General features: G+C 45.3%; 2 protein-coding genes across 2 annotated transcripts; both read right to left on the bottom strand.

The window, feature by feature from the left end:
- Positions 1 to 8,584: 8,584 nt before the first annotated feature.
- LOC131269313 (titin homolog) lies at positions 8,585 to 17,151 on the bottom strand. Its single transcript, XM_058271668.1, has 4 exons — positions 17,131 to 17,151; positions 15,108 to 15,168; positions 14,826 to 15,036; positions 8,585 to 14,750 (listed from the first exon to the last, which is right to left on the bottom strand). The coding sequence occupies exons 1-4, from the start codon at positions 17,149 to 17,151 to the stop codon at positions 8,585 to 8,587; spliced, it is 6,459 nt and encodes a 2,152-aa protein (XP_058127651.1).
- A 4,052-nt stretch (positions 17,152 to 21,203) lies between these two features.
- Positions 21,204 to 49,664, bottom strand: LOC131269302 (fibroin heavy chain-like). The gene is made up of 13 exons (XM_058271656.1): positions 47,901 to 49,664; positions 26,291 to 26,393; positions 26,003 to 26,216; positions 25,762 to 25,925; positions 25,587 to 25,628; positions 24,338 to 25,524; positions 24,071 to 24,256; positions 23,800 to 23,997; positions 23,643 to 23,741; positions 23,113 to 23,560; positions 22,688 to 22,759; positions 22,041 to 22,517; positions 21,204 to 21,832 (listed from the first exon to the last, which is right to left on the bottom strand). The coding sequence occupies exons 1-13, from the start codon at positions 49,662 to 49,664 to the stop codon at positions 21,204 to 21,206; spliced, it is 5,583 nt and encodes a 1,860-aa protein (XP_058127639.1).
- Positions 49,665 to 50,957: the final 1,293 nt, after the last annotated feature.

Raw genomic sequence — 50,957 nt, 5'->3', positions numbered from 1 at the left:
TTTATTACTAAAGATTTAACTAATTTTTTTAAGAACGAGTTTTATTCAATGTATAGTGTTAGTTCCACTCTTCATGTTTCATTTTTATTATGCCTCCTTCATCTTTTACATTATTTCATTAGTCGCTTTTTGGACGTTTGTTTTCTCCATGTTTGTTGCTTGGCTATATTTTATGTCTGTTAATGTTCAATGGCCTTAAGACGAAAAAACAAGTTAACTGAACCATTAAAAACAACTATTTTTGTTTATTTTTGTACATTCTTGTTTTCCATCGAAAGCAACATATTTTGCTACATTTTATGTCTCTTCAAACTGCCTTCTTCAGAAGAATGGTAGAATGTTTATAGAACCTGCTGCAAGCCACCTTAGAAAGGATGATCGAAGGCGGTCGAAGATGCTTAGCCCAGAATGTTCCATATATTGCCAGCCATATTAGTATTCAAACTCGTAACCACGGCGTCGGACTCTCTCCGTCCTCGCGGAGGCAATTATTTTAAGCTTAAGTGTTATTTTCAGGCCACAATCACCAACGAATTTGTGGTTCGGTCTGCAACATGTTGTCGACTGATTGGGAACCGAACCGAACCTAATCTAGGCGCGTTCGATAATCGCGATAATCACCCGGTGACGCCAGGGTAGCATCGTTTTTATTTATTCTAATTTTTTTTTTCTTCTCTCCTTGGCTGAGAAACGAAACATGCCAGTAGCCCGCGGAACGGGTGACGACGCATTCCAATGCAAATGCGATAGCCATGATGCGGGACAACATTATCGAGCTGCTGGCGCAGCATTCGCGGCCTCTCGAAGCGTGTTCTTTTTCTCGAACGAGCTCCGAAAAAACACCCGCACATGGACATGATGAAGATGCTGCGGGCCATACGCTAAACTTTGCTTCGGCGAGACAGGGTTCGAGGACCGCACTTGGCAGCACTGACCGCGAATTGCATGGCCGTCCGGGACGTGCGGCATACGCAGCATCAAACTCCGATCCGGCCGAGGTCAATGGATGGCATAATTTACCGGCTCGAAGACCGAAGCCGGAGCGCACCGGAAGGAGTTCGAGCGTTCGAAAATCGAAACCAGAAAACAAGCGCCCAGCGTCGATAAATTGTCACCGGTTTTCGCCCGGCGCCACCCGCGCAACGTCTTGGCGTTCGCCGATTGATGCCGTAATTTGGCGATTTGTGACGCGGTCACCCCGATTAGCGCCAGCGTTTATGGTAAGCGAGCCGTCCGGCAAAACAATGGCAATGCCAAATACATTAGCTGGCTTAATTTATCAGAGAAAAAGTCCCCACGGTAGCGCGTCACCGTTTTGGTGGGCAAGGCTGCACATTAAAGGCGGCCAATCGGCGATATCTGTTCGACCATGATGGTTGAGTTTGAATGCTTTCGTTTTAAGATTACAACAATCTGTGCTCCGATTCTATTCCTAGCAGCAGATAGAACCAGTTGTAGAATATTACACATTTGGTAAACAAACAAAGCTTTTGTTATCAATTTCAATAAATAATTACAGCAAATCATTACAACAGTTGATGCTTGTACATAACAAATATTGTACCTTTCCGGTAATATGTTTACACTTCCTACAAAAAATTAACGAAAAATGCTGTTGTTGTTATCGAAACTAGTTATCGAAACTAGTCAGTAAGTTATCTAAACTAGTAGTAAAACGTCAAAGTCATACCAGATTTATTTTGTAAGTCGTTAATAATAGTAATTGATGCGAATTTTAATAAAACAACAAGAAATAAAAAAGCAAACAAATTTAAATATTCTATACTATTTAAAACAATTACAACAAACTAGCCTCCGAGTGAACGAATTAGTAAGTAAAAGTAAAACATTAGCAATTAATACCATTATACATAAAAACATACTCTTGTACAATGACCGAACGTTTCGAAAAGAAATAAATTTAAAACACCAAAAATTAAACGAAAAGAAAAGCAAAACAAAACAGGAAAAATGTTTGAAGACAATGAAAACATTTAAATCAGTTATGTCCAAAATGCACATATAAAAACAAAACCTTTCTTCAAGGAAGATCAAGAAAATAAACAACGAATCAACTAAAATTTTACAATGTTTCTCAGTCTTCTTTCTGTCAAATGCCAAACAACGTGTTTTTGTTTCCTTGACCTTCCTGTATGCAGAATCGTGCATAATTTACGAGTGAAAGGTGTTTGGCGACCGGCTTTTGCGTATTGGTCGGTGCACGAGCATGCATCAATTGAAAAAGAACCTGAGCAAAAGGAGAAAGGACGCCATCCCTGTACGTACGGTATTTTTAATGCTGGCTGCTGTTACGAAACGCGCCATCACAGTGAAAACCGAGAATGCACAAACAAACTTAAGAGGTTCAGCAGCCTCGTTCCTTACTTCTTACGAGATTCCTTTCTGCTCCGGCCACGGGTTTGGTGCTATATTTAGCTCTGGAGTGCGACCGTAAGAACCGGAACTGGCAGACGAATGCTTTCCCGAGAAGGAAAAACCGGCTGTTAGTGTTGCTGCGACGCTTTTGGTCGCGAAATCTGGCGTCAGAGAAGAAACGAAGATAAAACAGAACTTTAGTCGCATTGAAGCTATACTTTTGTGATTGAAACACGAAAACAAACATGGTTGGAACACATGTAAAGTTATTTTTGGTTCGATGTATTAAAGTCGTGGAGTTGAAGCAAATTTGTTGACAGTCAATTTTCTAGTCAATCTGGTTTGTTGTTGTGTTTCCTTAGCCTGGCTGACGCATCACATCGAGTTCTTCATTAAAAGTGAAATTACTGAGGCAATTAATATGTTCCTTCTTCACTGATGATATCTTTCGAGACATAAAATATCTTTTCAAACATAAAATCGTTTATCAAAGCAATCCGATTTATATCAAAGTCCTGCTCCACCAATTTCTTTTCGAGAAGCTAAGCGGTTAAATTCGATGGATTCCGATAAAGACCCACCAAACAGCGGTTTAATCGTCGCAAATCATAATCGGAAGTTTCTTCATTAACGACGAAGCTTCACGTTTGCCATTCGTGTAATCCTTTCGTAAGTCGATTGTAGGCAAGCCGCCACGATTATGCTTTAATGGCTGCTTGCGGAAACCATTTCCATTATTATCCTACTTTGCTGAATTAATCACCGAATTTTTAATGCCCCATCTCGGGCGCTCGGATCGAACTGAAAGCAAACCGGCTGACGGCTTTATTTCTGCCCCAGCATCACAAAGGCTCGCGAATCGGGTGACAAACTTCTAGCATTAATCATCCCGACTCCCGGCAGGACCCGGCGGGAAGAGCAGTGCAATCAAATAGCTGACTGGAAAGGGAGGATCGGCTCGAGAGACAAAAGGCGTACTCCAACAAAGTTTATGCAAATGAAAGATAAACACTGTCAGGCCGTGTTTCGATTCGATAAATCAAACCACGCAAAAGTTGGAAACATGCATCTAATCCCGTGCTGCTGGTGCTGCCACTCCATCGGAAACAACGTCCGTGGCCGTTGGGGTGATAAATCGATCGAACATCAAACAGTTTCCTATTGAATCGTGTGCCCAATTGGTTCGCCAAAGTAGCCGGATTCCGGCAAAATCCTCCGTGCGTTCCGTGCGGAGTCAGCAGCGCCCATTTTCCACCCCGGTCAGACGGCGAAGACTCTCGAAGGTTATTCTTTGGAGTGGATCTGGGCGCACTTCAATTCAATCCGGTCCTTGTCAAGCTGTAGCCGGGTGGTACCCCAGACAACATCAGAATAAAAAAGGATGTTTAACAGTAACACCTCCCCCCGCCTCGAGAAAGGCGAGTGGAAAAGTCAAAGCTCGTAATTGTCAGGCGGGTTAACGTACCGGAGATGGAAGCAAGGAATTCGATATTCTGCATGCGTAGGCGTACAGAACGGATGCACAGAATATCACGCGGATTTTTGCGGATACGAACACTGTCCCTGTCCGACCGGGGAAGGGGGTTGTTTGAAATTTCGGCGACGCTGATGTCACCCGCGCGAAAGGCAAATGCCGGCGTACTGCTCCGGTTGCTTCGAAGACGCTCCGGAACGCTATTGTCCCAGACCGGGGCTCACGAAAGGTCAATAAAATGATCCCATAAGAATATTTCAACTCAACCAATCTACCCAGTGCCGCACAGTGGGAATTAAGGTCTTATCTATGCGGCAAAATTCGCTGGAGTTAATAGAATGAATTATTGGAATTCAATTCCACTTTCCCAATATTCATCAATATTAAATTCTCTTACTTTAGAAAATATTGAAATAAGTATACCATGCTCGTCAGCTTAATGACATTCTAATTAATATATTTACAAAACTGTTGAATTCAAATGATTCACTGTTAAATTGATAAAGTTTCAAAACTCACCAGATTTGTTGAATTATTAGAAATCGTTTCTACTTGAGCTTTTAACCAATTTTAATTATAAACAACTCTTATACTATGCTCAACAACTTCACAACGTTTCAATTTCATACTTTTAAAACGTTGGAATGAAATCAGCAGAAGCATTTTGGAAGTTTTTAGATGGAAGAATTCAGAAAAAACTGATTAATGTTTGTGTGCGTAGCGGGTTGTTGCTTTGAATATGTACCAGCATGAAATAAATTTCTTCATACCCAATAGTCAACAAAAATATAGTATAGATGAAAAACCTCAGTTGAACTTTGAAATGTGGTTTAAAATAGTAACGAAAAAATCAACTTTAAAATACGTTGTTTATCCGTTTATACGTTGACAAAATCGGTCAAAAGATATACTAAAGATAGTAATATCACAAGCGAAAATGCTATCAAACGGGGATTAAGAAAAGGAGAAAATCTAAATAAATTTTGCTCGAGTTTGTCCACCATTCAGTGGTCGTTTTCGAGTAAATCCCACTGTGTCACCGAAGCCATTCTGAGAACCGGTAGCAAGATCGCAACCAAACCGTTCATCGGTGGGTTCTTAATTCTGGTTTGCTCACAAATTAGCCAGCGTTTCGGAAGGTAATCGGAGTTGCGTAACTCGAGTGTTCAGTAGTGTCCTCGCATATCTGAAGACGCCACCAGAAGCGGCAGAGTTTAACCGGCGCCTGATTAAAGCGAGGAGGGAAGAAAAAAAAACAACAAAATCGTCCCAAAATGTGGCAATGTGTTGTTGTCGTTTGGATTTTCTGCATATTAGCGATTTTTTTTTTCTTTTTCGCACGGAACCCATACCATAAACATATATTCACGGCTAACACACGCGTTACGAATGCCTTTTTTCTGACCTCCCGCGTGACTTTGGGTAATTAAAATTTAATTTGAAAATTTCCAATCACGTCGCCGGTCACCCCGAACCTAGGGGAAGGGGAAGTAACCCTGAAGCGCCGGGCAGCCCATTCCGAAGATAATTCGGTAGGTTTTCGCGATGGTCCGCGCTCGGAAAGGCAAAAAGGACCGATCATCCTTCCTCGGGAGCGCTGACGACGCAACGCAAATGTCGAGGTCACTTGCGGCGGTCAACCGTGGACGCGAAACCGACCCGAAACTGGTTCACTTTCCGCCAGGAACGTCTGCTCAATCGCGGTGTGTCATCATTCACCCGGGGTGCTCAAAAACGGAACGCTCTTCTCAGGTTGGCGAGGGTTTCATTTTTGATCTTTTTCTATCTCCCTCTGTCGCTCGTGCTCGAAAGCAAAAGGCCGGCCAGATGGAGGATGGCGAAGGCGGGGATTTATTCGCCAGCTGGGGCGTCGGAATGGAAAAACGGAACTGATACACGATCCGGCCCATTCGAGCCGGCAGATCGTGCTGCTGCGATACGCATGAGGTCAGCGGGTAGCGATGTAGAATCGGAGCGATCGAAACGATTTATTTGGCGCATTTATATTGCCGGATCCGATCGGAATCTGACACTCAGTGGCGATGATGCTAATCGTGCCGGCAATGATGATACTGATGATGCAACATCGCTGTATACCGAAACCGTCCCTTACCTAACGATGTTTGTTTATCATGCAGATCGCTTCGAACCACCCTTTCGAGGTTAATCTAAATTTTATTATGCGAACGATAACCAGATCGACCTAATTAGGTGCCACCACAACAATATAGGAAATACTCTTTCTTGTCTAGACGCAACTAACGAGGAATGACATTAAACTGCAAATAAATTTAAACATTAGAAACGCGATTCAAAGTTAGGTTTACAAAAGATTGCAAATAGTCGTGCAAATACCAGTTTTGCTGTCAATTTTCACGTTTTATTGTAGACGTTCATATCCGTGAGTTCATATCCAGTGTCAGTTTTCGTCCTTAACTGAAAACAAACAGCAGAGAGGTAATGTTTTAACAGCAATCTTCACGCGAATTTGTTGCTTTGTTGCTTTGCGCTTCATTCTCTTTATTGTGCAGATTAAAGCTTAATTTTGAAGAATCTGTACTACAAAATACCAAATTAAAGTAACAAAGTAAAGTTTGACGTTGTCTTTGTGTGTTTTGTTTGTTAAATTTCTTAACAGTATACTTCTTTTCTATATCTTAAGGCCTTCCTGTTATCCCTTCTATAGTTTTTTTTTTAAATTTTATAAACTTCTTTAAATCCAACTTTAAATGTCTTTAGTTTTTGATGGAAAATACTTCCATGGGCAGGTAGTAAAAATATCCAAGATGATTATTTAACAAGCTTAAATTTAGCAACATGGGAGTCCTGTTCGTCTCAACCCTAACGTTGACTATTTTGTTGAACGCCGTTCCGATGTCTTGAAGTGCGTTCATCCATTCGAACGTGGCAATTTCGAGTACCATCAGGTTATTGTAGGTTAAGTCGATCAACTGAAGATTGGCGAAGAAATCGGTGCAGGATGGTTGTGGTGCAGTTTCATTTCTAGTTCGCACAGCGAGAAAGTACCTTCGCCAGGAGCAAAAGTTGCGCTTCTCGGCGAGTGCGGTGTCGACGGTGCTTTTCAGCGTGGTGAGACGGTTTTGGCTCAGCACCAAACTAGAAAGCCGTGGCATGTGTAGTACCAGTCCGAAGTCGAACTCCACCAGCCGATTTCCTTGGAGTCCTAGAATGGATAGCTTGTGGCAGCACTTCCAGCCTTTGTCCATCGTTATGGAAGTTATCCTGTTGTGAGACACATTGAGCTCCTCTAGCTGTCCCAAACCTGCGATCGCGTCCAACGAAAGCCGGCGCATACAAGAGTACTTTAGGTCCAATCTGACGAGATTCACTAGACCGAGAATTGGCGGTGGAATTTCGGTAAACGACGTATGGCGCATTCGGATGTCCTTGAAGGTTATGCCCCCTTCCTGGAACTGTATATACCCAACACGCACGTTTTTGAAGCTTATCGCTGACGGCACGCGAAACGATGGAAAGATTAACATTCCAATTGAGCACTCTTGTAGAGCGATCTCCCTAAGCGAATCCGGAATCCACAGGTTGGTGAAATCGATGTTACCCTTCGCTCGTGTTACCCGCAGAATCGATGTGTCGTTCGGCATAAAGGAAAGTGCATACAGGCCATCGAACGCCAGGTCAATGTCCGACAGCGTGCATGCGTACATCTCACATTTAAACTGATACGAAGCACTGTGACACACCAACGCAAGAAGAATCACCGTACTGTAATAAAATAGGTTCAATTCCGTATTAAGAGAACCTCTAACGTCAAATGAAATGTATGTCGCCACACCTTGCATGCTTGTTGGCATGGGTGTTTAATTCGGTCTTGTTTCGTTGTGGCTCGCCAGAACTCTTTCATCAAACTGAACTCATCTCGTTGCAGGCTGTTCTATACTTCACTTAATCTAATTTTGATTACCACATTTTTTGCACAATCCGCGTGGTTGGCCAACCTGCTGGAACCAGCACCAACATTTCAAATTTTGATTTGCACACTCTGAAGCTCACTTGCCCCATCAAAAGTCAGGCTATGTTACCTTATTGAGTTTAAAAACTTAAAAACACGGCACGGCCTACCGTAAACGGCTGCATTGTTGATTGCATACATTTAGGATACATGGTTCTCAAGAAAGCTTTCAGTAGATGAGGAAGCGGTCTACAATTTCCATGATCAAAGCTAGTACTAGCTTTACCGTTTACCATACATGGAAAGTTCATTTCTACGATTCCTTTTTAAAACAGAAACAGCACTCCATGGAAGGAAGACAATATATGAAACAAACCAAACCTTTCCTACTTTGGGTGATGCCTCAATGATGGCCGAATATAGCTGCTTCCACAGAGTACAGAAGTATTCGTCCGTGCCATATTCTTTGAGTTTCCCATAGTTTGAGCGGAATGGGGCAGCTGTTGCTTTTAAGATTTCCATAATCCATGAACATATTCCCGTGTACCGAAGCAAACGTTGTAACTAATGGTGATATGTATATCCTTTCTCAAATCAACAATCAGTAATCATCAGCATAGTCATAATCTAAAATGCAATCTCCATGTTTGCTGTTTATTCAATCTATCTATAGCTTTTATTACACTTGCATGCGAATCTAGATCGACAGAAAATTTAAAATTTTCAAACTACGTCGTAAAGTGCACACCTATAAGAACCTTGCTAGTTTCAACGTATCCATCACATTCCCATCAACTACAACACTACGCGCCTCTTCCAATGGCCAAGAATCGATCCGGTATACGTCGACGATACCTCGAATTCTCCTCATCTTCCAACGCTTTGCCTTGCTTGGGAAGGTACGGTTTACCGCTGTTTGATGGACGTTTCTTGGAGTCCTTCGGCTTTGCGGAAAGGTCGTTGTAGTTGAACGACTTGCCCAAACTGAACGGACCCGATTCTTCCACGCCCTTCGGTTCGCCATACTGCTCCAACGTCACCTTGTTGAACTTGCTCAGCACAATGTCATACACCCCTGGGGCAATCTTACGCACCATGTCGCTAGTCGATGCAGAACCCTGTGATTTGAACTTGGGATCATCCGTACGTACGACGACGTGGCGTGCGTCGGCGGGCACCTTTAACACGATCTCAATACAGCTATCCTGTTCTGGTGTTTTCGATGAACCAGGTGCTACCGCATCCACTGCGTCAGTGTCTGCGTCGTCATCAACCTCATCGTAAACGTCACTATTTACGGAAGAAGGAGCCGCCTTCGGAGCAGCCGGTGCTTGCTTCTCCGGAGCTACGTCAGGAACGTTGATCAGCAATGGCTCTTGTGCCACCGGCAGCACTCTGCTAATGGAAGGAGCCACATCGTTAGAGTCGCTAACTTTAATATTACTCGGTGAATGTGATTCATCTTCAAATGGTGGTCCGTCTGGAGAAAATTGAGCGGGACTAGGTCCGTTTCTAGCAGTGGGCTTGTCGTCTTCCTTCTCATCAGCCTTGCTGGGGTCCTTCGCCGACTTTGCATCTTGCTTGGGATCGGTCGATTCCTTTATCGGAGATGCCTCAGGCTTCTCCTTGTCGTCTTCCTTCTCATCAGCCTTGCTTGGGTCCTTTGCCGACTTCGGATTTTGCTTGGGATCGATCGGTAACTTCTTCGGAGATGCCTCAGGCTTCTCCTTGTCGTCTTCCTTCTCATCAGCCTTGCTTGGGTCCTTTGCCGACTTCGGATCTTGCTTGGGATCGGTCGATCCCTTCTTCGGAGATGCCTCAGGCTTCTCCTTGTCGTCTTCCTTCTCATCAGCCTTGCTTGGGTCCTTTGCCGACTTCGGATCTTGCTTGGGATCGGTCGATTCCTTCTTCGGAGATACCTCAGGCTTATCCTTGTCGTCTTCCTTCTCATCAGCCTTGCTTGGATCCTTTGCCGACTTCGGATCTTGCTTGGGATCGATCGATTCCTTCTTCGGAGATGCCTCGGGCTTATCCTTGTCGTCTTCCTTCTCATCAGCCTTGCTTGGGTCCTTTGCCGACTTCGGATTTTGCTTGGGATCGATCGGTAACTTCTTCGGAGATGCCTCAGGCTTCTCCTTGTCATCTTCCTTCTCATCAGCCTTGCTCGGCTCCTTTGCCGACTTCGGATCTTGCTTGGGATCGGTCGATCCCTTCTTCGGAGACGCCTCAGGCTTCTCCTTGTCGTCTTCCTTCTCATCAGCCTTGCTTGGGTCCTTTGCCGACTTCGGATCTTGCTTGGGATCGGTCGATTCCTTCTTCGGAGACGCCTCAGGCTTATCCTTGTCGTCTTCCTTCTCATCCGCCTTGCTGGGGTCCTTTGCCGACTTTGGATCTTGCTTGGGATCGATCGGTAACTTCTTCGGAGATGCCTCGGGCTTCTCCTTGTCATCTTCCTTCTCATCAGCCATGCTCGGCTCCTTTGCCGACTTTGGATCTTGCTTGGGATCGGTCGATCCCTTCTTCGGAGATGCCTCAGGCTTATCCTTGTCGTCTTCCTTCTCATCAGCCTTGCTTGGATCCTTTGCCGACTTCGGATCTTGCTTGGGATCGATCGATTCCTTCTTCGGAGAAGCCTCAGGCTTATCCTTGTCGTCTTCCTTCTCATCAGCCTTGCTCGGCTCCTTTGTCGACTTCGGATCTTGCTTAGGATCGGTCGATCCCTTCTTCGGAGATGCCTCAGGCTTCTCCTTGTCGTCTTCCTTCTCATCAGCCTTGCTTGGGTCCTTTGCCGACTTCGGATTTTGCTTGGGATCGATCGGTAACTTCTTCGGAGATGCCTCAGGCTCCTCCTTGTCGTCTTCCTTCTCATCAGCCTTGCTTGGGTCCTTTGCCGACTTTGGATCTTGCTTGGGATCGATCGGTAACTTCTTCGGAGATGCCTCAGGCTTCTCCTTGTCGTCTTCCTTCTCATCAGCCTTGCTCGGCTCCTTTGCCGACTTCGGATCTTGCTTAGGATCGGTCGATCCCTTCTTCGGAGATGCCTCAGGCTTCTCCTTGTCGTCTTCCTTCTCATCAGCCTTGCTTGGGTCCTTTGCCGACTTCGGATCTTGCTTGGGATCGGTCGATTCCTTCTTCGAAGATGCCTCAGGCTTCTCCTTATCGTCTTCCTTCTCATCAGCCTTGCTTGGGTCCTTTGCTGACTTCGGATCTTGCTTGGGATCGGTCGATCCCTTCTTCGGAGATGCCTCAGGCTTCTCCTTGTCGTCTTCCTTCTCATCAGCCTTGCTTGGATCTTGCTTAGGATCGGACGATCCCTTCTTTGGAGATGCCTCAGGCTTATCCTTGTCGTCTTCCTTCTCATCAGCCTTGCTCGGCTCCTTTGCCGACTTCGGATCTTGCTTAGGATCGGTCGATCCCTTCTTCGGAGATGCCTCAGGCTTCTCCTTGTCGTCTTCCTTCTCATCAGCCTTGCTTGGGTCCTTTGCCGACTTCGGATCTTGCTTGGGATCGGTCGATTCCTTCTTCGAAGATGCCTCAGGCTTATCCTTATCGTCTTCCTTCTCATCAGCCTTGCTTGGGTCCTTTGCTGACTTCGGATCTTGCTTGGGATCGGTCGATCCCTTCTTCGGAGATGCCTCAGGCTTCTCCTTGTCGTCTTCCTTCTCATCAGCCTTGCTTGGATCTTGCTTAGGATCGGACGATCCCTTCTTCGGAGATGCCTCAGGCTTATCCTTGTCGTCTTCCTTCTCATCAGCCTTGCTGGGGTCCTTTGCCGACTTTGGATCTTGCTTGGGATCGATCGGTAACTTCTTCGGAGACGCCTCAGGCTTCTCCTTGTCGTCTTCCTTCTCATCAGCCTTGCTGGGGTCCTTGGCCGACTTCGGATCTTGCTTGGGATCGGTCGATTCCTTCTTCGGAGACGCCTCAGGCTCATCCTTATCGTCTTCCTTCTCATCAGCCTTGCTTGGGTCCTTTGCCGACTTCGGATCTTGCTTGGGATCGATCGATCCCTTCTTCGGAGACGCATCAGGCTTCTCCTTGTCGTCTTCCTTCTCATCAGCCTTGCTGGGGTCCTTTGCTGACTTCGGATCTTGCTTAGGATCGGTCGATCCCTTCTTCGGAGATGCCTCAGGCTTCTCCTTGTCGTCTTCCTTCTCATCAGCCTTGCTGGGGTCCTTTGCCGACTTTGGATCTTGCTTGGGATCGATCGGTAACTTCTTCGGAGATGCCTCAGGCTTCTCCTTATCGTCTTCCTTCTCATCAGCCTTGCTTGGGTCCTTTGCCGTCTTCGGATCTTGCTTGGGATCGGTCGATCCCTTCTTCGGAGACGCCTCAGGCTCATCCTTATCGTCTTCCTTCTCATCAGCCTTGCTGGGGTCCTTTGCTGACTTCGGATCTTGCTTAGGATCGGTCGATTCCTTCTTCGGAGATGCCTCAGGCTTCTCCTTATCGTCTTCCTTCTCATCAGCCTTGCTGGGGTCCTTTGCCGACTTTGGATCTTGCTTGGGATCGATCGGTAACTTCTTCGGAGATGCCTCAGGCTTCTCCTTGTCGTCTTCCTTCTCATCAGCCTTGCTTGGGTCCTTTGCCGACTTCGGATCTTGCTTGGGATCGGTCGATCCCTTCTTCGGAGATGCCTCAGACTTCTCCTTGTCGTCTTCCTTCTCATCAGCCTTGCTGGGGTCCTTTGCTGACTTCGGATCTTGCTTAGGATCGGTCGATTCCTTCTTCGGAGATGCCTCAGGCTTCTCCTTATCGTCTTCCTTCTCATCAGCCTTGCTGGGGTCCTTTGCCGACTTTGGATCTTGCTTGGGATCGATCGGTAACTTCTTCGGAGACGCCTCAGGGTTCTCCTTGTCGTCTTTCTTCTCATCAGCCTTGCTTGGGTCCTTTGCCGACTTCGGATCTTGCTTGGGATCGGTCGATCCCTTCTTCGGAGATGCCTCAGGCTCATCCTTATCGTCTTCCTTCTCATCAGCTTTGCTTGGGTCCTTTGCCGACTTCGGATCTTGCTTAGAATCCTTCTTCGGAGATGCCTCAGGCTTCTCCTTGTCGTCTTCCTTCTCGTCAGCCTTGCTTGGGTCCTTTGCCGACTTCGGATCTTGCTTGGGATCGGTCGATCCCTTCTTCGGAGATGCCTCAGGCTTCTCCTTGTCGTCTTCCTTCTCATCAGCCTTGCTTGGATCTTGCTTAGGATCGGACGATCCCTTCTTCGGAGATGCCTCAGGCTTATCCTTATCGTCTTCCTTCTCATCAGCCTTGCTGGGGTCCTTTGCCGACTTTGGATCTTGCTTGGGATCGATCGGTAACTTCTTCGGAGACGCCTCAGGGTTCTCCTTGTCGTCTTCCTTCTCATCAGCCTTGCTTGGGTCCTTTGCCGACTTCGGATCTTGCTTGGGATCGGTCGATCCCTTCTTCGGAGATGCCTCAGGCTCATCCTTATCGTCTTCCTTCTCATCAGCTTTGCTTGGGTCCTTTGCCGACTTCGGATCTTGCTTAGAATCCTTCTTCGGAGATGCCTCAGGCTTCTCCTTGTCGTCTTCCTTCTCGTCAGCTTTGCTTGGGTCCTTTGCCGACTTCGGATCTTGCTTGGGATCGGTCGATCCCTTCTTCGGAGATGCCTCAGGCTTCTCCTTGTCGTCTTCCTTCTCATCAGCCTTGCTTGGATCTTGCTTAGGATCGGATGATCCCTTCTTCGGAGATGCCTCAGGCTTCTCCTTATCGTCTTCCTTCTCATCAGCCTTGCTGGGGTCCTTTGCCGACTTTGGATCTTGCTTGGGATCGGTCGATCCCTTCTTCGGAGATGCCTCAGGCTCATCCTTATCGTCTTCCTTCTCATCAGCTTTGCTTGGGTCCTTTGCCGACTTCGGATCTTGCTTAGAATCCTTCTTCGGAGATGCCTCAGGCTTCTCCTTGTCGTCTTCCTTCTCGTCAGCTTTGCTTGGGTGCTTTGCCGACTTCGGATCTTGCTTGGGATCGGTCGATCCCTTCTTCGGAGATGCCTCAGGCTTCTCCTTGTCGTCTTCCTTCTCATCAGCCTTGCTTGGATCTTGCTTAGGATCGGATGATCCCTTCTTCGGAGATGCCTCAGGCTTCTCCTTGTCATCTTCCTTCTCATCAGCCTTGCTGGGGTCCTTTGCCGACTTCGGATCTTGCTTGGGATCGGTCGATCCCTTCTTCGGAGACGCCTCAGGCTCATCCTTATCGTCTTCCTTCTCATCAGCCTTGCTTGGGTCCTTTGCCGACTTCGGATCTTGCTTGGGATCGGTCGATCCCTTCTTCGGAGATGCCTCAGGCTTCTCCTTGTCGTCTTCCTTCTCATCAGCCTTGCTGAGGTCCTTTGCTGACTTCGGATCTTGCTTGGGATCGGTCGATCCCTTCTTCGGAGATGCCTCAGGCTTCTCCTTGTCGTCTTCCTTCTCATCAGCCTTGCTTGGGTCCTTTGCCGACTTCGGATCTTGCTTAGGATCGGTCGATTCCTTCTTTGGAGATGCCTCAGGCTTATCCTTGTCGTCTTCCTTCTCATCAGCCTTGCTTGGGTCCTTTGCCGACTTCGGATCTTGCTTAGGATCAGTTTTATCAGCCTTGCTTGGTTCGTTTACATCTTTTGGATCTTGCTTGGACGCATCAGGTTCCTTGGTAGGTTTTCTTTGCGATTTCACGGGTTTTTTACCTCCACTTGGCTTTCTTGCCGGTTTCCGGTAAGAGTCAGGGTCGCGAACATTAACCAGGCGTAGTTTTTCTTTTTTTTCTGACGGATTTTTATCGTCAGCATCTTTAGAAGAGCCCTTTTTCGGTTTTGACTTGCCTTTTGAATCTTCAGGTGCATTCCGATCGTCGTCTTCGTTATCATTACTACTTTCGAATTCTTTCTTAATCTCCTCACCCATGCGCTTCAGCCTTCCCATATCGCCCTTCTCAGTGCAGTCGATAGGGAAAAAATCCGAAATGGGATCATCTTTTCCTCCGCTGAAAGATATTTCATCGTTAATTGATAATGGTTTACTAATTTGTTTATAAATGAAAAAAAAATCTTAAACTCACTTGTGAATTTTCACACGTTCTGTCGTTACTTTGTCCGGATTGGACAGATTGAACGTTCGGTATCCAGCTTCATCTGCTATCCAGTGGGTGGCAAAGAAACTTCCCTCGCCATCGACATAGCCGAAGCATCCCCGTGCGACACCGTCGAGCGTTATTTGATGGTTGAATTGCGTTTGACCTTTGCGATCAGCCTTTCTGTACTCGGCTTTACCTGCGCAAAAGGAATTAAAGCACTGAAACTGCTACTTTTGTACAAAATTTGGTATTGTGGCAATGTCATACCTCCTCTGTATGCTCGTTCATCTCTTGCGGCTACGAGAGCTAGAAGAGCTGGAAGAACCAACTGGAAAATAATAAGATAACATAAATGCAAACGATAATTGCAATGGTAGATAAAAGAGATCTTAAGAAAATAATAAAAAAGATCAACCCTCTCGAAAGCTTGAGATTTTCAACCCTATTTAAGCCAATAAACGTTAAAAAAAAAAGTTGCACCCAAATCAAAGCTTATAATGTCCAATTAAATACGATTCAGATGCGCTTTTGAAAGGTTACCAATGTGTGCAACGCTGAAGCAAAATAAAACATCAATGCAGATGCGATTTAGAAGCAACATATGTAAAATGAAAAAATCAAACAAAAAAAGGTGAAACCACGATCGCATCGCAATCACACTTCGAAACTTATCAAAGCTTGATGATCGTCGAAACTCTTCGGAACTCTAGAGAATGTTCTTTGCATTTCCTAATGAATATTCATGACGCGACACATCTGCCGAACCGGAGACACTGATACGCACACGGCCCCTAAGAGAGATTCTTAATGCTCTCCGGTCGTTTGTCAAAGGTTGGAATTTCGCGAATCTTCAACGTCTGACACGAAGCGAAGAGTTACCAGAACGACATTATCAACAATCCGTTCATACGAGATTTATGGTTCGCTATTAACATAGACGGTTTTAGTGCCATGCAAAATTCCACCTCGGAAGACGATGTAGCGCTTCGAAATAGCAGAATGCCCATTTCCTATGCCGGTTGCCATCGCATCTAATTTGACACGGTGTTTTCCAAAATACCCTACTGTTTCACACCGCACAAAAGGAAGATGGGCATTTTCGTGTGGTCCTACTAGCAGGACTTGTTTGTTCCTATCCTTCTTAATATTTGGTAATTAGACAGAGCTTCTTCGTAATAATGACTTTTTGTAGGATTTTCAACTTAGTAGTCTTGTTGGAGGTTTTCCGTTTGAGCACACAGAATGGTAAAGATATAGAATAAACATTTGAAAGTAACTATAACATTTCAAACCATGAGTGACATTTCACACAATAAGTTCTTTGTCTATTTTAAAGCTTATCTATTCAGTCCTAATTAAACATAAAATTAACATGCATTTTATAATGCTGAACTATAAAACATGAAACTGACATGCCTGACTTTACTCCTGGGTTTCCTCTTGAGTGATTTAAGATTCATTTAACCGTATTTGAAATACTTCTTTGATTGATAAATATATTGTGTAAAATAAAGCAATCTTCGTTGTTGGAACGATAAATGTTTGGCAAGAGAAAAGTGAACAATAACTATCTTTTAATCTGTAATTCGTTAGTTTTTTTTTAATTCATTTCTTCTATAAAATGTAGTTTCTAAAGATGATAAGCCATTTAGATCTTTATATGGCAGCTTTATATCTTTTCATTTTCATTTATACCTGACAAATTTCACAACTTTGTACATTTTTTCAAGCTTTTCCACGCATGATGTCATACCATGCATGTTTATTGCTTGGGTTCCTTTTTTTCTTATTCGACTATCTTAAGCTTCTACACAGTTTAGTCCAAGTCGTTTTTCGAGCTTCAGATTTTTGGAATGACACGACGGTGTAACATCAACCTAGAGTGACAATGGAAACTCAACATTATCACTCAAGCACGTGGCTTGGGAAGTATCAAACTCGACTGTTGCTCTCTCCCTGTGGTTTTAAAACACTGACTGAAGCCAACAAGACGGGAAAATCCTTTATCGTCACATTAAAAGATTGTGGAAAAGATTGAAAAAGTTCATCGACACAACCGTCACGTTTCGAATGTTCGATCAGCGATTCGAAAAAATAAAGTAGCACATCATCCACTGGCGTCGCTAAACGCCACCAACGCCGTCTTTCACAATTCGTTCGGCCAACGCGGACGAATGACTCGCCATTCCCCTCGGTTGCCCAATTGGCAAGCACGCGAAAGCAAACCAAAATCTGGCGCTCTGCTTAATGCGCTCATCCCACTGCTTCGCTTGCGCAAACCGAAACTTACCACGCCGCAGCTCAGACGCATCTTCGGGACTGGGACCCGCTTTTGCGGTAAACTTCAAATAAAAAACACCCGACTCCAAGGACGCGCTCACTGGTAGCAAACTCTGACCACACCTTAGAAACCCGAACCGGACTAGAAATCGAAACACTTGCACTTGAACTTCCAACCACCAACTGGGGAAAGAAATAACTCCAGCGCAGGACGTCGCTGCTGGAATGCTGGAATGCTGGATGCTTCAACGTCTTGGGGTGCTTCTTCGCCACCCGAGCGCTTCTGCCGAACTGACCGCCGGCCGGTAGGATCAGCAGCGTTTTGATAAAAATCCCAGCTGCGCATGCAGTTCCTCTCCACGCCATCGCCACCAACCCTCCCCCGCCGGAGCTTTCATGCTTTCTCGCTCTTGATTGGGGAGATCGCGGCGATGGTCTGCGGATGGTGAGAATTTAGTTTTTACCTTATCCAATTCTACCTCACCTCCCCCCCTTCCTCCTTCATGTGTGTGTGAAAACGTGTATGTTCCGCGAATCACCTAACAAGAAGTAGCATAATTTAGAGCCAAACGAAACACAAAGCGCGACAAAAAAGAAACCAAAATAATAACCAATGAGCCCCATTCCGCTGATGGGCTTTCCATTTTATGTATCCTTTTTCCTTCCCCACCACCGCCACGTGGCCCCTGCACCGCCCCTCCACCACCAACGGTTTGCACAATTTATTCTAACGACCTCACTGTTCTGCCGTTTGCCGCGACGGCCCTGAACTCTGGCTGGCTCTGGTTCTTGCGTGGTCTCTAAGCTCCCAACCAAATCAAAGCGGACACCAAATCGCGATAGAAAGAGAAAGACACCGATAAGGCGCATAAGAATTCCCCCAAAAAATTCCCCCGACATCTTACCGGCCGGGGATCGTGGCACGACTCGGGCGATCGGACCAGTTTTCCCATTTCCTGTTTTCCAACTCTGCCGCCACCCGCTGCAACCGGTTTGTGTGTTTGCATTAGCAAGTGTGGATCTTCTTCGCTCGGAAAGAATTCACCACGAAATCCGAGGAGCCCGGCTTGCTCGCAGGTGGAACGGGGTTTTTATGGTACCGTGCTTAATTTATGATCGCGTCCTTACGCCACCAAGCGTCACCTTTCTTCTTCCACGCTAAGAGGAGACCGCCGCACGGGCTCTTAAGGAACTCTAGGCGATCCTATCGAACGATAGTCACCCATGTTCTAAATTTCTAAACACTCCCACCCCCAATGCAGCCCCCAATCTTCGGGACAATTTTATTGCCCGTCCTCGCGTAATAATATCATTTACCAGCGCGTCGCTTTCAGCAAAGCATAATTTATCCACCGATCGATCTCGCACGCCGATAAGAAAGCATTTCAATTTGAGAGCGACTGTTCGCTCGCAACCACGCCACACACTGTGCGATACTTTGTGTGTCCAAGACGATGCAACAGCTGGCCATGCCAGACCCGGTCCCATCTTTATCATATCTTCCTTTCGCTCTCGATTTGTTCGCTTTCTGCTCGTGATGCGCACGGGGTGACTAAGAAATTGGGGCCGGCAAAACTACAAAGCATATTTTCATGCAAGATTATTCTGGGTTTTTCCACCACACGGTTTCGGTCATCGGTCAACATTGTAGGCGCACCTTGTCGATCCTTCGTGTTGCTGAGCAAAGCCGAGGTCACACACGGTGACCTCAACGATGGGGAAGTTTGATGTCAAATATTTTCAAAACAGCCCCTTCTTAGAAATGTGTCTTGCTGGCTAATCGCATTAGGTTGAGCTTGTTCAGATTATTTTGGGATGAAAAATACGAATATCTCGTGAAATGAAAGTATAATCATAATGCAATTTTATAATAACAACATGACCTTTTTCAAAAATCTATTTAAAAAACGGTAAATTAACATATCAAAACAAAAGAAGAAAGTTTGAATGAATAAGTCAACAAATATTGTGTAAACGTTTTGGCTCTTCATAATTTTTTAAGTTCGAGCTCTTTTCCGATCGCGTTATTAACAGTATTTTATTAAAATTTTAAACTCTAATAATGAGTTGCATAGTTTCCACAAAACAGTCAAGATATCCTTACGAAAACTTTCTGCTCACCCTGTCCCAACAGTTTTGAGAACTTTTACCAAACCGTGGACTCCAAGCGATTTGTCTCGCTCGAGATGCGCATTCTGCCTGCCGCTCATTATGCATTCTACGTTTTCCGTGTTCCTAAAATTCTTACTCCAACCGGTCCCGTGGAGATGAGCCGCGCGTGTATTTCGCAAGTTACGGCACGACGATGCCATTTCATGCGAGTTTTCTTTCCTTTTCGCAGCATTAACATATCACGGGCCACGAAAGCATTAGTGGTTTATGTGTATCTGAAGTGTATCAGGTTTTGTTTGTTTTTTATAAGTTTTTTTTTATTTTCTTCTTTAACAATACCAATCTTCACTTGCCGCGAATGTTTATGTCCTATGCGTTTGAAACATGTCCTTGAGAAATCAGTTCGGGGGAAAAAAAAACTCGAACGTGTACAGTTCAACCACTACGCTGCTCAGGGATGTTGTGTTTTATTTATCTCTCTTTCAATGTTTCCTTAATTTCAAAACAGAGCGTTAGATGGGAGACACCTGATATCCCGCTATCCCAAACTAAATTTCGCTGTAAACTCCGGAATAAACGTCATTAGGAGAGGATTCACTTCGCTGCAAAAGCCGATAAGATGAGGGAATCGTTTAATTCATGCACAGCTTTTAATCCCAAGGACGAGAAGGAGGAAAGGGGAGCTTATTTGCATCACAAAATTGACTTGTTGCAGCGTGCATTGATTGCAGTGGTGCTATAAAATGCAGTGCCTCGACGATCAGCACAAAGGTCGTTTCGGTCGTCAAGAGAATTGCGGGAATCAAGCGTGGCGGAAAGAAATTGATTGGAAGAAAACCGACACGTTAGAGGGTTGTTATTTGAGCGTGCGTTTTCAGATTTCACGCATTCGGGAGATAAGGAACATTTTAGAATGACACAAACATGTCTCTTCCTGAAAGGACGTTCGACTACAGAGCATCGTCGAAAGCAAATGAGTTGTATTGCTCTTATAAAAAGAGAACTTGGATGAGCGTACAACTGAAATAATTAAATTAATTGACGTGTGGTGGAGAAATCCCGTTTGCACTAAATTATATGAATGCAACAAGCGAACAGCATTCGACGGGCAATCGATCGTAATCTGAAATAGACTCGACAACAGCTCGAGAGGATAATCCGTTCTTTCTTCGAAAATTTAACCAATAGTACTTTCTAATGAAATGTAGGATTCTTATTACTTACCACAGTCTTACCCGAGGAGGATTGGATTGTTTAGTTTATCGCATCTCAAAGCGAACCGATGTGCATGATAAATCAATCTAATCCAGCATGGTCAGCTCCGAAACGTTGCTTTTACCCATAAGCGCCTAAATGTAGGCTATTGTACTAAAATGCACGCACCAGGCTTTGAAGTGAATCAAAAACATATCCTCCGTGTTCGTTGAGACTCGATGCAGGTCGAATGTATTTGTGCTTGATTTCATTACATTTATACTTAAATAATTTAAAATGTTTCGTAATAGTACAAAATGGATTATGCTAAGGCTCTGACACTCGCATTGCATTCCCTATTGCGTTTCGCACGACCTATCGTTAAAGTAATGGGCAAGACGATGCAACACGATAGCACTCTTTGCGATGCCATTTGCATTCAACGCTGGATCCGCTCCGCACCACCACTCTCGCTCGTTCCTACTTTAGATGAAAAATAAATCTAATCACAGTGACAAGAGGAAAATGAGAAAACATCCTTCTCCGAGCATGTTCCTCGTACCGGGCGATGCACTGATGAGCGGAAAAGTCCACCGTTCACGTCCGTCTCTTCGTCGAGTCCGGCGTTGAGTAAAAGGTACACGTGCGGTTGTGCATCCGGGTCTCGATGTGCGGTGAGTTAGATTCAAGATGTACTAAAAATAAAAATGAGTATTTCTTCTTCTCCTTCTTCGACCGTGTTTGCCATAGTCCGTTTTTCTTTTGCCCCTTTCTAGTCTACTTTCGTTCGAAACCCGCCTGCCCGACTAATGACTGAGGGATGACACTCGGTGGGCGACGGGTGCGGAGCCTTCGGGAGCGATTGCGGGCTCGCTGCAGGACCCAGCTGCCGTCCGGCTTCTGGAACAACCGCTGGGCCGGAAGGTCCGCCAACGGTTGCCCCTGCCCCTCCGGTGGGGGCGGCGCAGGCCAGTTGAAGTTCGCCGGAAGTCCACTCTTCTGGGCGTGACAGTTCGGGATGTAGATGACGGGAATGAAGCCCAAGTAGCCGGTCGGTTGCTGCCCCGGCGGGTTCTGGTTCTGATTTTGCTGATCCGCCGGACAGTTGCACGGTGCCTGCGGTACGTACGGGGGTGCGTAGGGGTACGGTACGAAGAAGTACGGATATTGCGACACCGCTATCTGATAGTTGGGAGGATATTGATTTCCTCCGTCGCCGCCACCGTTGCCGTTGCCGTTGCCGTTGCCATTTCCACCACCGTTGCCTGAACCGGACGACGGTGGAGAGCTCGTATCGATCGGTTTCGTCGGTGGATACACGCCTATCGCTGTACCCGGAGATCCTGGCACCGGAGTGCTCGGCGTCGGTTCTGGACCTTCCTGTCCTGGGCTTTGAGTCGTTGGTCCTGAAACGGTCGAAGGAAACTGTTACTAATATGCTGATACTAATCAATACCTTCGATACAATCATGCACTATATCCAACTACTACTTCTTGACTACTATACATTCCCAGAACCCTAGAGTCCTCCCAGCCACCAGAAATATGTTGTTTAGGAATTTCCCCCCCTCTTGAGATGCTATCCCGACTGGTGCTTCTCCTCCGGCATACTACCTTGGCCGACGGGTGGAATCGAAATACTGGCGTTGTGCGTTAGGTGTGCGCCCACTCCGACCGCGGTGCTGTTGGCCTCGATTCCTGCGCCAACCGTCATGGCGTTACTTACGCTGACACCGGCACCGGAAGCGTGCTCGGTGTGGTTGAGGGAACCCTCGATCGTACCTGCCGCGACGCCAACCGCCACCCCGACGCTGCCCGCCACGATCACGTGCTGGTTGTCGATCGTGTTCTGACCCCCGTGGGATACCTGCGCACCCTCCGCCGTCACGGTCACGTTGGTGCTGTGCGTGTGATCGATCGTCGTACCGAGGATGGTGGCCGAGGTGTTGGCCCCGGCACCCGCCTGCACTCCGCCCGTCCCAATCGAGCCACCGATCGTGCCGGAAATGCTGTGATTCGTCCCGGTGTGGGACGTGGACGCCGAGCCACTGATGCCGGCCGTGGATACACCCGCACCTAGGGATATACCGCCTGGATGCGTCGCGTCCAGACCGTGTTGGTTTTCGATTTTCGCACCATTTGCAAGCAAGCGGATCGATAGTTTGTAGTTAAAATGGTTCAGAAAAATGCATAATTAGTTGTAAGGTATGCTTAGCTTGCAGCAAGCACTGCAGAACACGTTCAACTCGGCAGGTATTTACCGTGCGGTCCACCGAAGCCCAGTGTCGCCTGTAATCCCCCATTGCCCGGCTTAAACCCGATCCCAATTTGTACTGTAGTATTCAGGTGAGTGCACGTGTGTGTGGGTGTGTGGATGTGTGCGCAATGAAGTGCAGGAAGTGTTTAGTTTTTTCGGTTTTTCATGTGGTGTGATACATCGTGTTGTTGTTGTGTTGCGGTGTGTTGTCATTGCGGTGTAGTTGCGTGTAAAAAGTAAAGTGTTGTATATGCGTGTGCGATTAGTCACAACCACGTTAGAGGTGTTAAACTATACATTAATAACTCTAGGTAATAACAATTCATATTCCTAAGAAGACTTCTAATAACTGGTTTGTTTCAATAAAGATCATGAACAGATTATTTGGTATATAGGTGTCACATTGTATTGCTCGGGAAAATACTTTACCTCCTTGTGGGGGACGCTGTACTTGTCCCGGAGGCTGTCCCTGGCCAGAGCCAGGACCTTGGCTACCTCCAACTTGTCCCGGTCCTTGACTTTGGCCTTGACTCTGACCTCCTTGGCCCTGGCTTTGCGACTGCCCAGGACCTTGGCTTCCTGAACCTTGCCCTCCCTGGCCCGTGCCTGGTCCTTGGTTTCCTCCAGCTTGTCCCGGACCGGTGGCTGGACCTTGACTTTGGCCTTGGCCTTGGCCTTGGCCTTGACCTGTTCCTTGGCCCCAGGATACCTGAACTTGTACATTGTGCTCCTCCTTGTTTCCACTGATCGGCTTTTGATGTTCGCCTTGATGTTGACCCTGGAACTGACCCTGCGAAATGCCCTGGTGGCTACCCATATGGCTGCCCTGATGCTGACCTTGTCCAAGCGGTCCCTGATGTTGTCCTTGATGTTCACCCTGTTTAGATGAATGTTTAAATCGTATAAAACTGTATTCTTAAGACGATTCTATCATGCGTTTGCAATTTATACCGACATACCTGATGTTGCCCACTGTGGATACCTTGGTGACTGCCCATATGACTGCCTTGATGTTGACCCTGGCCAAGTGGGCCTTGATGCTGGCCTTGGTGCTCTCCCTGCGTAAAGGGTTCATTTGATTATGTGCTCGATGTTCAAGAACACTCTTACACATACCTGATGTTGTCCGCCATGTACGCCTTGGTGACTTCCTTGATGTTCGCCCTGGTGAGAGTTGGATCCGGTCACTCCTTGGTGGCTACCTTGATGCTGCCCTTGATGCTCTCCCCCTTGTAATCCTTGGTGACTTCCCTGATGCTGACCTTGATGCTGGCCCTGGCCTAGCGGTCCTTGATGCTCTCCTTGATGTTGTCCCTGCAGGGTACGGTTTAAACATGGCGATATAAAGTTTAACCGCTTCGTGAAGTCCGCTTGATTGCATTATTACCTGATGTTGTCCGCCATGTATGCCTTGGTTACTTCCTTGATGTTGTCCCTGGTGCGAGTTGGACCCAGTCACTCCTTGATGACTTCCTTGATGCTGTCCTTGATGCTCGCCCCCTTGCAATCCTTGCTGGCTGCCCTGGTGCTGGCCTTGATGCTGGCCCTGTCCGAGTTGGCCTTGATGTTGTCCCTACACCACAGTGAATTACGATTACAGCCACCATAACGATTACGAATTCCAGTACAATTGTGCAACGGTGCATACAAATACCTGTAGTTGGCTTCCGTTTGTCCCCTGACCGCCTTGTTGTTGCTGCTGTTGCCCTTGGTTACCTCCAGATCCCTGAGATCCTTGACCTTGTCCTTGTCCTTGCCCTTGACCTTGCCCTTGCCCTTGTCCTTGCCATTGCCCTTGACCTTGTCCTTGCCCCTGACTCTGTCCCTGCCCTGGTCTCTGTCCCTGTCCTTGTCCTTGCCCTTGCCCTTGTCCCTGCCCTTGCCATTGTCCTTGTCCTTGCCCCTGACCCTGTCCTTGACTCTGTCCCTGTCCTGGCCTCTGTCCCAGACCCTGCCCTTGTCCTTGTCCTTGCCCTTGCCCTTGCCATTGTCCTTGCCCTTGACCCTGTCCTTGACCCTGCCCTGGACCTTGTCCCTGTCCCTGTCCCTGTCCTGGTCTCTGCCCTTGTCCTTGTCCTTGTCCTTGTCCTTGTCCTTGTCCTTGCCCTTGGCCTTGGCCTTGGCCTTGCCATTGTCCTTGTCCTTGACCCTGCCCCTGTCCCTGACCCTGACCCTGACCCTGACCCTGACCCTGACCCTGACCCTGACCCTGACCCTGTCCTTGACCCTGTCCCTGTCCCTGTCCTGGTCTTTGTCCTTGCCCCTGACCCTGTCCCTGTCCCTGTCCTTGCCACTGCCCTTGTCCTTGCCCTTGGCCCTGACCCTGACCCTGTCCCTGTCCCTGTCCCTGTCCCTGTCCCTGTCCCTGTCCCTGTCCCTGTCCCTGTCCCTGTCCCTGTCCTGGTCTCTGTCCTTGTCCTTGCCCTTGGCCCTGACCTTGACCCTGTCCTTGCCCTTGGCCCTGACCCTGACCCTGTCCTGGTCTTTGTCCTTGCCCCTGTCCCTGTCCCTGTCCATGTCCTTGACTCTGTCCTTGTCCTTGTCCTTGTCCTTGTCCTTGTCCTTGCCCCTGACCCTGACCCTGACCCTGACTCTGTCCCTGTCCTGGTCTCTGTCCCTGTCCCTGTCCCTGTCCTTGTCCTTGACCTTGTCCCTGTCCTTGACCCTGCCCTTGTCCCTGTCCTTGACCCTGCCCTTGTCCCTGTCCTTGCCACTGCCCTTGTCCTTGGCCCTGCCCTTGACCCTGTCCCTGTCCCTGTCCCTGCCCCTGCCCCTGTCCCTGTCCCTGTCCCTGTCCCTGTCCCTGACCCGAGATAGGTTTTTGTGTCGGTTGGCTACTTCCTAGAAAGTGTGAGATATGGGTGAATATCTAGAACATATACAGTGTCGTAGGTGATGTCTACCTTGCGATCCTCCGCTTCCACCGGTGCTCGGTTTGGTTGGTGCTACGGTGGAGAAGTGCAAAACAAAACAAACAAAAAAGTGTGCCAATGACTATGTGCTTTCTACGGTAGTGTTCTGTACCTGCCGACGACGTTCTAATCAAAACCAAATTCGATCCCCTATCCCACTACTCACCGGGTGGAGTCGGATTACCACCACCTGATCCCGGCCCAGCACCGGTCGTTCCGTCCGGGCGCATTCCACCCGGGAACATCCCGCAACCCTTGGGAAGATATAGCTCAGTCCACGGTCGCAGCGTTCCGCGCCGTCTTTCCGTCGTCTCCTCCTCGGCTATCGAGCTGCATTGAGGGTTATGACGAAACGATAAGTTTACGTGAAGAATCAACCAACATACCGCAACACCCGGAGTACCTACTTGCTGTACTGGGTCGGTGCATCGGCAAAGATCTCCACCGGTCGGTTAGGCTCCACCACACGGTAACCGTGAGTATCGGCCACATAGTGCGTTACCCGCAGCATTCCGTTCGGGTCTATATAGCCGTAACAACCGTACGTCACGCCGTCAGGACCACGCGTTTCATGATGGAACTGCCCGTTTGGGCCCACCTCGTAGCCGTACTGGTATGAACCTACGAAGGCAAACATTATAAGCGATCCTGTCATGGCACATTCCACGGATATGATGATACCAAACCGTACTTACTTGTATTAAAATTGGCCTCATGGTATTGCGTCTTGCCAGGTTCATCAATCGCCACTATCACTTCTTGCTCGGAACATACCAAACCGAACAAAAATGAGAAAATCTGTAAGTAACAAAACACAAACTATAATAAGCTGAAATCTGGCAAACATATGAGCTCAAGTGCATAGAATATTCACAGAACAGAAAAAACCAATTGAAAAATCAATCAATTAGTAACGCTTCAGAAAATCTTTTGTAAGATGTCTAATTGCTTTATGAGCTATGAAATAATGGATACCAAAGATGGAACATGGGCTGAATTCCTAATAAGAGTTAAGATGATACCTTCCCCCTATTCCTGCAAATTGAAACAAAGCTCAAAAGGTCCTCCGAATGCCAATCTGATACCATCATCAAGCCGTAAACCAATTAAACTAAAAGGCGTAACAAATCCCACTTTAGTTGTGAACCGGAATGCACTCGATTTATTGCATTACTGCACTGCCCGTAACGCACGCACATGTTGCTGCAGGCAAAATCCATTCTACAAAATGCACCTCCCCTCCCACAACATTCCCATTTTCTCACGAATCAACTGCAACGCCACAAATGTTGATGGCAGATGACTACCCCGCGGGAAACGGGACTCACCTCCCCTTAATTTCCACCCGTTTCACACTACTTCCACCATTATTTCAACCCCTTGTTCTACAAACTGCTATACCACCCGTCCCTATGCGTCATGCACTCCCCTTGCTTCGCCTTTCCCGTCCACGATTCAACGCAGCGAGCAGCTACGCTCACGATCTTCTCCTCCATTCCGAATTCTACCTCCTGCTTCAAACAAAGTGGTTGAAACTAAAGGTATATCGAAAGTCTAATTTTTGACATTTGTATCGTTGTCAACGTTGTGTAACCATGCAAATATGTTGTCAATTCAATTGTTCGACCGAAAACAATGAGTAATTTTGATAAAAAATGCATCCAAAATATTTGTTGCAAAGATTTAGACTATCAGTTTGGTTAATAGTAGCAAAGAATCTGTTTGGCTCGAATGGTTTTGACATTTCTGTTTTCTTTCACATTTAACACATAACCTTGAGTTCAACAATCTTGGTATAAGCTATCGAGACGTCATTGCTTTGTTGTGATGTTGACAATGTGAAAAAGAATGGTGTGCCGAAAAATGTGCAAAAAGTGTGTTTATTTATGATGTGTGATGAGAAATCTATCATGAAACCAATGTTGGTAAGTAAGATTCCCTATACAGGTAAGTGTTATCCATAATTATTTCAGAATAGCAACGAAATACCTCCAGCAATACCCGATGGTCCAGCATTCAGGGTAAGTGGAGTAGAATTGTAATTGTCCATTCAAAGGTTCTAATGGAATGTGATTGCTTGTCTGTTCTTTTCTTTCCAGAAGGTATGTAATTAGCAAGTGTTTAATGAACAAACAAGAAAATAAAGTTATTAAAATGTAAGGAAACATTGCGTGTTGTATTGATGTACGGCATGATGACAGGGTGGGTACAGACGAATGGTTGGGGAAGGGAGAAGGAGAGAGGAGAGAGCGGTGTGAAGAGGGGAATCACTCAGTTCAGGGGAGGGTCGCTCAAAATCGCTCACGTTTTGACTGAATAAACTACTCTTTTTCAGTCATTTATTCAGTCACTTATTCAGTCATTTCTGTCCCGCAGGGTATCGTATGTCCGAAGTACATAGTAGTGTAATAGTACAAAGCGAGAGGATTATTGCTACAATGAGCACAGAATCGGGGCACTTCCGGGAGCAGGGGATTTTCAAATGAATATGGATTAAACTAATTGACTTGATAGGGGAATGAAATAATTGGAACTGTTTGGAGCATCACTTAAAGGTATTTTAACATTTGTTTAATAGATGACTGATATGCATTTTTTGTGTTGAAATTTAAATCTCTAGATCACGTTCAATCACATTAAACAGATTCTTGTTTCATAGAACGCTGCATTTTTTAAAAAGTTCGAACTTAGGTTAAATTTAAAAAATCCTTAAATATGTACCAAAGTACAGGCAACACCTTCAACTCACACATAGATCACATACTAAGCCTCAACACTGTTGCTGCTTCGTTTCGTTATCGAATGCCTTATTCTGTTCCCCTTCATCTTCAATCGAAGGGCACGCAGCAAACCCAAATCGACCAGAAGGAGCATTATAAAAGACTTCGTTTGTCCTTTTAAACCCAGAAGTTTGTCAAATCAATACAATCGCCGCATTCTTGTACCCTCGTCCCACCGGCGGCACGCACCAACCTGACATTTTACCTTCTTCCATCAGCCTGGCAAAGTGACAGCTTTGCACCGTTTGACATACAATTGTTTCCAGCGCCCTCCAGCGAGATGCCGAATCGGCTTCAATCTGTCCTCCAAGCGCGTGTTAGACGTTGCGTTCGGATCGCGCTTTTCCCGCCGATTCTCCCAGCTCTGCCCCGTATCACTCCCGTGCGCCATACACCGAACCCTCCGCTGGTGTGCCATTGTTTTCCGAAGCGAGCGTAGCAGCAAAACATCAACAACCGGATACGCACGCTGGTTCCTTCGTTGGCGTTCCCGTGTAAGATATGGGCTGTTCGAGATGCAATGCGGCGCAATCCTCCGGCGAAGGGCTCGTGAGCGGTGGGGGGTTTGTTTGTCTGAGCTGATCAATGATAAGTCCCCGTTGACAAGATGAAAAATACGCTTTTGACAGGGCTGCGTTTCTACCTCCATGTACTTCGAGTCGAAAAGAGCAGATTACGCCTTGTGAAAATATTTTTTAATCGCAACGGAAACTTTCCACACCTAATAAATTATCATTATTTCAGAATAAACTCACTCTGGGACTTGGTAGAACAGCGCACCAGCATCTCACCGGATGTCGCCTTCAGTTTCGCACACAATTTTTCAGCCGAACTTAATCGCGAACCGGTGACATTTTTCAAAAAGGATTGACTGCAAAATCCTTCTCACTTCCCGTTCGTTCGTTCTGTTTCAATTGGATTTCGATCGGTAGAAGCTCGGTGATGTCACACTCAGGCAATCACTTTAACATCGACGGGTGCAAACGTAAAAGCGACCGAAAATCCTTCCTTTCCTTATAGGGTAAGTGTCTCCTTCCAACCCTCCGATACCTCCGTTTGTAAAACGTAGGATCATTCAATTCGTGCTCTTTTTTCCTCCAACACCCGATTGTAAAAAGGCAAACATCCACCTTCGTCGAACGTCCTGATAGAACGATGAAACCACTTCGCTTCGACTGCAGAGTTAAAATATCAAAGCAATCCGAGACGCCCGAGTGCTGAAAGACGTTTGTTTTCTTTTCGCTCTCACCGGAAACCCATCGACACGGTGCCGCCGGAAAACCTCCCACCCGGGGTGCAACCGGAACCACTCGGGGAAACTGAGGTTTTCCGTCGTGCTTTTCGGGACGGCTTGCGTTTTGTTTGGGACCCACTTCAAACTTTTCCATTTCAAAGTAAGTACCCATGTCAACAGGGCAAATTGGGAAATGGGTTGAAAAATGAAACACACAACGTCAACACAACAACAACAAACCCGTACATTGCCGCGAAAGGATGTTAGAGCGGATTTCCTTACCGCAAGCGAAGTGAGCTTAATCCACCGGATGACGGCAACACTCACGAATAGGTTTTCTTCATCTCATTACTCCTTCACTCTGCAACTGCAAAGGCTGCTTAGACGTCGGATTAGCATTTTCTGGCGCTCCGACCTACAGCAAGAGGGAAAAGGCGGATTGGAAAAGGCGGATTTAAATTTCCAACCCATCATGGAGCTGTTATGTCGGAAAAACGGTCTAAATTTAGATCCACAAGAGAAGGACTTGGACTTGTGGACTATTTATAGCGCTGGAATCACAAATCGCAACATCTCTTTCCAAAGGAGGTTGTTATCTTGATTTGAAGTAACAAGAGTTGCTCATCAGAACGATGTTGAAGTCCAGCTTTTCACCAATTCATGGAAGATAAGTGAGTCCTTCTCTGAGTGGATAGAAACATCCTTCATGTTAATTAATTAACGATCCCTTTACGTGAAGTCTCGGTGAACATATAATTTCCTGTGATGATCAAACAATGGGTTAATGTAATTGGTAAACATATTCTCACTGATTTCCCTGAAAAATCCTTTTGCCATCGAATTAAAGTAATCCCCGGAGAGGCCTACAGGAGCCTCCGAGTCAATTGCCTCTGGTGTGCCTCTGACACCGACTCCAGTGTCCACTCCTCTCGCTCCGTATCTTGTACGTTTTAATTCAATTAATATACCCCAGACCATGTCCGACAATGTCGTTGAAACGTACCAAAAACAGCACCCGCTCGCACATGCACATACGAGAAAAATGCAACGGAAAATGCTTTTATACTGCTTGCTGCATATAAACTTCCTGACAAACGACGTAATGAAAATGCCCGGAAGGCAAACACACGCCGGAGGGCAAGTCTAATGGAACGTGATTATGATGCCACAAATTCTTTATCGCCCCAGAACATACCACACACTGAACGTCTCGAGTGGGTTGTGGACGCAGGCAAAGCCATGCCATTCGATTGTTGTAAATCTTCTTCCACCTTCCAAAATACGCATAGTCGTTGAGTAGCGTTCCAAGGCAGATGCAAAAGTCGGGTAATGCAAAAGGAGATAGGAAATTGTATTACAATGCAACGAAAAGTGCAAACATTCTCACGATGGCAATCTTCTCTCTGCATCATGGAAGGATTACTATCGAACTATGCGGAGGGATTCTGTTCTGGAAAACTCATACCATCATTAGGCAGCTGGATGCCCAAGCATGCACACTGGTCTACTGAGTACGAAGGGTAGAAAACGACACGATACCTATCGTCGCTTCCAACGGAATCTAGGATGGTTCGTTCAGACCATTCTTAATGGCTTGCACTTTCAGCTTCCACTAGCAAACATCGGTATGAAGTGACCATGTTCATTGCGACCCATACAGAATCCTCTGCGATGCTCCGAGCGCGGTCGCTTTAGCTCGAGTTTTCCTAATTTGCTGCATTTTTCTTTTGGCTTCCACTTCGGTCCGGCTTTCCGACATCGGAGAGGCTCACTTTTCCGGTGGCGAACGGCACGAATGGTGATGCGAAGCGTCAGCAAAAAACAGTAAGATAAATTCACACCCATTCCGGGCGCACTCCGGGAATGCTTGTTTCTGCCGCCTACCCGACTTCTCTCGTTGATTTACTTCTATTTATTTTATCGTGCTTCGTATTGTCTTCGTCGTACTCGTTGGGCCATTTTTACGTTGGGCAAAGTAATTGCCTTTGGCTAGAATGGAAGCCAAGCCGGCTTCCAGGAGCAGGACCCCTGTGGCAGTTTTCCCCTAGAACATGGTACGTTTTGTGTTTTCCATTCAAGTTCTCGACTGCGGATAGAGTGTAATACCAGAGTATCGGATTAAATACTTTGTAGAAAAAACATTTAATCGGAACCACCGGATAAATGAACTGTCACAACAATTACTCTTATTTCTCGTGAATTTTTTCATCCCTCAACATCAAGCGATTGTCGGCCTTCGTTCGTGGAAGTAAGGATCACAATTATTGCGGCAAGTCCTTTTTAAAGTCAAAGGCAAAATAAAGACACAATAAAAACTGGATCCATGACGACAGAATAAAACAATTTTGTTTCCATGTAAACGAGTCAAATTAAACTTGGTTTGATAACGAAAGCCTTATTTTTGAAATATTATTTATTCACACAATACATTTTTCCCTTTAAAACAATATTATACAATTAGATATTAGAGAAATAGTACTAAACATTTGCCAAATTGACTTAATTTTAGATCTGCTTTAAATCTTCTTGATAGAATAGAATGTATTAGTAAAATAGTTTTTGTTATTCATTTGTTAGTTATGGTGAAGACTTTTTTTAAAGATTCAATCAAATTTAATCCAATCTATACAGACATATTTTCAACAGTAAAAGCTAGAAGATAGATACGATGTAGTCACATTATTCCCTTTCACTAAAACAACAGTTTTTTGCATGTTTTGTTTTATAAAAAAGCGAAAATTAATTAACTCAACGAAAGAAATCAAGCTTAACCTCAGCTCGTGGCCTGCTTTAGTGCCCCAAATCTGGTATTATGTAACGGTTTTATCGCTGAGCTTAGCTAATTAGACTGTTACTGGCGGCAAAACTGTTTCTTACTTCAAGGCGACAGAGGGGACATCATTTAGATAATCCGCAACTTCTTGCACCAACCAAGCCAACCGGGTCGTTTAATGTGCAAACAATTTACTTTTTATTTTAGTCCCCTTCTTGTGCCATCATTTTAACGCTATCAGTTTTCACCATTCCAGCCGCTCCGGCTTATGGAACTCGGGGCGTAATTTGTCAACAAGACAGCCATTAAAACTAGTGAAAGAGAGTGTAATGCGTACTTAGCGAGTAACTTCGTTTCGCTTCTAGCATTTTATCCATCATGCTTCCAATCTCTTAAGCTTCATCGGTACGGTAAACAACACGCAGCTCAAAGAACCGTTGGCTTAACTGACGATGTTTTTATTTTACTTTTTTTTTTTGTCCAGCACTAGATCGGGAAGCGTTTCCGTTTCATTGCTAAACCTTCTCCATGGTGCGTTTACATGACGTAATAATCACCCCCCAAAAAAAGCTAACCCCAACATGAACCACCACTCCCATACCAGTTCTTCCGGTAGAAGGAGATGGATGAAAGAAGGTGTCGTATGATGATTCACGTGCGACCACCATGGACCAAGATGACTTGATTATTCACGCTTATTAGCAATTTGTTTGCACCGTTCGGGAGCTCTCATCGATTGTTACCGTTTGCTAAAGCGGCCCGATAAGATTATTAATGTATCGAAAAGTTCGAAAGGACGCAAAACAAATCGAAAACTAATCCACCAGTGCGAAATCAACTTCACGAAAAACTTTTGCTGGATAGGACAAATAATGCTCGTCATCGAACTGGATGAATAATCAATGGAGAAAAGTCGCCATTCTCTAGGGGAGATGGAAAATCATTAATCAAAAACTGTCATCATTATTTTTATTATTGCAAGAGTGCGAAGAAATATCCCGTAAAGCTCGGCTCTCTTTTGCTTATTCTTTTGGCATATTTTGGAACATAAATTTTAATCTATACGAGCATTACATAAATGTTCACGGGCTCAAATAAACGTAAACATGAAGATAGAATGCGCTATAAAATGAACAAGATAGCTTCGGTGGCCTGAAAGTACCAAGGAACGGACACGGGTAATGGATTTCCAGTAATATCCGTCAGTATGGGAGGATACAAATTTCAAATTTATTACAATTGCCGTTTACCGGCTGGCACGATTGACAAATAATCGTAACTCGGCCCGCACCGATCCGTTTTACCTCGGGTGCAATATATTTTCCCAGATTCAATGTCCCGGGCCGAAATTGGCGTGTAAAAATAATCCATCCAGCTTTTATCAACGCAAATTGGATAACATATTTTACACGGTGGAAATTGTTCTAACTTTCTCCGCCTTCTGGTGAGAAGAGAACACAACCTGCAGTAAAGGGCTGTACACCTCCTCGGGAAACATAATATCGTTGAGCACAACACAATAACTTTGGCAAGAGACAGAAACTCACCTTGTTCCCAAAAACGCCCCGACTTTCGTTAGTCACGTTCCAGTGGATTATTGATACCAAACCGCTAGACGCTCAATATATTAGCGTGTAATCTAATTATCCACAGCCATATTCGGCTTGTGGCAAACTTCGACCCAAAAACTTTCCCGTCGAGCCAAAGTAACTCAGTCCTTACACCAATTATCCTCTAACCAGCTTCTTCTCCTCTCCTCTCAAAAAAGGAAACTTCTTCAATATATGTGGCAACGATAATACAGCTGATACCAGAGACAGTTGAATCGTTGCGGTGGAACAAGACGGTGGAAACACGGGTGGTGGGCTGGAAAATGTGAGCCAGAGCAGAGAAGAAGATAAATTGAACTATTGCATTACCCGACGACAGCTTCCAACACCTGAATGCGGACGATGCCATCGGAGCGAACGATGTGTGGTCGATTGAATGGCACAATGAGACTAGGCCGTGTGGCTGAATGGACAAATTTTACAATAAATTCAACTACTTTCCGACATTTAATAAACGAATGAATCATCCGGCTGAAGGTTCGTTTGAAAAAATATCAGCACAATATAAATGAGCCACATGAAAAATCTTAGCTACGAGTACCTAGTTTCGTTTGTTAGATGAACGTTGTATTAATTGAATTGAAATACTATGTTGACACAAGCACATTAATAAATTTGGTTATTTTTCAAAAGTTGAACCTTAAATCTTCTATCTCAAAACATTTTTAATTTGCTCACATCAAATAAACCCACCTATAAAATAGCACTGGTACAAAAAAGCAAACCTTAAAACAATGAATCACTTCTTCAATGTATATAGATAAGGCTTTATCGGTTATAAATAAAACAATATCATAAGTAAGGATAACACATAATGATTTGAATAGACAAGTATATTTACTTATTTAAAAAAAAAGTTAATTAAATATGAATATTATCATTTAGTAAATTGCCAAACTGTTCTTGACCGATAAAAGTTTGATGCTTTTGATACATAATTTATTTTTTTATTTATTTACTTTCAGAAGGAAGTGCTTATTTAAATAAATATCAAATTCTCTCAGATTGAATACCTAATTAACAATTAACAATTCCTTTTGTTTGTGATGATTTTGACCACTTTGTAATCAATTCTTTCCCAAAATGCGTACGTTCTCCCCCGAAAAACTTAAAGCAACACGCGAAGCAATCCATTCGCCCGCTTGGATATCCTTCACATTTATCTCCGCTCCATCTCGTGCGTGGTTTCGAGTGGATCCTCGCAGGCTCGACCCGGGGCGCATCTCTTGACCGAATCTTGAAGTTCGTACCCATTCGGAACCAATACGTTTCCTTTCCCGGGCGAAGCATTTGCTACGCATTTTTCAAGGAAGTTCAGCGTCGTCTTGCGAGCGTACATATAACTCTTTTATTTTTAATTCTTCCTGTCAGCCGGCAGAAGTGCCCTGAAGTATTTGCAAGCGCTGCTCGCCCAAATATGGTACCAAAATCGACCGATTTGGATCAATCACGGCCTTAAGTACGGCAAGCCGGTCCTTCGAGATGGCCGATCCCTTTTTCTACCATTCCTTGCCATTTCTCGGCGAGCTTAGTGCTTTAGTGCTTTATCATTTCATTAGGAGCCTGCGCCCCTGCGTCCCCCACGCGGCCCCCAGCCGGCAACCTTGAAGACGCGCGCGAGCAGACGAACCAGCATAAAGGCGAACCGAAAGACACCTTAGACGCGACGTGAAGATGACGCGAACCCGGATCGGGCCCCACGATGGCGGTGGCATTTTGGTGCAGAGGTCGGCAGAAAAAGGAACGAAAAACGATCCGCAACACTTCAACCCACCGGCGCTAGAGATCGCGAGCCGGAAAAAAATGAAGAAAAACACACTGATGGTACATTAGGGAAACGTCGTTCACTCGAAGGTGACTAGGCGCGAGGCAGTTACCACGGTAACGATCTTGATTAAGCAGCGTATAAATTTGAGTAATTCATCGTAAAAGGTGATGGCGATTTGGGGTTTGCTTGGGGTGAAGAAATAAAAAGAAGTACGCAGGCTTTTTAACAAAACAAACAACCCATTGACCAACTCATGATGGCAGAAACGACGCTGATTTCCAGGGGTGCCTAAGTGCAATTTGGCAATTAGATTACCGAGCTAGCCGGTAATTAGTGCTGCCTTAGATTGCGCCACCTTATTTCGCGCCATTCGAAGCGTTCTCAGGCTGTTGAAGGAATTTTCGCTCCAACTTTTAGGTTGATAAAATAAATTAGACAGGTGGCAAAAATTGGTACCCATTGGTATATTGGCCCAGCCTGTTTTTCCAGTTTTTTGTTCTCCCTTCGCTCGGTGCCACCCAGCGCCGAAATCACATCAAGTACAATCGCATTTTCTTAGCACAACCTGAGGCCCACCCAACCCATTCGTCACTGCGGTCTCCCCGGATAATTGACGAGATCTCGCGCCAGCCTTTCGCACATGATTCCTGTGTGAAAAGGCGACGAGACGCTGTCCATAAGACACTCTACCGCCTGTAAAGCCACAAACCGGCTCCGCGCCGGCGTCATCCGGCGTACCTTCCTTCAAACAGTCTTCGGGTGGAGCCACCACTTGTCCTCCTAACCGGCCGCAAACGCCCACCGTGATGGGAAACAATGCGTGAAACGTGCGTAAAGCGCCAAACCGCGCCGAGATGTGTAAACACGTTCCGTGTTGATGAGAATTTGACACATGCTGTCGAAGACCGAGGAAGGTGGGCATTGTCGGTAATGCGGAAGGGCTAATGTGTGTGTGTGTGTCTGCTAATTACAAGCGCTCGCGCACACACAACACCCCGGCGGGAGTGAGTCAATAATTTAAATAATTTTCAATAACACCGGTAGGTCGTTTGTAAAACCATTTAACCGGCTGTGCGGTGACCCTTTTGGAAGGGTGTAAAGAAACGAGGCGAAGGGTGAGGGCGGGAGGGTGTGAAATCGACCTTTGACAGGGTCTGGTTTTGTTGGGTTAGGTTCGCGCGTTCGCACACCAGCAGAACGTCGACTACAATCAGCTGTTTCCCAGCGGATTTCCGTGGGGTTTGCCGGCACCGAACAGCTGATGCGGACACGTGGAGTATCAATGACGCCGCCGGCGGTGAGTTATGCTGTCAAACATAAATGCCTAAGCATTGGCAGCATTTTTCTTTCCCTTGAAGGAGTCTTTCTACATGTTTAGATATTTTTTCAAGAGTATTTATACCCAAAAGAAGATTTATTTTATTGTTTTTGTAACCCACAACAATTCAAGCAATGAATAAGAGCAACAAAAAGCTTCATTTCAGTCCTTCCTGTTGTCATAACCATTTGAAACACTTCCTCGCGAGGCCGACGATCATTTCTCATATACCGGACCAGACTTTTATCTAAGAGCTCTTTTACGACGCCAAATGCCATCGGAAAGGCGATGCGACATTTATGTACCGCAACATATGCATGACATCACTGGCCTTTTAAATGTTAAACCGATCATTACGGGTCAGAACTGCTCCGGAATGGACTCCCCACCAATCCAGATTGGTTGGTTCTAAATTTTGATTCGTTGGTGCTGTTGCTATAAAACGGGTTTTATGGCTCTTCAAAATTGCAACCTCTTGGTCAAACATCCAAACATTGAATTCGAAAAGGGGAAACAACTTCAAAGTCCGTATCAAAAACAGTTTGTGCAAATTTTATAACCAAATGTAGAAAGTAAAAATTAGCAAAGTGCAAACCGTTGCAAGAATGTTGTCATCGGTATTTCCTAACCTCCCTAAACCAAATAAAAAGATAAATTATTGAGCGTGAGAAAAAACAGCTCCCTACCCCCCAAAAGTATCCGAGCGAATTATTAAAAGCTTTTCGCACCTCATCGCAGTGTATCCGTTACCATCAAAGGAATGTGATCATAAACGGCTGTCAAAGCAATTGACAGATGATCATCATAATGGTTATGAGGATGATCACCATAGCGAAATAGCTACAACGGGGCGGGGTGAGTCAAATTCCGCAACTAACATAACAACCATTAAAAAATTCAACGGATAATTAGATCAATTCCACAGGATTTATGTTGTTTCAAGCAACTCACAGCCAATTTCCCACGCCGTTTCGCCAATCAAGTGCACTGAAGAAACCAGTCACAATCTAACAGTACGCAACCAAGTGAAATCCTTTCTAAAAACATTGAGAAGCACAATCTGAGAGGATGGATTTAGAAATAGAAAAAAAGTCGTTGCAATTACAACAGCCCTCGCACAATCTGTTCTGTGGGGAGTCTGATCACCCGAAAACCGACAGAAGATGCGCTAAAACTCACTCGAGCCAATCCCAACCGGTCCCCATGCGACGACTTGGGTGTTTGTTCGATTGCATAATTGATTGTCGAGGGGTAAATTCGTCGGCAGCAAAACTGTCCAGCCGCGTCGTACGAGCACCGTGAATATATCAAGGAAAGGCGCCTGCACACACCAACAACGCAGAGAGATTGAAAAACGGAAAATAAAATCAAACAACATTCAAAGTCAAATCTCCTTCAGCACGAGCGTGCGCGCGCGGGCGCTATGTTGTTGTCCAGCGACGTGTTTAGAAGTGTGTGCGTTCGGCCACACAGTCTCCAAACATACCCAAAAATTTGAATCTGACCTCGGTCGGAGCTGCTCATCTGCGCGCGCTGGCTTGGAGTGTCACACCGAAGAAGGGGAAAGGCGAAATGTCGCCCCGAAAAAATACCGCATCTTTCACGCGACGCCGGATGGCGTAACATCCGATGGCCGTTATCACGCTTCCCTCACACTTCCCGAGTCGGCCCGAGTGTTGCCCTGTGTTGGTGTGAGATGTTGGATGTTTCTCTTCTTTCTTACCCTAAGTTATCCCCAACCTAACACCTGAAGGTGGTCTCCATCGTCTCGCGCAGCACTAAGTACTACTAGGTAGGTGACCTCAAGTAATGATGCGCCCTTTTGCACTGATTGACCTAACCGAAGCTACCAACGAATACAAGACCCTCCGATCCCAACTCAATGCATAACCGATAGCTAAGAGGAAAAAACAACTACCACACTTTTAAAGACTCACCAGTATTGACGCTAAGTAGTAGCGCTGCCTACAACACCCCGACGACATATTGACAGCGATCAATCAGCAACGCACCCGATTCAGCAACTGTCAACAACTGTTTGAGTGAGTTTGCACTACGCGGCCAAAGTTTACCAACGCAAACGTTCTAGAGGCTTGTTAGTACACACGGCGCACACCGACTCCTCCCCGCGCCCGGGTTGAAAGGTGAGCGGCGATGCCAAGCCTACCGGATCTTGCCCGGGTCAGCACGAAAGCCGCTTGTTTCCACGAATCGCTTTCTCACGCGTCTCGTCGAGTGATTGAATCCGTCGCCGCCAAATCGCTAAAAGCAAAGCACCGATCTCTGCCGACTCCGCGAGGGTGAGGTTTGCGCCTACGAGGAAGATTCACACATTCTTCGCATCACACACCGCAGCGACACCTGGAGAAGGTCCGGGTTTCCTTCCTACCGTCACGAAACACTCCCTAATCGGCGTGCGGGGTTTAAGAATTCTCGTGCTCGCGACGAACGTTGTTAGCAAACGAAAACAGAAAACAGAAAGAAACAACAACCAACTCCTTCAAGCACTTCACCACTCAAGGTAAAACACGGCTTTGCGTTGGAGCACTTGTTCCGCCAACTGCTCTGCACTTGCGAATCCCGACCCTCCAAATGTTCCCGATGGGAAATCCAACGCCACAAACCGATGCCTTTCGATCGCGGAAAACGACTGCATCCACTAGCACCGGTAGCCGGGCGTTTTATACCTTTATCCTGCAGGAACAGGACCCGCACACGCACTCTCCCGAGGGCGGGCGCACCACTCACGCGAACTTGGGGCGGGCAACGGGATCCCGCAACTGACCACTCCTGGAAACTCCCGTCCAGGTAGGGATAAGAACGCAAAAAGGGATCAGAACGAGCGCGATCGCCACTCGTGGAAAGCGAAACCTCGACGCGAGTGCTCACCAACCGCCTGGCAGGAAATGGTCCGTTTTGCGATCCGCACGACACGACCGTTACACCGTTACTGGCGGGACGAGTGTGGTCACATTTTCGTTTTGAACGGCATGCCGCTTTGTTTCGTGCCACCATTTTTTGCTTTACCGTTTTTGTTTTGCTAAGCAACGTCCCACGTTTTTAAAGCTCCACAAGGGAGAGGGGAGACGATGGCGAACGTGGAACGGCAGTCTGGCACGCGATCGTTCGCGGCTCTCACGCACGTCCCGAAGCGTTTCCGAAGCAAGCGTTTTTTTTCGTTACTTTTATCTCATGAGTGCACTCACAAACTCGTCGCGCGGAGGAAGGCGGCTCCACGCAGCTGATCGTCGCTGTCGCAGCTTCTGAACCATCATCAGGCGTTTTTTGTTTTTAATCCATGAGTGACAGAACTCAACACAAAAGGGCGCCTTAATCGAACCGGGCGCCCTTTATTGATCGTTTAGATTCCATCTACGGACAATCTACACACGATCGGGGGGACGCAAATGCAAAACCGATTCCCCGCGGTGAGTCGACATTATTTTGACAGGGCGAGGGCTATTTATTGACAAAATTATACCCCTTTTCGAGGGTCGATTAGCAGCAATCGTCTCACAGTTTTAAGCGAATCCGCCCTCCCAAATCATCGTCACGTTTCGTTTCGTACTTCCTTCGGTCGAACAAACTCTAAGTGACTCCCGATCGAAAGATCGAAACAACCGCCGGCTTAGTTCCAACAAACACACGCCCCGGGATTTGCGTTATGGAAGCGGTTTAAGTTACGGATTCGTTTTGGGACTTTTTGGGATGTTGCAGCCGGACGCGTGTGGGTGGCGACTCCGGTAAGGTCATCGGACACATAAAACTCATCGATTCCGCCTGTCCGTGGGGGCCCGATGAGTATGCAACAGGGAAGTGGACGCATTTTTTATTCGGCGCCAACTTTGTGGAGTTGTTGGCGAATTTCGTAATCACAGGGACGGGAAATGTTTAAATCGGTTGGTTGGTTAAGAAAAATGATGTTCAACAAAACACCACAAAGTAAAGCAAAGTACAATGAAGGTTTAATTAATAAACAATATTTTTCTTTATTATATTTTGTTGATCAATGTTGTCTCGATATGCTGATAATAACTGGTTGTGCAATAACTCAATTAACACATATTTTTTAAGCATCAAACCTATAAAACCACTGGAAAATATCAGAGCAAAAGTTTAACTTGATTAAAAGGAAGAAAATATTATTATTATTATGGTAGAAAATATTATTATATTATTCCATACCTCATTCCATACTGCACTATCTCATTCCATGAGCTCATATTGCTAGACAAAAAACGTTCTCTTTTTGATACCAAGATTAAATGATCTATTAAATAGAGCCAGTACACAAGTTGTCACGGGGGAGTCAATCTATTTAAAATTTTAATAAGGTTGTAGCTAACAACGTCATCACTGTCCCATCAAAGTTGTTGAAACTATAATTTGTTCAATTACAAATACCTGTGCTCTTGGGAATAAAGTTCCTCAACGGATGGTCTCAACACCTACAGATACCCATGTTACAAAACGACGCTCGACCGATCGTGGGCGAAATGACAAAAAGAGCTGGAATCGTTCTCGTGATGTAATGAGTCACTTTTTTCCAGATAGTTGGATGCCCTCACGAAAGGAATGGCCAGGTGAAGATTCAAAGTTGCGTTTGCATCCGGTTCTAACGAAACCAAGATTCTGTTTCCTACGCACCATCCAGTGGAGGTATTAATCTCCATTTCAGGTACTATTTAGAAGCCCGACACCAGGATCTAGTCGTTTGCAAAGTGAACACGCAACCGATTCAATCGGTGTCAATTAATATGACCACGATATAGATGATGATGATGATGGGACAATACACTTACACTGTCGGCACGAAGAGGGAAGGGGATTAAAATGTAGATGGTAGTAGCAATGTACAACCGACAAGTGTGTCATTATTTCTCTAAATTACCCCATTTAAAATCATATCGTCTAGAGAGGGTGAAACCTGCAGGTGCAATTGCATGCGGTGTGTGTATGTGGCGCTTTCTGAAAAGGTGGTTGTTTTGCCATCCCGAAACCGGGTCATAAGAGAAAAGCTGTAGGAACATAACTCAGACGATAAGTTGAGTCGACCAGCAAAGATACTCGAGGAACTCTACAATTCTTCCCGCAAAATCACATCAATTAAACAGTGTCCACCCGAGCCCGGGTTGGGATGCAAAACAAATATCCTCGGGTTGAGGGTTTTCCCCGGACCTGGATCAAGAGCGTTCCGGACGCCAACCTCCTTCGAAGGATGATCCGATAACGTGCACGAATCATCATCCAATAGGAATTCTGCGGTTCTAGCAGTCGTTCTTGCAACCAGTGCCAAGTTCCTGGAGATCCTAGATTCCATAAATCAAGTCAAACCCGGTTGCGCTGACACGCGTTGCGAATGCGATGCTATCCGATGCGAGCCCGGGTCCGATTTATCCGCTCAATTAAAATACGCCCGTTCTGTGTGATGTCGTTTGATTTTATTTTTATTCTCGAAAAGAAAAATCACCCTGCTTGCTAATCAGCTCCGCACAAAAAACTGGACTTCCCACTTACGGAGAAGGGCAAGAAGACCGCAGTCCCTCGAGTCGGAGCGTTCGCCTGGGCGGAAAACAGGGCACCTGATTGGATTCCGATAAGCGGGCAACTGATTGACACCGTGCAATGGAAAACGTTTGCCGACGAGTCCCGGGTAACTGCATGCCAATCAAAGTGCAGTCGCAGCAGCAGGAAGGGAACCTGAGCGGAGCGAGCCAGCGTCGAAAAGTGCAGAGACGGCAATTCGAGGATCGCTTCTTCACGGTGCACATCATCCTGGCGATCAGCCGGGCGGCAGCCGTTTAGAAGCGATCCACTTCCGTTTAGCGTCGCTCAAGAAGCCGCCAGCGCAAGACGAAACCAAATCGGCCGACTAGACGCTGGGTGTAGCGGCCTTCGCACGCTAAGATTCTTCTTCGGTTCAGGGCCGCGTGCCGGTGAAGTGAATTCGCGCAACCATGATTGATGCCGCACAATGTGCCAGTCGCACCAAAAGTTGACGGAGAGCTGGCACATTCTCTTTTTGTGTGCTCCTCTCGAGCAGCAATCGTTTCTCAAGATTGCGTAGGATTTGCTAGATTTCGTTTATCGCAAGATGAACGGAGATGAACGACAACGTTTCTTTGTCGATCGAGGCCAAAGGTTTAGAATGAATGGGTTGGAACAAGAAACATAAATAAGAAACATCATTTATTAGGTAATATATTACACACAAATTCTCTATGCTTCAAGTAGCATTCAACATGAAAATTAATAAAAAAAAAGTGTGTTTAAATGGGTTAGAAAAACTGATGTGACTAAATAGGCATATTTATCCAAATTGTCAGGCAATAATATTGAAATAACATCAAATATGAAATATAACACATGCAAATCTAAGACTTAGATCAAATATTATCATTTTTAACTCTTTCCAACAAACCACTAAAATGAACAGAATCCATGAAACCAGTTGTTGGTCCTTAGTCAACACTTTACCAAGTTGGAGCTCAATGTTGATTCTTTCGTAAATTATTTTATATTTAAAGTATGTTTTATGATGACTTGCATCACGTTCACATAATTTTGTCATTTTTTAAATTTATATGCGTCTTTCTTTTTAAAATGCCGTACGTTTAACTATGAATTACTTATGTTGTGTTTAATTTTCTTTTCATACTGAATTTGCCAAGCCTCTCCACCATTAGTTTTTCATTAACCAATGTTTCCAACATTTTTTTAATAATGAAACGACAACATGTTTACACAAAACACTTCAAATGAAACGAAACTAGAACGCAGGTAAACGTATTTAAAATTGGATTAACTCTATCCTTCCAAAGCTGCAAACACAGCTGTTTGTACAAGCTTTTCAACAGCTCATCTGATAAAGTCATCTGCCAAGCGTTTGTCAACTACCTTCTCATACAAATCACATCCGGACGTGCATCCTGCACTTGCTTTCGTGCACCGTGGAATAAATCTTTAATGACCGCTCATTACAACGCCATCGACAACAAATAGTAGCGGTATAGTAGCATCATCTACCTCCAGCTCCCCTTTTCCGAGGCAGGATAACGACTCCGCCGGATGAGCATATGCACGGGAGCTATTAAAACATTGCAGGAGATGAAGATGAGGTAAAACACAACCTGAAACACGCATCCACGAGCAAAACTTGTGTAAACTTGAACTGAATGGCACAACCTCCGAGAACGAACCCAAAACGGGAGGGAACAACCATAAGAGCACAAACTTAGCACGTCATTCTCGGTGGGGGAATGAGGGATGCAAACCCCGCTTTCCATTGCAACAACCATTTAGACAAAAAGAAACTCCCTCAGAAGCAACCCCCGTAGGGCTCATCCAAAACCAATCAATAATAATGTGTTTACACTGCCGGACAGTGCTCTTTTTGGTCTCGGTTCCGCCATTTTCCGCCCTACCCTCCACCCTGGTGGACATCAACGCGAGGGGTGGAAGAATTCTTCCAGGAGGGGTGGCACAGGGCGAAGGTTGAAATCGATCAATGGATCGCAGAATGACTTCGGAGATTGGAGTTTTGTGGGTTCGCACATACATCTGTGATACTTCTTCGAACTGACACCGGCGAGTGGTTTTATATTTTCGTCCAGATCCTTTTTATATTTCTGGGGTGGGAATTTTCGCTTTTTGTTTCCCTCTTTTTGCCTTGTTCGATTTTAGCTGGCCTCCATTTTCGGTCGACTGCACGCCATCAATTCGTCCGCCACTGTACAGTTACGATAATAGACTGAAACAGTAATCGATGGCATCCGAAAAAATTACACATAATGAATATTTATGACCCCGTTACGTATACTCCGTCCAACCCCTGCCTACCCTCTCGCCCCCCGTTGGCCACCCCTTAACGGACCCACAAAGGAGCCATCGGCAAAAAAAAAGGTTCTCGATCCATTTTCGGCCAGTTGCAGCGGCGGGGCAGCATTCTTGGCATATATGCTTCCTCCTTTTCCTCCACCAAAAAACCAAAACACAAAACCCACCGATGAATATGGTCTCGGAGATTGGCAGATTTGTCTCGCATCTTCGCTTCACTGCGGGGCGAATTTCTTCACGTTTCACTTCGATTTTAACGTTGATACTTTTCTCCTTACGTCGCTTTACTCTCATCCCATTTTTAACCATCGCGTGTTTACGTGTTGACGTGTTGTTTAACCAAGCGCGATGCAAGGAAATGCTACCCAATTCGATCCATTCTGGCAAAGGAGTGTGTGTATGTTTTTTCTTCCTTTTGATGGAAAATAATGCATCCATAAATGTAAAGTGAGGATGGTAGAAGAACGATACACGGTAGAACAAGAAACACTGACACTGACAGTTTGACCTCTATTTCGCGACTGTCTCGCCCCGCACATTCCGTGCTTTTATTTCGTTTCCTTTCCAGCGGTACCGCTCCCACATTATTACAGCGGCACCGTTCCCCGCTCTCTCTCTCCGGTTTTTTTCTCTTCAATCCTACATTCGGCCTTTCCTGATAATCCGCTGCCCTCAACGGAATATACTTTAGTCCATCGAACAAACCTTCAGTCCATTTACTTCATCCATCTTCAGGATCGTCTAATAAATCGTTCTCTATAGCATACGACCACAATTTCATAATATCTGCACTACTATAAGTTATGTTTGGGCCTTCACAATTGGCAGCCTTTTGAACTTTGTAACGGTCATTTCGTTTTACCTCTACCACTTCGTAAGGTCCTAAGTATTCGTTCGCCAGCTTTCTTCCTGCTACAAATTGAGTTCTTTTAATGGCCACTAAATCTCCTACCTTGTACCCTGCTGCTGGCTTACGTGTCTTATCAAAGTTTTTCTTCTGCGTTTGTTGGGCCTTCTCGATTTCCTTTTGGATATTTAATCTCATATCTGCTCTTTCACTTTCAAAATGTTCGTAAAATTCTTCCATAATTACTTTCTGTAGTTCCTCTTCATAACCACTCCGCATTACGGTCCCAAACATCGCATAAAACGGCGTTCTTTTTGTAGTAGCATGAACATTTGAATTAATCGCCCGTTGAACATTTCCTACGAACTTGTACCATCGCGATGGTTCATCGGAACTTAATTTAGCTAAAGAGGACAGCACTATTTTGTTTACTATCTCTGCTTGTCCATTTCCTCTCGGAACACCCGTGGTGTTTAAGACGTGTTCAATGCTTCTTGCTTTAACATAATCAGCAAAACTGTTAGAAGTGAACGCTGTTCCCCTATCCGTAATAATCCTCTCAGGATCACCAAAAATGTCCGACCAATTTTGAAGTTTTGCTATCACTTCTTCTGCCCCTGTTGATTTTGTGGGGTAAAGCCATACAAATTTCGAGAAAGCGTCAACAATCGTCAAAATATACTTATACTGTTTTGTGGTAGCATTCATCGGGCCAATGTGATCTAGGTGAATCGTTTGCAAAGGACAATTTCCTTTATCAATTTGGTTAAGAAGCCCTTCTCTTTTTCCCTGTTTCTTATTGTGTATGATGCATTTCACGCAGCATTCTAAAATCTGTTTTACCTTGTGCTCTAAATGGGGTATGAAATATTGTTGGTTGATTCTATGCATTGTTTTGGCACTAGCAAAATGGCCTTCATTGTGGGTATCCAAAATAATCTGCTTCTCCATGTTTTTAGGAATAACCAACAAATCATTTCCGTCTACTGTTTTATAAAGGATGTTACCCTTCATCTTGTACGAATCGTACGGTCTCTCTTTTAGTATTTCCATAATGGCTTTTAACGAATCATCCTTTAGTTGGAGTTTTTGAATACGTGCTGTTACTTCAGATACTAACAGGATATTTTGCTCTGGGTACCGGCTTAAGCAATCTACATGGCGCAATCTTTCGCCTGGTCTATGCTCCACCTCAAACTCAAAATCTTGCAAGAATATTACCCATTGCGTAACTTCTCTTGGCATTTCTTCCTTTTTGATCGTTTGCTTAAATGCTATGCAATCAGTTACTATTTTGAACTTGATTCCTAGGAGATAGTGACGCCATTTTTTTACAGCAAGATAAATTGCTTTTGCTTCTAAAAGATAACTATGCTGGTTCGATTCACCTTGTGTGGTTTTCTTACTCCAGAACAACACCGGATGAAGTTTCCCTTCAAATTTCTGTAACAGTACCGCGCCAAACCCATATTTCGAAGCATCTGTGTGGACTTCAGTTTCAGCATTACGATCATACAATCGGAGAATTGGTTCTTGGATCAACATAATTTTTAGCTGCTTAAATGCCTCTTTTTCCTTTTGATCCATTCTGAATTCGATATCCTTCTTTAATAGGTCCGTTAAAGGTCGAGCAATTATGGCATAATTTTTTATAAATTTGCGGAAAAATCCCGTTAAACCCAAAAAGGCTTGTATCGTTTTTACATTTGTTGGTAAACTGAAATTATTAACCGCTCTTACTTTCTCTTCTCCCGGGGAAATCGTTCCCCTTTCTACTCGATGTCCTAAGAAAGTTATAGACTGTTGCAAAAATTCGCATTTTTCCCAGTTAACTTTTAAACCATATTCCGAGATTTTCCGAAAGACCTTTTCCATTTTTTCTAAACATTCTTCTGGAGTAGTGCCATGAATAACAATGTCGTCCATGTACAGATCTAAAACATTTTCGTTCATCAAACTTTGAAAAATAAAATTAACAAATCGTATGAAGACCGCAGGGGAATTACAAAAACCAAATGGCGCTCTCTTAAATTCGTATAAGCCTGTTTTCGTAGCAAACGCGGTATATTTTCTGCTATCCTCATCTATTGGAACATGAAAAAATCCGTTTTTCAGATCCATTATCGAGAAAAACTTTGCCTTCTGCAATTTTTCCAACACCTCCTCGACAATCGGAATCGGAAACCCATCTTTAAGCACCATCGAATTAAGTTTCCGATAATCAATACACAATCGATAACTGCCATTCTTCTTCTTCACGATAACCACTCTACTTGCAAAATCCGATGATGATTTCTGTATTATGCCCTGCTGCAACCACTCCTCGACTTGTTGCTCCACCACCTCGTTCTCCGGGACCGAAAAACGCCTTGGTGACTGTCGAAATGGTACCGCGCCTTCATTTGTGATGATCTTCATGGTAATCGGTGATTCCTTAGGCTGGTTTTGTTCTTCGCTGGCATAATATTTCTTTATCAGTTCGTTCGTTTGTTCCTCGTAGATACTCGGCACTATTATTCCCGGATCCGTTACATTCGGGAACACCTCGGCCAAAAATACGTTATTGTTGGGCACCTCTTCTTCTCCGTCTCGTCGTGGTGTCAGTTTAACTCCTTCTTTGGTCACTTCCACGTTAAGAAACAGCAATGACTCTCGACCTAACAGAACATCATAGACCATTGTCCCGTTTGGCACGACGAAAAAGGGAACATTCCTGTACCGCTCTGAATTCACACGCACGTCTACGAAAATTCGACCGGTTGCTTTTGTCCGGGAACCACCAAATCCGTTGAAAGTGACATCTGCATTTTTTAAAGGTGGTGAACCAATTCGCTGGAAGGCTTTGTTGGAAATTATGTTATAACCACTGCCACTGTCGAACAAAGCATTCAGGGTACAATCGCCAAATTCAATAGTTACCATCGTTTCGTTGCAGGTATTCGTCACTAAATGGGTACCCGCTGTCTGCTGGCGCTTTTGACACTGGTTTGCTTTGTGTCCGTACGAACCGCAGGCGTAACACTTCATGCCCCTTTTCTTATCAGTGCATGCAGCTGCTACGTGTCCAAGCTCGCCGCAACTGTAGCACTTCGGCTTCCTTGCATTCGCTTCTTGGTTCTGCTTCGCCGTGTCGCCTATTGCTGGTCGCCTTTTCTTCTCTACCTCCGCTTTCGTATCCGCTCGTTCTCGCAACGCTATTTTCTTTTTAAGTTGAGCGATTGTGTTGGCCTCATATAAAATCGCCCGTACTGTTTCATCGGAAGAAAATCCGTCGACGATGAATTCGCACAAACTTTCTTCCTCGATATCGATGGATTGCGCCAACTTCTGCATCGAGTAGATGTATTCGAGTGCAGACTCGTCTTTCTTCTTCTTTCGTGAGGCTAATTGTCGATACACGTCACTTGCTCTTACTATGGTTGCAAATTCGTCCAGCAATGATTTCTTTAGCGCAACATATGTCGTCACCCCACGCAACGTAGCTAGAAAACTCTTAGCTGTACCGGTCAGTTTCTTTCGGCACATTATGTACTTGTGCTCGTTAGACCAACGCGCTAAGGTTGCCACTTCCTCGAAATCCATGAACCATGCGTGCAGGTCTCTGGTACCATCCGCACTGTATCCCTCAATTCCATCCTCGATGTCGCGGAAAAAATACGGCTGCGCAGTATCGACAGCGATTGCGACCTCCTGTCGCACTTGATTCCCGGAACCGCTCGGCCCTGCATCTTGATACTCCGCCGATGACATGTCAAGGGAAACCCGATCTTCGTGCTCAACGAGCATACGCGCCATCTCCTCCTTTGTTCCTGATGCCGCGATCCCCGATTCCTGGCAACGCTTCACCAATCCGGGTCGGGTTAGATCTTCCATCAGAGCCACAATACGATCTTCCTGCGCCATTTTTCACTCAGTTTTTATCGTCGCACTCAGCTTCTATCGTCGTACTCAGTTTCTTGATCAGCGCACTCAGCTTTGATCAACACACTCAGCTTTTATCGTCGCACTCAGCTTCTTGATCAGCGCACTCAGCTTTGATCAACACACTCAGCTTTTATTGTCGCACTCAGCATAACACTAAACAAAATTTTGCACTCAGCGTCTTTTCCAGCATTCAACATAAAAGCTCGCACTCAGCGTCTTTTCACAGCATACAGCTCAAAGATTCGCACTCAGCATCTTATATCGCCTGTAGCTTTAACGTTCGCACACAGCGTTCTATTGTAATTACTATCAATCAATTACCGGCAAAGATTACTATCAATCGATCACTGATTTACATCCCGGTTGAGCCCCCAAATGTAAAGTGAGGATGGTAGAAGAACGATACACGGTAGAACAAGAAACACTGACACTGACAGTTTGACCTCTATTTCGCGACTGTCTCGCCCCGCACATTCCGTGCTTTTATTTCGTTTCCTTTCCAGCGGTACCGCTCCCACATTATTACAGCGGCACCGTTCCCCGCTCTCTCTCTCCGGTTTTTTTCTCTTCAATCCTACATAAATATTTCGACACCGCCACCAGCTGGAAACAAGGTGTAAAACATACTGTTTGGCATAATTTATCTTAATTACATCGTTTCAACGAGCTCGAGTGTTGCTTACCGACCCGACACGGTGGGAAGGGAGGCCCACAAAGAGCCTTCATGTTTTCTTCTTCGGAAAATGATTACAAACGAGATATTCGTTGTAGATGAAAGTAGAACTTTTGTGTATATTTTTTAATTTAATTTTTTTTTAAATTAACTTTTATAGTATTACCATTTGTAGATATATTGAAAAATATAAGAACGGTTGAAGCTTAAAATATAACATAGTTTCTAAAAACCTCTGCAGCATAGAGCTGAATAAGCAAGAAGGATTCAAAGTATGTGCTGTTCTGGTATGTTTTTCTAGTTTACAGTCGGGAATGACCAAATTAACTGTAAAGTTATATTGCAAATGAAGAAAAGTTTTAACAGAACAATTTTTGTTTCATTCACATTCATTTGAACTATTTTCGGACCAGCCAGATACAACTGCAAAAACTTTCGTCGAAATCCTTTTAAACTAATCTCTGCGTTCACTCGACTGTACGCATGATATATACCGGATGGTAACTAAATGTTAAACCACAGGATATTTCAGAGTTTACAACCCAAACAGCAAAACGAAGTTTTTTCCAACCAAAAAAACAAATCACATGATGATATTT

This window comes from Anopheles coustani, chromosome 3, assembly GCF_943734705.1.
Source record: "Anopheles coustani chromosome 3, idAnoCousDA_361_x.2, whole genome shotgun sequence".
NCBI lineage: Eukaryota > Metazoa > Arthropoda > Insecta > Diptera > Culicidae > Anopheles > Anopheles coustani.
The sequence above is the reverse complement of the archived record's forward strand: the minus strand, read 5'-3'. Positions and strand labels throughout refer to the sequence as shown.

What these genes read in the sequence shown, in the direction of transcription:
- LOC131269313 (XM_058271668.1), bottom strand. Translation starts at nt 17,151, where the DNA reads ATGCGTCTGAGCTGCGGCGTG. An exon ending in TGCGTCTGAGCTGCGGCGTG is followed by an intron (nt 15,169 to 17,130) that starts GTAAGTTTCGGT and finishes ATTATTTTCCAG; the next exon opens with TTGGTTCTTCCAGCTCTTCT. An exon ending in GAACGTGTGAAAATTCACAA is followed by an intron (nt 14,751 to 14,825) that starts GTGAGTTTAAGA and finishes AATATCTTTCAG; the next exon opens with CGGAGGAAAAGATGATCCCA.
- LOC131269302 (XM_058271656.1), bottom strand. Translation starts at nt 49,664, where the DNA reads ATGGCGCAGGAAGATCGTATTGTGGCTCTGATGGAAGATCTAACCCGA. An exon ending in TACATGGCGGACAACATCAG is followed by an intron (nt 23,742 to 23,799) that starts GTATGTGTAAGA and finishes CCCTTTACGCAG; the next exon opens with GGAGAGCACCAAGGCCAGCA. An exon ending in GGGCTTCGGTGGACCGCACG is followed by an intron (nt 22,518 to 22,687) that starts GTAAATACCTGC and finishes CGACGCATCCAG; the next exon opens with GCGGTATATCCCTAGGTGCG.